We start from the raw sequence: 55,237 nt of genomic DNA, 5'->3' as shown, positions 1-55,237 counted from the left end.
ATTAGGAGGCCTGCGTCTTGTGACCGTAGCGTACGTGTAGGTACGTACGGCAGGACCAAATCAGAGAGATAGGTAGGAGCAAGCCCATGTAATGCTTTGTAGGTTAGCAGTAGAACCTTGAAATCAGCCCTTGCCTTGACAGGAAGCCAGTGTAGGGAGGCTAGCACTGGAGTAATATGATACATTTTTTTGGTTCTAGTCAGGATTCTAGCAGCCGTATTTAGCACTAATTGAAGTTTATTTAGTGCTTTATCCGGGTAGCCGGAAAGTAGAGCATTGCAGTAGTCTAAACTAGATGTAACAAAAGCATGGATTAATTTTTCTGCATCATTTTAGGACAGAAAGTTTCTGATTTTTGCCATGTTACGTAGATGGAAAAAAGCTGTCCTTGAAACAGTCTTGATATGTTCGGCAAAAGAGAGATCAGGGTCCAAAGTAACGCCGAGGTCCTTCACAGTTTTATTTGAGACGACTGTACAACCATTAAGATTAATTGTCAGATTCAACAGAAGATCTCTTTGTTTCTCGGGATCTAGAACAAGCATCTCTGTTTTGTCCGAGTTTAAAAGTAGAACGTTTGCAGCCATCCACTTCCTTATGTCTGAAACACAGGCTTCTAGCGAGGGCAATTTTGGAGCTTCACCATGTTTCATTGAAATGTACAGCTGTGTGTCATCCGCATAGCAGTGAAAGTTAACATTATGTTTTCGAATGACATCCCCAAGAGGTAAAATATATAGTGAAAACAATAGTGGTCCTAAAACGGAACCTTGAGGAACACCGAAATTTACAGTTGATTTGTCAGAGGACAAACCATTCACAGAGACAAACTGATATCTTTCCGACAGATAAGATCTAAACCAGGCCACAACTTGTCCGTATAGACCAATTTGGTTTTCCAATCTCTCCAAAAGAATGTGGTGATCGATGGTATCAAAAGCAGCACTCAGGTCTAGGAGCACGAGGACAGATGCAGAGCCTCGGTCTGATGCCATTAAAAGGTCATTTACCACCTTCACAAATGCAGTCTCAGTGCTATGATGGGGTCTAAAACCAGACTGAAGCATTTCGTATACATTATTTGTCTTCAGGAAGGCAGTGAGTTGCTGCGCAACAGCCTTTTCTAAAATTTTTGAGAGGAATGGAAGATTCGATATCGGCCGATAATTTTTTATATTTTCTGGGTCAAGGTTTGGCTTTTTCAAGAGAGGCTTTATTACTGCCACTTTTAGTGAGTTTGGTACACATCCGGTGGATAGAGAGTTGTTTATTATGTTCAACATAGGAGGGCCACGCACAGGAAGCAGCTCTTTCAGTAGTTTAGTTGGAATAGGGTCCAGTATGCAGCTTGAAGGTTTAGAGGCCATGATTATTTTCATAATTGTGTCAAGAGATATAGTACTTCAGTGTCTCTCTTGATCCTAGGTCCTGGCAGAGTTGTGCAGACTCAGGACAACTGAGCTTTGAAGGAATACCTAGATTTAAAGAGGAGTCCGTAATTTGCTTTCTAATAAGTTCATGAATTTATTACTGCTGAAGTGAAAGCAATCCTCACTTGGGGAATACTGCTTTTTAGTTAGCTTTGCGACAGTATCAAAAATACATTTCAGATTGTTCTTATTATAGGACGATCGAGCAGCAGTAAGGGCTCTTCGATACTGCACGGTACTGTCTTTCCAAGCTAGTCGGAAGACTTCCAGTTTGGTGTGGCGCCATTTCCGTTCCAATTTTCTGGAAGCTTGCTTCAGAGCTCGGGTATTTTCTGTATACCAGGGAGCTAGTTTCTTATGAGAAATGTTTTTCGTTTTTGGGGTAAAACTGCATCTAGGGTATTGCGCAAGGTTAAGTTGAGTTCCTCAGTTAGGTGGTTAACTGATTTTTGTCCTCTGACGTCCTTGGGTAGGCAGAGGGAGTCTGGAAGGGCATCAAGGAATCTTTGTGTTGTCTGTGAATTTATAGTACGACTTTTGATGCTCCTTGGTTGGGGTCTGAGCAGATTATTTGTTGCAATTCCAAATGTAATAAAATGGTGGTCCGATAGTCCAGGATTATGAGGAAAAACATTAAGATCCACAACATTTATTCCATGGGACAAAACTAGGTCCAGAGTATGACTGTGTTAGTGAGTAGATCGAGAGACATGTTGGACAAAACCCACTGAGTCGATGATGACTCCGAATGAGTCGATGATGACTCCGAAAGCCTTTTGGAGTGGTCTGTGGACTTTTCCATGTGAATATTAAAGTCACCAAAAATTTGAATATTATCTGCTATGACTACAAGGTCCGATAGGAATTCAGGAAACTGAATGAGGAACACTGTATATGGCCCAGGAGGCCTGTAAACAGTAGCTATAAAAAGTGATTGAGTAGGCTGCATAGATTTCATGACTAGAAGCTCAAAAGACAAAAACATCATTTATTTTTTGTAAATTGAAATTTGCTATCGTAAATGTTAGGAACACCTCCGCCTTTGCGGGATGCACGGGGGATATGGTCACTAGTGTAACCAGGAGGTGAGGCCTCATTTAACACAGTAAATTCATAAGGCTTAAGCCATGTTTCAGTCAGGCCAATCACATCAAGATTATGATTAGTTCATTGACTATAATTGCCTTTGAAGTAAGGGATCTAACATTAAGTAGCCCTATTTTGAGATGTGAGGTATCACGATCTCTTTCAATAATGACAGGAATGGAGGAGGTTAGGTACGGTTTCAGTAAGTTGAAGGTAAGGTTTAGGGAAAGGCATAAAAGTTAACATTGTTAACAGCACCGATGATCATTTTCTGCCTGTGTAAAAGTAGCCAGCAGAAAAAGTAGCCAGCTGCACTAGGGTCAGACAGCATTCCTATGTAGATTAAGACACTGCAGAGCCAATGTGAGATATGCCTCGGAAAATGTACCTCAATCCAGGGATGAGAAATGCTTTGTCAAAGATTTGATTAACTTACCTAAGATTGACCAGAGCCTATCGTTTCCAATGGGAGCACATTAATCAGTGGGCAGAACAAGCAAAGAGGTGGGCAGAGCCAAACTAGGTAGATCCTATTGGCGTGTTCTAGCATTTATTTGCATATTGCCATTAGGGAACTCCTATGCCGAAATGCACGTGTGCAATAACTCAATTCGCCCTTGCACTCCTAAACACCCAACTTTGGCAAACGTCTAAAAAATTAACAAGGCTTTGTTACATCTTTGTTTCATTGATAAGAACATTTGTAGAATGTTTGGCAAAAATCCATCTCACTCCATCTTCTCCCACCGGGCTTCCTCTTATCAGTGAGTTGAAATGCCAACCAGATGCTTCACATATATACATCCAGTGAAATATCTGCCTCTTTGTTTATCTGTGGCGTTGTCCCATTATCAAATTGAAAACGCATAGAAGATTATGACTGCTTGTTTATAGCAGTCTTTCACAATCTCTCTGTGTAACAGTTAGGCCAATAGGACAATTCGGAGTACAACACATTTTTACATTCCTAAACTACACAGTAATGCTGTCAGACCATAGTGCAGCTGTAAGCAAGCGAGTCAGATCTGCTGGTTAGTCTAAAAGTAATCCAGACATATGGACATCTTGTTTTGGCCTAAACCTGCTTCTCTGGATATGTTTTGATGTTTGGCTGTTGTGCTGAATCAAAAAAGAAACTCTGGTATCTTAATTAGATGGCTCTTCTTTCTCCTTTTATGACCAGACAGTCATACACAGCTCTACAGCCTGGAAGAAGCCAAGGTTCAGGGCTGTATGAATGAGTTGTTGCTCTGGACCTGAAGCCATGGGGCAGCTCTGGGATGCCAGAACAAATAGGCATTGACCAACCCCTAAAACAGCAGCACACAGGGAGCAAAATGTTACTCTATCAATATACAGCAGGAATGGGCAACGCCAGTCCTCGAGGGCCTGATCGGTGTCACTTTTCCCTCAGCCCTATAGCTAAAACACTTGATTCAACTAATAGCATTCCAAACTAAAGACCACGGCTAGTTGATTATTGGAGTCAGGTGTGTTAGTAGGGGCAAACGTCACCAATCAGGCCCTCCAGTGCTGGAGTTGCCTGTCCTTGATATACAGTCATGGCCAAAAGATGAGAATGAAAATGAATATTTGTGTCAAAGTCTGCTGCCTCAGTTTGTATGATGGCAATTTGCATATACTCCAGAATGTTATGAAGAGTGATTAGATGAATTACAATTAATTGCAAATTACCTCTTTGCCATGCGAATGAACTGAATCCCCCTCAAAACATTTCCACTGCATTTCAGCCCTGCCACAAAAGGACCAGCTGACATCATGTCAGTGATTCTCTCGTTAACACAGGTGTGAGTGTTGACGAGGACAAGGCTGGAGATCACTCTGTCATGCTGATTGAGTTTGAATAACAGACTGGAAGTTTCAAAAGGAGGGTGGTGCTTGGAATCATTGTTCCTCCTCTGTCAACCATGGTTACCTGCAAGGAAACACGTGCCGTCATCATTGCTTTGCACAAAAAGGGCTTCACAGGCAAGGATATGCTGCCAGTAAGATTGCACCTAAATCAACCATTTATCGGATTGTCAAGAACTTCAAGGAGAGAGGTTCAATTGTTGTGAAGAAGGCATCAGGGCGCCCAAGAAAGTCCAGCAAGCGCCAGGACCGTCTCCTAAAGTTGATTCAGCTGTGGGATCGGGGCACCAACAGTACAGAGCTTGCTCAGGAATGGCAGCAGGCAGGTGTGAGTGCATCTGTACGCACAGTGAGGCGAAGACCTTTGGAGCATGGCCTGGTGTCAAGAAGGGCAGCAAAGAAGCCACTTCTCTCCAGGAAAACATCAGGGACAGACTGATATTCTGTAAAAGGTACAGGGATTGGACTGCTGAGGACTGGGGTAAAGTAATTTTCTCTGATGAATCCCCTTTCCGATTGTTTGGGGCATCCGGAAAAAAGCTTGTCCGGAGAAGACAAGGTGAGCGCTACCATCAGTCCTGTGTCATGCTAACAGTAAAGCATCCTGAGACCATTCATGTGTGGAGTTGCTTCTCAGCCAAGGGAGTGGGCTCACTCAATTTTGCCTAAGAACACAGCCATGAATACAGAATGGTACCAACACATCCTCCGAAAGCAACTTCTCCCAACCATCCAGGAACAGTTTGGTGATAAACAATGCCTTTTCCAGCATGATGGAGCACCTTGCCATAATGCAAAAGTGGCTTAACTAAGTGGCTCAGGGAACAAAACATATTTTGGGTCCATGGCCAGGAAACTCCCCAGATCTTAATCCCATTTTAAATTTGTGGTCAATCCTCAAGAGGCGGGTGGACAAACAAAAACCCACAAACTCCAAGCATTGATTATGCAAGAATGGGCTGCCATCAGTCAGGATGTGGCCCAGAAGTTTGGCCCAGAAGTTAATTGACAGCATGCCAGGGCGGATTGCAGAGGCCGGCTCCTTAAATGGACCTTGAAATGCAGTCTTGACGCGTGTTGACATGATGAATTTGTCTGCAGCCACGCAGTAAATTTGTCATTGCTGAAACGACAGGTTTTAAATGAATGCCAAGCGCCATCAGGGCGGGGCTGCAGGGGTGTGCATCTTGGGTGCGTTCAGTTGGAATGTTTGCTAAAATCCCTATGGTTTGGACTGGATTACACGTTTCCCCAAAGCGCGTCGAAACAGCACACAATTCAAAATGCAATTATGGAGCCGAGCTCTGTATGTTTTTTGGTCATTCTATCATGTGTAGTTTAAAAAGACTGTATATTGACTGAGTAACATGCTTGTCCCTGTTCGGTGCTATTTTAAGGGTTGGTCAATGGCTCTTTGGTTCGGCATCTCAGTATGGTTAAAGTAATTTCTTTAATAATCTTACCTGATGTACAGCAGATAACAATGTGATTGTTTATCTTAATGAAATACAACCAGTTGTTCCATCAAATTAAATGACTCAAGGCAAAATTTCAAATTAAGCAGTCGAAAATGCATTATACACTGCTCAAAAAAATAACGGGAACACTTAAACAAAACAATGTAACTCCAAGTCAATCACACTTCTGTGAAATCAAACTGTCCACTTAGGAAGCAAAACTGAATGACAATCAATTTCACATGCTGTTGTGCAAATGGAATAGACTACAGGTGGAAATTATAGGCAATTAGCAAGACACCCCCAATAAAGGAGTGGTTCTGCAGGTGGTGACCACAGACCACTTCTCAGTTCCTATGCTTCCTGGCTGATGTTTTGGTCACTTTTGAATGCTGGCGGTGCTTTCACTCTAATGGTAGCATGTGTAGGACGTTTGGCATTTGCCAGAGAACACCAAGATTGGCAAATTCGCCACTGGCGCCCTGTGCTCTTCACAGATGAAAGCAGGTTCTCACTGAGCACATGTGACAGAGTCTGGAGATGCCGTGGAGAACGTTCTGCTGCATGCAACATCCTCCAGCATGACCGGTTTGGTGGTGGGTCAGTCATGGTGTGGGGTGGCATTTCTTTGGGTCCTCGGATGGGGCCACAGTGTCTCCTGACCCCTCCTGTCTCAGCCTCCAGTATTTATGCTGCAGTAGTTTATGTGTCGGGGGGCTGGGGTCAGTTTGTTATATCTGGAGTACTTCTCCTGTCTTATTCGGTGTCCTGTGTGAATCTAAGTGTGCGTTCTCTAATTCTCTCCTTCTCTCTTTCTTTCTCTCTCTCGGAGGACCTGAGCCCTAGGACCATGCTCCAGGACTACCTGACATGATGACTCCTTGCTGTCCCCAGTCCACCTGGCCATGCTGCTGTTCCAGTTTCAACTGACCTGAGCCCTAGGACCATGCCCCAGGACTACCTGACATGATGACTCCTTGCTGTCCCCAGTCTACCTGGCCATGCTGCTGCTCCAGTTTCAACTTCCACCTGACTGTGCTGCTGCTCTAGTTTCAACTGTTCTGCCTTATTATTATTCGACCATGCTGGTCATTTATGAACATTGAACATCTTGACCATGTTCTGTTATAATCTCCACCCGGCACAGCCAGAAGAGGACTGGCCACCCCACATAGCCTGGTTCCTCTCTAGGTTTCTTCCTAGGTATTGGCCTTTCTAGGGAGTTTTTCCTAGCCACCGTGCTTCTCCACCTGCATTGCTTGCTATTTGGGGTTTTAGGCTGGGTTTCTGTACAGCACTTTGAGATATCAGCTGATGTACGAAGGGCTATATAAATAAATTTGATTTGATTTGATTTTGATTTGATTTGACTGGCCCACCCGTTCCCCAGACCTGAATCCAATTGAGCACATCTGGGACATCATGTCTCGCTCCATCCACCAATGCCACGTTGCACCACAGACTGTCCAGGAGTTGGCGGATGCTATAGTCCAGGTCTGGGAGGAGATCCCTCAGGAGACCATCCGCCACCTCATCAGGAGCATGCCCAGGCGTTGTAGGGAAGTCATACAGGCACGTGGAGGCCACACACACTACTGAGCCTCATTTTGACTTGTTTTAAGGACATTACATCAAAGTTGGATCAGCCTGTAGTGTGGTTTTCCACTTTAATTTTGAGTGTGACTCCAAATCCAGACCTCCATGGGTTGATACATTTTATTTCCATTGATAATGTTTGTGTGATTTTGTTGTCAGCACATTCAACTATGTAAAGAAGAAAAATAAAGAATATTTAATTCATTCAGATATAGGATGTGTTATTTTAGTGTTCCCTTTATTTTTTGAGCAGTGTATATGGATGAGCAATGACAGAGCCACATAGGCAAGATGCAATAGATTGTATAAAATACAGTGTATACATATGAGATGAGTAATGCAAGATATGTAAACATTATTAAAGTGGCATTATTAAAGTGACTAGTGATCAATTTATTAAAGTGGCCAATGATTTCAAGTCTTTATGTAGGCAGCAGCCTCTCTGTGTTAGTGATGGCTGTTTAACAGTCTGATGGCCTTGAGATAGAAGCTGTTTTTCAGTCTCTCGGTCCCAGCTTTGATGCACCTGTACTGATCTCACCTTCTGGATGGTAGCAGGTTGAACAGGCAGTGGCTCGGGTGGTTGTTGTCCTTGATTATATTTTTGGCCTTCTTGTGACATCGGGTGTTGTAGGTGTCCTGGAATTCAGGTAGTTTTCCCCCAGTGATGTGCTATGCAGACCACACTACCCTCTGGAGAGCCTTGCGTTTGTAGGCGATGTAGTTGCCATACCAGGTGGTGAAACAGCCGGACAAGATGCTCTCAATTGTGCATTTGTAAATGTTTGTGAGGATTTTAGGTGACAAGCCAAATTTCTTCAGCCTCCTGAAGTTGAAGAGGCGCTGTTGCGCCTTCTTCATCACACTTTCTGTGTGGGTGGACCATTTCAGTTTGTTTGATGTGTACGCATAGGATCTTATCTTTCCACATTCTCCACTACTGTCCCATCGATGTGGATAGGGGGTGGTCCCTCAGCTGTTTCCTGAAGTCCACAATCATCTCCTTTGCTTTGTTGACGTTGAGTGAGAGGTTGTTTTGCTGACACCAAACTCCATGTCTCGTCGTTGTTGGTATTCAAGCCTACTACTGTTGTGTTGTCTGCAAACTTGATGATTGAGTTGGAGGCATGCATGGCCACGCAGTCATGGGTGAACAGGGAGTACAGGAGGGGACTGAGTATGCACCCTTGTGGGGCCCCAGTGTTGAGGATCAGTGGGGTGGAGATGTTGTTTCCTTCCTTCACCGCTTGGGGGTGGCCCCTCATGAAGTCCAGGATGCAATTGCACAGGGCGGGGTTGAGAGCCAGGGCCTCTAGCTTAATGATGAGCTTGGGGTACTATGGTGTTGAATGCTGAGCTATATTCAATGAACAGCATTCTTACATAAGTATTCCTCTTGTCCAGATGGGATAGGGTAGTGTGCAGTCTTATGACGATTGCATCATCTGTGGACCTATTGGGGTGGTAAGCAAATTGAAGTAGGTCTAGGATGACAGGTAAGGTGGAGGTGAAATTATCCTCGACGAGCCTCTCAAAGCATTTCATGATGACAGAAGTAAGTGCTACGGGGCGATAGTTGTTTAGTTCAGCTACCATTGCCTTCTTGGGTACAGAAACCATGGTGGCCATCTTGAAGCATGTGGGGACAGTAGACTGGAATTGGGAGAGTTTGAATATGTCCATAAACACCCCATCTAGCTGATCTGCGCATGCTCTGAGGACGGGGCTAGGGATGCCGTCTGGGCCGGCAACCTAACGAGGGTTAACATGTTTAAATGTTTTACTCACATCGGCCACAGAGAAGGAGAGCCTACAGTCCTTAGTAGCGGCCACATCGGTGGCACTGTATTATCCTCAAAGCGGGCGAAGAAGGTGTTTAGTTTGTCTGGAAGCAAGACGTCGGTGTCCATAAAATGGCTGGTTTTCTTTTTGTAGTCTGTGATTATCTGTAGACCCTGCCACATACATCTTGTGTCTGAGCCACCATCTATCCATGGTTTCTTGTTAGGGTAGGTTTCAATAGTCACAGTGGGTACAGCATCTCCTATCCACTTCCTTATAAACTCACTCACCGAATCAGCGAATACGTCAATATTATTCTCTGAGGCTACCCAGAACATGTCCCAGTCCGCGTGATCAAAACATTATTGAAGCATGGATTCCGATTGGTCAGACCAGCATTGAATAGTTGTTAACACGGGTACATCCTGTTTGAGTTTCTGCCTATAGGAATGGAGGAGCAAAATTGAGTCATGTTCAGATTTGCCAAAAGGAGGGTGGGGGAGGGCCTTGTATGCATTGCGGAAGTTAGAGTAGCAGTGATCCAGAATTTTGCCAGCACGAGTACTACAGTCAATATGCTGATAGAATTCAGGTAACTTTGTTCTCAAATTTGCTTTGCTAAAATACCCAGCTACAATAAATGCAGCCTCAGGATATATGGTTTCCAGTTTTCATAAAGTCCAGTGAAGTTCCTTGAGGGCCGTCGTGGTATCGGCTTGAGGGGGCATATACACGGCTGTGACAATAACTGAGGAGAATTATCTTAGGAGAATATACAGTCTGCATTTTATTGTGAGAAATTCTAGGTCAGGGGAACAAAGGACTTACAATTACACCATGAGTCATTAATCATGAAACATACAACCCCCCTTCTTCTTCCCAAAGAGATGTTTTTCCTTACAGGGCGACGTACAAAGAATCCAGGTGGCTGTATCGACTCCGACAGCATATCCCGAGAGAGCCATGTTTTCTGTGAAACAGAGTGTGTTACAATACCTTATATCTCTCTGGAAAGCAACACTTGCCCTAATTTTGTCTACCTTGTTATCTAGAGACTGGACATTAGCGCGTAATATACTCGGAGGCGGTGGGTGGTGTGCGCGCCTCAGAAGTCTGACCAGAAGACCGCTCCGTCTACCTCTTCTCTAGCAACGTTGTTTAGGCTCAGCCTCTGGAATCAGCTGAAATGCCCTGGGAAGTTAGGACAAAGGATCAGCTTCGGGAAAGTCGTATTGCTCGTAAGTTGATGTCTGTCACGAACCCTGCTTCCTGAGTCTGTGTTTGCCTGTGTTTCTGTCCTGGAGTGTGTTTCCGGTGTCCTGGAACGCACCCTGTCTGGTTGCCGGGCAGATTAGCTTGTTGGGAGATCGATGTTCACCCGCACCTGTATCCCATCAGTAATCTGCACACCTGTCCTGATCATCACCTCTCCCCTTCAAAAGCTCTGACCTGACATCCATTCCCTGCCGGATCGTTAGCCATGAACAGTATGTTGTGCCATAGTATCAGCCTCAAGTTGGATAGAATTTGTTTTGTTGTTTTGTACGTCTTGCTTGCCTTCAACTTACCTCCATTTGTTCTGTCTTCAGTTACTCACCCGGATCATTTACCCCATTCCCGCCTGGTCATCGGAGGATTCCGCTTCCCCATTGGATCCACCTATTTACTCCCATCAACTCACCACCGCTGCCCGCTACGCCACCTGGATGTATCTACCCACTCACATTCACTTGTAAATAAATACTCACCTTCTTCCTACTCTCCTTGTCCTGGTCTGCTTCTGGGTTCGATTTTGAAGAAACGTGACAATGTCGCTCTGATATCTAATAGTTATTCCAGGCTGTATGTAATAACACTTAAGATTTTCTGGGCTAACAATGTAAGAAATAATATATAATACATAATAATACATAATGCAAAGTTTCCTAAGGACTAGAAGCGTGTCAGCCCTCTCTGTCGATGCCATCCTGAGTATGGGAGACATTGGGGTTGTGGGGTTCTTCAAGTTCCTTGGGGTGTACATTGATACTAAGCTGGCCTCGGCAGAAAACATGGAGAGAGTGAGGGTAAAATGTTTAAAAGTTATAACTGTGATGCGCTATTTGACAGAGATGGAGTGCGGGGCTGGGCGTTCCTCACTGAGGACAATGTACAGTTGAAGTCGGAAGTTTACATATACCTTAGCCAAATACATTTAAACTCAGTTTTTCTAAATTCCTGACATTTAAAAATCCCTGTTTTAGGTCAGTTTGGATCACCACTTTATTTTAAGAATGTGAAATGTCAGAATAATAGTAGAGAGAATGATTTATTTCAGCTCTTATTTCTTTCATCACATTCCCAGTGGGTCAGAAGTTTACATACACTCAATTTGTATTTGGTAGCATTGCCTTTAAATTGTTTAAGTTTGGTCAAACGTTTCGGGTAGCCTTCCACAAGCTTCCCACAATAAATTTAGTGAATTTTGGCCCATTCCTCCTGACAGAGCTGTTGTAACTGAGTCAGGTTTGTAGGCCTCCTTGCTCGCACACACTTTTGCAGTTCTGCCCACAAATGTTCTATAGGATTGAGGTCAGGGGTTATTGATGGCCACTCCAATACCTTGACTATGTTGTCCTTAAGCGATTTTTCCACAACTTTGGAAATATGCTTGGGGTCATTGTTCATTTGGAAGACCCATTTGCGACCAAGCTTTAACTTCCTGATGTCTTGAGATGTTGCTTCAATATATCCGCATAATTGTCCTTCCTCGTGATGCCATCTATTTTGTGAAGTGCACCAGTCCCTCCTGCAGCAAAGCACCCCCACAACATGATGCTGCCACCCCTGTGATTCACGGTTGGGATGGTGTTCTTCGGCTTTCCTCCAAACATAACGATGGTCATTATGGCCAAACAGTTCCATTTTTGTTTCATTTGACCAGAGGACATTTCTCCAAATAGTACGATCTTTGTCCCCACGTGCAGTTGCAAACCGTAGTCTGTTTTTTATGGCGGTTTTGGAGCTGTGGCTTCTTCCTTGCTGAGCAGCCTTTCAGGTTATGTCGATATAGGATTAATTTTACTGTGGATATAGATACTTTTGTACCTGTTTCCTCCAGCATCTTCACAAGGTCCTTTGCTGTTGTTCTGGGATTGATTTGCACTTTTCTTACCAAAGTATGTTCATCTCTAGGAGACGGTTTGACGGCTGCATGGTCACATGGTGTTTATACTTGCGTACTATTGTTTGTACAGATGAACGTGGTACCTTCAGGTATTTGGAAATAGCTCCCAAGGAAGAACCAGACTTGTGGAGGTCTACAATTTATTTTCTGAGGTCTTGGCTGATTTCTTTTGATTTGCCAATGATGTCAAGCAAAGAGGCACTGACTTTGAAGGTAGGCCTTGAAATACATCCACAGGTACACCCCCAATTGACTCAAATTATGTTAATTAGCCTATCAGAAGCTTCTAAAGCTATGACACCATTCTCTGGAATTTTCCAAGCTGTTTGAAGGCACAGTAAACTTAGTGTATGTTAAACATCTGACCCACTGGAATTGTGATATAGTGAATTATAAGTGAAATAATCTGTCTGTAAACAATTGTTGGAAATATGACTTGTGTCATGCACAAAGTAGATGTCCTAACCGACTTGCCAAAACTATAGTTTGTTAACAAGACATTTGTGGAGTGGTTGAAAAAGCAGTTTTAATGACTCCAACCTAAGTGTATGTAAACTTCCGACTTCAACTGTATGTTGCTTTGATCCTATCTGTAATAGACTATGGAACTATAGTGTATGGTTTGGAAGCCAGGACATCACTGGAAAGGGTTGATGTCATGATGTCATACAGGTGACATGTTGTGTTAGCTCTACAGCTGGAGATGGGGGAAGATGCCATTACATATTAGAAGACAACAGCTGACAACAGCTGGCAATTAAATATTGGGTGAACTTACAGGGACATGGCATGTCTCACCCCATGAAAGGGGTGACTGTTACAGGCATGTTGGGAACATGAACGTGGTGTGAATACAAGCTTTGGATGGGTGCGTAATACCGAGGCGAGGCAGATGGGACTGTATGACAGGGAGTGTAACCCAACCTTACCTATCCCTGTGAGTCCACCATGGCTACTCCCTACTCCAGTAGTTGGTCTACAAATGTTGGAGAGGTTAAGGAAAGACAGGGTGAGGGTTGATTTATTCAAGTTATTTAAAGATGGCTGTATACTGTATATCAGGATTTTATGCCGATATATACAGATGAATCAAAAGACCCAAGGGCAGGTTGGACTGGTTTAGCCTTTGTTGTACAGGAAAGTGGGGTGGCAGTCAGAAAACGCATTACAGATCACTTCGCTGTTTACACAGCAGAGCCGATAGCTGTACTGTTGGCATTGCAGTGGGTGGAGGAAGTCAAGCCAAACAGTGTAGTTATAGGGGATGCAGGTAGCCTAGTGGTTTGAGCGTTGGGTCAGTAACTGAAAGGTTGCTGCATCGAATCCCCTAGCTGTCCCTGAACAAGGCAATTAACCCACTGTTCCCCGGTAGGCTGTCATTGTAAATAAGAATTTGTTCTTAACTGACTTGCCTAGCTAAATAAAGGCTAAATAAAAATAAAATAAACCAGTTATATATCAGACCTGTTATATGAGATACTCCTCACCCATGGCTGGGTATAACAGATGGGTATACAGGCTAGATTTACTTGAGTCCAAGCTCATGTGGGGGTGGAGGGACATGAGGCAGCTGTTCTGGCAATGCAATCCCTTAACAGTGGGGAGGTGGACATAGAGGTGACCATGAGTAAGGTAGAGGCTAAGAGCCTCATATGGACAGTGGTGATGCAGGCATAATAAGGGTAGGCATCTCTACCAAATACAAAGGAAAGTTGGAGAGGGGAGGATGGCAGGAAGGGACAGGAAAGAGGAGCCCATTTTCTCTAGGACACAGCCGGCTGAACACCTAAAAGTGTGGTTATTGCCAGGAATTGCAAACTTTTGTGTTAATACAGTATGGACAATATGAGAGGGAGGGAGAGAGAGGTTGAGAAGTGGTATGACAGAGAAGGGGATAGAAGAATTGAGTATAAAACAGTTTATTAGTAGAACATCATTAGTTATATAGTAGTTTCCAACCTTTTTATTTTATTTTTTAAGACAAATGGGGCTGGCAGATACGATTTAGGTGGCGGTAATGCACCTTAACATTGGATGCCAACCACTGATAAACCCCACAGAATAAGGTGGCTTATTTATAAAGTTTTAGGGTGAAATAAATGCAATGTATTCACATTTAAACACAAATTTGAGAGAAATAAGATTTTCGTGCATTTGGAACATTTCTGGGGTATTTTATTTCAGCTCATGAAACATGGGAACCAACACTTTACATGTTGGGTTTATATTTTTGTTTACTGCACATTAGAAGGGCTGAGTAGATGGCTAATTTGGTAATAATTTGTATTCTCTCCTCTCATCTTCTTTCTTCTCACAGACCAGAGGAATCTGGAAATGTCCATGCGAATAGAGCGCTCCTCATTCGTCCGGGTGAAGAATCGATTTGAAGCTAACAATAAGAAGATTAAGAAGATTGAGGAGAAGCAGAAGGAGTATGATTTTGAAGAGCGCATGAAAGAGCTTTGAGAAGAGGTCAGTGATGGGGCTAGAATAAGCTTACTCTGTGTTAGTCCAAATGGATGTAATGTCTATTAGTTCAGGTCATGAAATAAATGTCATTGCTGGTATGTCTAACATGCTGATTTAACCTGCTGGGTTGCGTGCGCCAGCATTGCAAATTAAATGTACATACATGTTATTCAATCATCCAAACTGCTCACGTGCGACAAAGGGCGTCTGCATTGCCTGGCCCTAAAATAGAACTTGTGTTATGATAAACTAGGAGTGGTGGGTGGAATCAGGCGCAGAGAGCAGGGTACAGTCCTTTGTCAAATTTATTCACCAGCGCAACAAAAACGGTCACGCCAACACACAGGGCGTATACAAGTTGCCAGTCCAAACAACAGGACAAAAATAGTCCGGAGAATAAAGACACGAACAAATAATACCATCCAACACAAAGTAACAAGAAACAAGCCTGCACAAATACCCAGCGGGCCTAGTGCCCTTAAATAACCTACAAACAAACCCTAATACAAAACAGGTGTACCCAATTACCCAATAACCAAAAACAAACGGAAAGGGAATCGATGGCAGCTAATAGGCCGGCGACGACAACCGAAGAACATCGGCCAAAATCCATCTCACTCCATCTTCTTCTACCTTCGGCCACTGGGCTTCCTCTCATCGACCATATTTGGATGTGTGTAGGAATGCCAACCGGATGCTTCCGGCTCATTGTTCTATTTGGGTCATCACTATTTACGACATCCACACAGTCATAAACACCACCTATTTCTGCAATTTCTCTTCTTGAAATGTGATTTTAAACCTGTGAGATTGTTGCGATAATGCACCTTAAAGTTGGTTGCCAACCGCCATATAAAATCCACAAAAGAAGAAGGATGCAGAACGAGGAGAGATGAATCAAAGAAAATGAAAAACGAACTAGGTTTCCTCTTTTATCTGTGGATTATTTGTCAGAGTGGAGAACACATAATTTTGTATGACTCAAAATGGGTTAAAAAAATGTACCATATGCATTTCAGGTGAAATAACAACCCAATGTTTATCCATCAGGACAAATTAGCTAGCAGCAACAAACTAGATACATTTCCATGAATGTTTCATGTGTGTTTCGACCTGTCCCAAAATTAATATTGTTGGTTCACAGTTGGTTTTGGTATTTTAACTTGCGTGTCATGAATGCATCGGGTGGGGATAGACAAAATCAACATGTGCACGATGACACATGCAGACGCATGCACGGAGACGGGTTAGTCAACATGTAAAACACTTGAGTTTAAAGCTATGCTACAACAAATGGTGAAAGCATGTATTTGAAAGGCTGGTCAGGGCTCACATCAACACCATCATCCCAGAAACCCTAGACCCACTCCAATTTGCATACCCCCCCAACACATCCACCGATTACGCAATCTCTATTGCACATCACACTGCCCCTTCCCACCTGGTCAAAAGGAACACTTACTTGAGAATGCTGTTCATTGACTACAGCTCAGCTTTCAACACCATAGTACCCTCAAAGCTCATCACTAAGCTAAGGACCCTGGGACTGAACACCTCCCTCCGCAACTGGATCCTGGACTTCCTGACAGGTCGCCCCCATGTGGTAAGGGTAGGTAAGAACACATCTGACATGCTGATCTTCAACAAGGAGGGCCCTCAGGGGTGTGTGCACAGTCCCCTCCTGTACTCCCTGTTCACCCATGAATGCATGGCCTGGCACAACTCCAACCACATCATTAAGTTTGCCAACGACACAACAGTGTTACCACAAGGCCTGATCACTGACAACGATGAGACAGCCTATAGGGAGGAGGTCAGAGACCTGGCAGTGTGGTGCCAGGACAACAACCTCTCCTTCAACGTGATCAAGACAAAGGAGATGATCATGGACCACAGGAAAAGGAGCTCGCCCCCATTCTCATCAACGGGGCTGTAGTGGAGCAGGTTCAGAGCTTCAAGTTCATGGTCCAAACACGCCAAGACAGTTGTGAAGAGGGATGTCTATTCCCCCTCAGGAGACTAAAAAGATTTGGCATGGGTCCTCAGATCCTCAAAAAGTTATACAGCTGCACCATCGAGACCATCATTGCCTGGTATGGCAACTGCTCGGCCTCCGACCGCAAGGCACTACAGAGGGTAGTGCGTACAGCCCATTACATCACTGGGGCCAAGCTTCCTGCCATCCAGTACCTTTATACCAGGCGGTGTCAGAGGATGGCCCTAAGAATTGCCAAAGACACCACCTGCCTTGTCATAGACTGTTCTCTCTGCTACCGCGCGGTACCGGAGCGCCAAGTCTAGGTCCAAAAGGCTTCTTAACAGCTTCTACCTTCCAAGCCATAGGACTCTTGAACAGCTAATCAAATGTCTACCCAGACTATTTCCATTGACCCCCCCCCCCCCTCCCTCCCATTTTTACGCTGCTGCTACTCTCTGTTCATTATCACTTTACCTCTACCTACATGTACATATTACCTCAATTACCTCGACTAACCTGTGCCCCCACACAGTGACTCTGTACCGGTACCCCCTGTATATAGCCTCATTACTGTTATTTTATTGCCGCTCTTTAATGATTTGTTATTAAAAATAAAAATACAAATAAATCCATTAAAAAAAAAAATGTTTACTTCAGTTTATTTTACTAAATACTTTAACACTTATTTTTCTTAAATCTGCATTGTTTGTTAAGGGCTTGTATAAGTAAACATTTTGCTAAAATCTACTACACCTGTTGTATTCGGCGCATGTGACAAATACAATTTGATATGATGTATCCCAGCTACTTCTTTTCCCAGGAGAAAGCAAAAGCTTACAAGAAGGAGAAGCAGAACGAAAAGATTCTTCAAGCAGAGGAGGATCTCTTCGAGGAGAATGATGACATCGCTGACCTGATAGGATTCTCAGGGTTTGGTTCCTCAAACAAAGACACAATTCCATAAAGAAATGTGTTCGATCACAAAGAAAATTTTGCTGTCTGTAGTATTCTATTAGTGTCACTGTACTCCCTCTTCGGCCTCTAGGTCATCAGGCTGCTGATTATCCTGCACACCTGTCACCATTGTCTCGTGCACCTGCGCCTCATGACACTCACCTGGACACAATCACCTTGTTTAACTTCCCTATATGTGTCACTCCCCTTGGTTCTTTCCTCGGGTGTTATTGACTCTGCTTGCTTCCCAAAGTTAATCGGGGAGAGTCGGCGAGGAAAGTGACCGTGGATGGAAATGCGCTTGCTTGAAATGAGACGGTCCTTGTCCAAATAAATGTGTAAAGTGCCCACATGAAAAAAATAATATAGTATACCATTGTCACGTTCTGACCCTAGTTATTGTGTTAATTGTTTGTTTTAGTGGGTCAGGACATGAGTTGGGTGGGCATTCTATGTTTTGTGTGTCTAGGTTGTTTTTCTGTGTTCGGCCTAGTATGGTTCTCAATCAGAGGCAGGTGTCGTTAGTTGTCTCTGATTGAGAATCATACTTAGGTAGCCTGGGTTTCACTGTTGTTTTGTGGGTGATTGTTTCCGTGTCTGTGTTTTACACCACACGGTACTGTTTTCGGTTTTCGTTATTCACGGTACGTTTATTGTTTTGTATAGAGTGTTCAGTTTGTGTATTTAATAAACAACCATGGACACTTACCACGCCGCATATTGGTCCTCCGATCCTTCTCACCTTTCCTCTTCAGACGAAGAGGAGGAAAACCATTACAGAATCACCCACCAACCAAGGACCAAGCAGCGTGGTAACAGGCAGCAGCAGCAGCAGCAGCAGCAGCAGCAGCTGTAGCAGCAGCAGCAAAAGCAGCAGCAGGAGAGGCAACAGAAGCAGCAGAGGAAGCGGCAGCAGCAGTAAAAGTAGCAGCAGGAGAGGCAACAGCAGCAGAGGAAGCAGCAGCAGCAGGAGAGGCAGCATTAGCAGTGTGAGGAGGGTTACAGGAGAATGAGGTTGGCGAAACGAGCACGGCGGCACGGTAGGAAGCCCGAGAGACAGCCCCAAAAAAATCTTGGGGGGGAGGCACAGGGAGAGTGTGGCAGAGTAAGGAGTCAGACCTGAGCCAATTCCCCCTGTTTACCGTAAGGAGCCATGGATGGAATCCGAGCTGTCGGCGAAGCTGAGGGCTGAGTCTGAGAGGGTTGAGGAGTACCCACCGTACCTTCTCCGCTGTGCAATCTGGTTTCCGAGCCATTCACGGGTGCACCTCAGCCACGCTCAAGGTACTAAACGATATCATAACCGCCATCGATAAAAGACAGTACTGTGCAGCCGTCTTCATCGACCTTGCCATGGCTTTCGACTCTGTCAATCACCATATTCTTATCGGCAGACTCAGTAGCCTCGGTTTTTCGGATGACTGCCTTGCCTGGTTCACCAATTACTTTGCAGACAGAGTTCAGTGTGTCAAATCGGAGGGCATGCTGTCCGGTCCTCTGGCAGTCTCTATGGGGGTGCCACAGGGTTCAATCCTCGGGCCGACTCTTTTCTCTGTATATATCAATGATGTTGCTCTTGCTGCGGGCGATTCCCTGATCCACCTCTACGCAGACGACACCATTCTATATACTTCCAGCCCGTCCTTGGACACTGTGCTATCTAACCTCCAAACGAGCTTCAATGCCATACAACACTCCTTCCGTGGCCTCCAACTGCTCTTAAACGCTAGTAAAACCAAATGCATGCTTTTCAACCGTTCGCTGCCTGCACCCGCACGCCTGACCAGCATCACCACCCTGGATGGTTCCGACCTTGAATATGTGGACATCTATAAGTACCTAGGTGTCTGGCTAGACTGTAAACTCTCCTTCCAGACTCATATCAAACATCTCCAATCGAAAATCAAATCAAGAGTCGGCTTTCTATTCCGCAACAAAGCCTCCTTCACTCACGCCGCCAAACTTACCCTAGTAAAACTGACTATCCTACCGATCCTCGACTTCGGCGATGTCATCTAAAAAATAGCTTCCAACACTCTACTCAGCAAACTGGATGCAGTTTATCACAGTGCCATCCGTTTTGTCACTAAAGCACCTTATACCACCCACCACCCACCACTGCGACTTGTATGCTCTAGTCGGCTGGCCCTCGCTACATATTCGTCGCCAGACCCACTGGCTCCAGGTCATCTACAAGTCCATGCTAGGTAAAGCTCCGCCTTATCTCAGTTCACTGGTCACGATGGCAACACCCATCTGTAGCACGCGCATCTCACTGATCATCCCTAAAGCCAACACCTCATTTGGCCGCCTTTCGTTCCAGTTCTCTGCTGCATGTGACTGGAACGAATTGCAAAAATCGCTGAACTCACCAACTTCAAACATCTGCTATCTGAGCAGCTAACCGATCGCTGCAGCTGTACTTAGTCTATCTGTAAATAGCCCACCCATTTTTACTTACCTCATCCCCATACTGTTTTTATTTATTTACTTTTCTGCTCTTTTGCACACCAATATCTCTACCTGTACATGACCATCTGATCATTTATCACTCCAGTGTTAATCTGCAAAATTGTAATTATTCGCCTACCTCCTCATGCCTTTTGCACACAATGTATATAGACCCTTTTTTCCCTACTGTGTTATTGACTTGTTAATTGTTTACTCCATGTGTAACTCTGTGTTGTCTGTTCACACTGCTATGCTTTATCTTGGCCAGGTCGCAGTTGCAAATGAGAACTTGTTCTCAACTAGCCTACCTGGTTAAATAAAGGTGAAATAAAAATTGGAGGAGAGTGAACGGATGGGAGATGAGGAGACACTCGAGGAGGTGTTAATAGAATTGGAGGAGAGTGAAGAGAGAGAGCTGTTGATTTGGCGTAGTATGCAAGGCATTCGCCCTGAGGTGCGTGATCCCAGCCCGGTACCACCAGTGCCGGCACCCCGCACCAGGCTGTCTCTCCGTCCCATCAATACAGGTGCTCCCGCCTGTCCGGCGCTACCAGAGTTTCCACCCCTCAGTACAGAGGCGCCAGAGCCCCTCAGTCCAGAGGCGCCAAAGCTCCTCTGTCCAGCGCTGCCAGAGCCTTCCTCCTCTCCAGCACTGCCGGAGTCTCCCGCCTGTCCGGCGCTGCCAGAGCTTCCGCCCCTCAGTCCAGAGGCGCCAGAGCCCCTCAGTCCAGAGGCGCCAGAACCCCTCAGTACAGAGGCGCCAGAACCCCTCAGTACAGAGGCGCCAGAACCCCTCAGTCCAGAGGTGCCAGAACCCCTCAGTCCAGAGGCGCCAGAGCCCCTCAGTCCAGCGCTGCCAGAGCCTTCCTCCTCTCCAGCACTGCCGGAGTCTCCAGTCTGCCCAGCGCCATCAGAGTCTCCCATCTGTCCAGAGCTGCTAGAGTCTCCCGTCTGTCCAGAGCTGCTAGAGTCTCCCGTCTGTCCAGAGCTGCTAGAGTCTCCCGTCTGTCCAGAACTTCTAGAGTCTCCCGTCTGTCCAGAACTTCTAGAGTCTCCCGTCTGTCCAGAGCTGCTGGAGTCTCCCATCTGTCCAGATCTGCCGGAGTCTCCCGTCTGTCCAGAGCTGCCGGAGTCTCCCGTCTGTCCAGAGCTGCCGGAGTCTCCCGTCTGTCCAGAGCTGCCGAAGTCTCCCGTCTGTCCAGAGCTGCCGGAGTCTCCCGTCTGTCATGAGCCGCCGGAGCCACCAGTCTGCGTGGAGCCGCCAGAGCCGCCAGTCAGCCTGGATCCGCAGGAGCCGCCAGTCAGCCTGGATCCGCCGGAGCCGCCAGTCAGCCTGGATCCGCCGGAGCCGCCAGTCAGCCAGGAGCCGCCAGTCAGCCAGGATCCGCCAGAGCCACCATTCAGCCAGGATCCGCCAGAGCCGTCAGTCAGCCAGGATCCGCCAGAGCCGTCAGTCAGCCAGGATCCGCCAGAGCCGCCAGTCAGCCAGGATCCGCCAGAGCCGCCAGTCAGCCAGGATCCGCCAGAGCCGCCAGTCAGCCAGGAGCTGCCAGAGCCATCAACCAGCCTGAGCTATCTCTCAGTCCTGAGTTACCCCTCAGTCCCGAGTTACCCCTCAGTCCCGAGCTACCCCTCAGTCCCGAGCGACCACTCAGTCCCGAGCGACCCCTCAGTCCCGAGCTACCCCTCAGTCCCGAGCTACCCCTCAGTCCCGAGCTACCCCTCAGTCCTGCATTACCCCTCAGTCCTGAACTACCCCTCAGTCCTGAGCTACCCCTCAGTCGTGAGCTACCCCTCAGTCCTGAGCTACCCCTCAGTCCTGAGTTACCCCTTAATTCCAGAGGTGTCCCTCAGTCCGGTGGGCCAGTTGTTTAGGGTTCCCAGGTCAGGTTCGATGGCAAGGATCCTGTCCTGAATACAAAAAAGCTATGGAATGGATCTAAGCACAGGCAAAATCTGAGAGGAAAACCTGGTTCAGTCTGCTTTCCACCAGACATTGGGAGGTGAATTCACTTTTCAGCACGACAATAACCTAAAACACAATGCCAAATCTAAACTGGAGTTTCTTACCAATAAGTAGCTTAATGTTCCTGAGTGGCAGTTACCGTCTTGACTTAAATCTACTTGAAAATCTATGGCAAGACCTGAAAATGGTTGTCTAGCCAGTTGCGATGAGCAAACCCGTATCCGGGAGCGTAATCATAGCCTCAAATTCATTAGCATAACGCAACGGACATAAATACCCCTAGAAACTTTTCCTATTCATGAAAATCGCAAATGAAATGAAATAAATGTGTTAACAACACTGTCATCTCAGATTTTCAAAATATGCGTTACAGCCAACGCTAGACAAGCATTTGTGTAAGTTTATCATGGCATAATGCTATGCTAGGCTCTGCTGGCAGCAGGCAACATTTTCACGAAAATAAGAAAAGCAACCAAATTAAATAGCCTGGGTAGCCTAGTGGTTAGAGCGTTGGACTAGTAACCGAAAGGTTGCAAGTTCGAATCCCCGAGCTGACAAGGTACAAATCTGTTGTTCTGCCCCTGAACAGGCAGTTAACCCACTGTTCCTAGGCCGTCATTGAAAATAAGAATTTTTCTTAACTGACTTGCCTAGTAAAATAAAGGTCAAATAAAAAAAATAAAAAAATAATAATAATTTACCTTTGAAGAACTTCAGATGCTTTCACTCAGGAGACTCCCAGTTAGATAGCAATTTTTTTCCAAAAATATAATTTTTGTAGGCGAAATAGCTCCCGTTTGTTCATCATGCTTGGCTGAGAAATCGACCCTAAAATGCTACAACTTTTTAAAAAATTAGCTCCATAATATCAACAGAAACACGGCAAACGTTGTTTAGGATCCATCCTCAAGGTGTTTTTAACAAATATATTCGATAATATATCCGTCGAGGCAGTTTGTTTCTCATAAGAAGCGATTGGAAAAATGGCTACCTCAGTATTTTACGCAAGGTTTTCTGCGGGAGACACCATGTGACCACATGCCATATATGGTCCCTTACAGCCATTATTCAAGGGAAATGCCTAAAAAGACGTCACAATGCTGTAGACACCTTGGGAAAAACGTGGAAAACATAAGCTCATTCGTAGCTCATTCACAGCCATATAAGGAGTCATTGGCATGAGGCGGTTTTAAAAAATGAGGCACTTCCTGGTTGGATTTTTATCTGGTTTTCGCCTGTAACATCAGTTCTGTGGCACTCACAGACAATATCTTTGCAGTTTTGGAAACGTCAGAGTGTCTTCTTTCCAAAGCTGTCAATTATATGCATAGTCGAGCATCTTTTCGTGACAAAATATCTTGTTTAAAACGGGAACGTTTTTCATCCAAAAATTTAAATAGCGCCCCCCTAAATCCAACTGGCTAGCAAGGATCAACAAACAATTTGATAGAGCTTGAATAATTTTGAAAAGAATAATGGGCAAATGTTGCACAATCCAGGTGTGGAAAGCTCAGAGATTTACCCAGAAAGACGCACAGTTGTAATCGCTGCCAAAGGTGCTTCTACAAAGTATTGACTCAGGGGAGTGAATACTTATATAAAACAGATATCTATGTATTTCATTTTCAAAAAAATTGCTAAAAATTCTAAAAACTTGTTTTCATTTTGTCATTATGGGATATTGTGTGTAGATGGATGAGAATCAAATTAATCAAATTAATTTAATCAATTTTGAATTCAGGCTGTTACACAGCAAAATGTGTTATAAGTCAAGGGGTATGAATACTTTCTGAAGGCAATGAACAGGAGCATTGTTGCAGGCTGTAGTATACTGTAGTATTAACTGTAGGGTTTTTGCAGACTGTAATATACTGGAATATTTACTGCAGGGTTTTTGCTGACATTTCTGTGCAATGCAAATAGTCTGGGTAGCCATTTGATTAGCTGTTCAGGGGTCTTATGGCTTGGGGGTAGAAGCTGTTAAGAAGCCTTTTGGACCTAGACTTGGCGCTCCGGTACTGCTTGCTGTGCAATAGCAGAGGGAACAGTCTATGACTAGTGCAGGTGGAGTCTTTGACCATTTTTAGGGCCTTTAGGGCCTTCCTCTGACAACGCATGATACAGTCGTGAAGAAGCCTATTTCTCAGATCCTCAAAAGATTATACAGCTGCACCATCGAGAGCATCCTGCCTGGTTGCATCACTGCCTGTTATGGCAACTGCTCGGCCTCTGACCGCAAGGCACTACAGAGTGTAGTGCGTATGGCCTCAGTGATGTACTGGCCATACGCACTACATTCTGGACCATGATAAATTGTTGGTGATGTGGACACTAAGGAATTTGAAGCTCTCAACCTGCTCCACTACAGCCCTGTCGATGAGAGTAAAGGGGGCTTGCTCAGTCCTCCTTTTCCTGTAGCCCACTATCATCTCTTTTGTCTTGATCATATTGAGGGAGAGGTTGTTGTCCTGGCACCACATGACCAGGTCTCTGACCTCCTCCCTATAGGCTGCCTCATCGTTGTCGGTGATCACTGTTGTGTCATTGGCAAACTTAATGATGGTGTTGAAGTCGTGCCTGGCCATGCAGTCATGGGTGAACAGGGAGTACAGGATGGGACTAAGCATCACACCCCTGAGGGGCCCCCGTATTGAGGATCAGCGTGTCGAATGTGATATTACCTACCCTTACCACCTGGGGGCAGCCAAATAGTTTAGAGCTTTAAGCTTTTTTCTTTAACCTGCATGGAACACAATATATGGTCTATACTTAGCATGTAGGTTTCTCACTTATGGGCTGCACAAATTGGAATTTGGGGGAGGGGAATGGGCACAGTTTATGCAAACTAAAAACTGTCGTATTTACTATGGTTAAAGTGTAGAGTTTTTGGGGACATTACTGTTACATTACTATAGTATTTACAAAAAAAAATGTAGGATAACACTAGTATTTACTATAGTATTCTACAGTATACTACAACATTCTATAGTAAGTACTACACATGATCGAGGGAGACTGCAGTGTGTTGTATGCTATTCTAAAGTATACAGTGCAGACCACTTCACAGTTATTTTGAAATGTTTAAAAAACAAATAACTGAAATACCTTATTTACATAAGTATTCAAACCCTTTGTTATGAGGCAAACATTTTAGCTCAGGTGCGTCCTGCTTCCATTGATCATCGTAGAGATATTTCTACAACTTGATTGGAGACCACCTGTGGTAAATTAGATTGATTGGACCTGAGTTTGAAAGGCACACACTTGTCTATAAGGTCCCACAGTTGACAGTGCATTTCAAAGCAAAAACCAAGCCATGAGGTTGCAGGAATTGTCCATAGAGTTCGAGACAGGATTGTGTCGAGGCACAGATCAGGGGAAGGGTACCAACACATTTCCGCAGCATTGAAGGTCCCCAAGAACACAGTGGCCTCCATCATTCTTAAATGGAAGAGGTTTGGAACCATCAAGACTCTTCTAAGAGCTGGCCAAACTGGGCAATCAGGGGAGAAGGGCCTTGGTCACTTAGGTGACTAAGAACCCGATGGTCACTCTGACAGAGCTTCAGAGTTCCTCTGTGGAGATGGGAGAACTTACCAGAAGGACAACCCTCTCTGCAGCACTCCACCAATCAGGTTTTTATGGTAGAGTGGCCAGACGTAAGCCACTCCTCAGTAAAAGGCACATTACCCGCTTGGAGTTTGCCAAAAGGCACCTAAAGGACTCTCAACCCATGAGAAACAAGATTCTCTGGTCTGATGAAACCAAGATTGAATCTTTGACCTGAATGCCAAGCATCACGTCTGGAGGAAACCCAGCACCATCCCTACGGTGAAGCATGGTGGTGGCAGCATCATACTGTGGGGAAGTTTTTCAGCGGAAGGGACTGGGAGACTAGTCAGGTTTAAGGGAAAGATGAACAAAGCAAAGTACAGAGAGATCCTTGATGAAAACCTTCTCCAGAGCGCTCAGGACCTCAGACTGAGGTGAAGGTTCTTCTTCCAACAGGACAATGACCCTGAGCACAAAGCCAAGACAACACAGGAGTGGCTTCAGGACAAGTCTCAATGTCCTTGAGTGGCCCAACCAGAGCCCGGACTTGAACCTGATCGAACATCTCTGGAGAGATCAGAAAATAGTTGTGCAGCGATGCTCCCCATCCAACTTGACAGAGCTTGTAAGTATCTGCAGAGCAGAATGGGAGAAACTCCCCAAATACAGGTGTGTGAAACCTGTAGCGTCATACCCAAAAATACTTGAGGCTGTAATTGCTGCCAAAGGTGCTTCAACAAAGTACTGCATAAAGGGTCTGAATACTTATGTAAATGACATTTTCAGTATTTTATTTTTAATAAATGTGAGAAAAAAAATCTAAACCTGTTTTTGCTTTGTCATTATGGGGTATTGTGTGTAGATTGATGAGAGGAAAACTATTTAAAACACTTTAGGATAAGGCTGTCAAGGGGGTCTGAATACCTTCCGATGGCCTTTGAAATTGGGACTCCAACATCAAGTCCGTGATCCTATAGCCCACAGTGAGATGGCTGCAGCTGCATAACCCAGCAAGATCACACTGATATAGTCTGCATAGTCCTGGACAGAAGTCTGGGTTAATACGAGATACTCTCTCTGCTTATAATACATACCTAAATCTTGAATTTGAGTATGGTATGTGACTGGTTCACACCTGTGATGGGTAGGAGGCAGAGGTTTGACTGACGATACCTTGCTGGTCCCAGACCCAGTGACAAGCCAGAGGGTAGATTAGTTCTGAGAAAACAAGAACACTCTCAACACAGGCCATATTACAAACCTCGCCTCAAAAGTATTGAGTGGAGAGAAAGTGGCCCAAGAACCATGGTTTTAGAATCTGTGAGTGAGAATACCTGAGAAAACATATGCAGGTTTGAGTATTATAGTTTCTAAATGTAATTGGTTTCAGTTACTAGTTACCTTGTAATCAGTAATGTAATTTCGGGATTACTTTCATTTATTTTTTGATTACTTTCCCCTTATGCATTAGGAGAAGACAAAAACGATCCATCAAACACATTTAGGGTGTCATCATAGTGGTCTCTCACTTGTGGTCAGATTTGCTCAGGTGGAACAAACTTAAACTTGTGCCTTTTTTCAGTGCTGAATTGTGAAAACACTAAGGTACCATAATTTTTTTTTTTTGCAAACATCTGAATTTAAAAGCATTCAACAAGTAATCATATATATTTTTTTTAAGTATCTGTAGTCTGATTACAATATTTTTGCCTTTAGCGTAACACCCCAACCCTGCTCCCCCAACCCTATCAGTTACACCCCAACCCTGCAGATATGAGGTGGGTTCTGTTCTCTCGTTGGCAGCCCCTAGTGCCAGAGTAGTGGCCACAGCACAGCGAACATAGTTGAAGAAGTACACCATGTTTGTGTTGTCCAGTGTGGGGAAGAATTGGGTTCTGATAAAAGTGTTGTGCAAAGGCAAATGCAGGGCCAGCAAGGTGACAACTGTGAACACAAAAAAAAATTGATGGAAAAAGAAATGGTGAACTTTGCTTTACCCGTTAGGCCTATTGTTTTGTCAGTTGTAATTGCATAAAAGCATGACTACTTTTTTCCAGCAGATTTAAAGATCTTCATGTTCTAAACAGTCACCTACTCATTTTCTTCTTTGACCTGTAAACAGAGTTCACAAACTCCTACTTTGCCACATCAGTCAGCAGGAAGTGGAAACTGTGCTATTGAAACAACTGCTGTCAAGACAGCAAGCAGCATGCATTCTATTGCTACTGCACTAACATGCAAGCATATTGCTTACAACCTGTTTATGGGTTGGTGTCAGTGGAGGCATGTGAGAATTTGACAGCTACAGTAGCCTGAAATATCAGTCAAATTTTTGGGATGTGATTCTTGATTCTTCATAGATTAAACACTCACACAATGACCTTCTTCAAAGGTAACATTTACAGATTGTGAAAGGTGTTATTGAAGATGCCCCCCCAAAAATTCAAAGGTGGGTGCAGCTCAAGATAAGTGCCCCCCCACCACCCACCATTGGAAACAAGTTGTGAAAATGTTCAATTTGTTTTCAACTGTCTGCTACATTTTTTTATATGACATTGGAGACTTTGGATCTGTCTTGCCGGCCTCCACAAACGCAAGCCCAAACTTGAGTCATGTGCAATCCTAGTTGTAGCTATAGTTATAAGATTTTTCAAATACACAAATAAGAGCTTTTACTGTTTATGGCAAGGTAAACGATCCAGGATCAAATGATCAAATTTACAAAGAGGGAAAGACGTAGGAAGACTATCCGTACCAAACTTTAAGTCGTATCTCCAGGCACGAGTATTTCACCCCATCCTAAATTGGTTTTGACATGATTATTCTGCCCCTGGCTGAGTACAGAGAGAAATATGGTGTTTCCTATTGCCCTGGAGGAGGTGGTCTTCACTGATATATCCCTTAAACAATGTAAACTATGCCTTGGTCCTATTATTGCTCACACAATCTCTATTTGGAGAAACATTGAAAAACAATGTAACTGGGAATCAAAATTGCATGCCCATACTCCAATATTTCACAATAATGCCTGGCGATCTGGAGGCCGGCCTTTTGCGTCACCCCATCGTCCAAATGTGGACTCCATACCCTTACCGATATCATGGACAGTAACGATTTTATAACATTCCAAGATTTGAAAGATACGTACACATTACCAGGCAAATCTTTTTTTCCATATTTACAATTTTGGACAGCTATGCTGGCTATGGAGTCCCTTGAGAAACCCAACTACCCAATCATCCAATGATGGGATTTCAAAAATAAATTATCCGGACTCCCGAAAGGACTGATCTCTATAATATGTATAAACACATTTTGGAAAGTTTATATTCAAAATGTATTGTCCATAGTCCTAATTGAATCCAAACAACCCTTTAATTGGAACAGAATATGGAAAATTATGAACTTGACATCCCATAATCCAAACCATCAACATTTCAAGTTTGTTCCCAGACTTATTTAACACCAAGGAAAAGTTATACGGTGTCCCCTAAATCAGGTAGGCACATTCCTTCATAGGAAGGAATGTGGGATTGCCCTGCAGTTAAATGCTTCTGCTGCAAAGTTACAAAATTACTTTTGATTTGCATGAATGTAAATATTCAATGCTTTGCATTTATTATGTTACTTAACGTTGATAGCCCCTTCAATCTCTCAATCAATCAGAGAAGATTACGGCTGGTAGGCAGAACTTCTGGGGGAAATGTTTTTGTCTCTTAAGATGGCAACCAACCCACTCTCTCCCATTTAACCAGTGGACACAGTTACAATTAGAAGTTATAACATTAGAATTATCGACAGCGAGAATTAATGGTGCTAGTCGAATGGTGGAAGACGGGTTGGGAAACGTGGTTTCCAGGTGGGGAGGGAGGATGTGGTCGAGTGGATGGTGACTGAGGTGGGGAATGGGTTGGGGTTATCTTTGTATGCATTTCTTTGATTGTTTTTGTACCTGTAAACCCCCCCACCCCACCTCTCTGAAAAAAAAGAATGATAGCACAAATATCTACTAGTTTGCTAGCAGGTTCGATAGCGCAACCATTAGCTAACTATGCAATGACAAACAAGCAAGTAGCTAACAAATAGCTACAAGTATAGCACATGTGTTGTTCACGTTATTAAGCTCGTGAGTGACTGCTTGTGATGGCGGCAGATACGATAGATAGATTCTGGTGCTTCTATTACATCAAAGAACCTTACCTGTGTGATTAGCTAGCTAAGTAATAATAGACCTCCACCGAGGAGCGTGCGAAAGGCCTCTGTGACTGGCCTTGGTCTTGGACCTTGTTTACGCCTTTTTTCCTTTTTTTAGGAGGTAGATCAGCTTTAATATTGTGGATAGATTGTAGCCTCCATCAATGTCATTTTTTTTCATAATTTCCAATCTCCCATATATTATTGGGTAAATATATACAAGTGGCTTGCAAAAGTATTCATCCCCCTTGACATTTTTCCTATTTTGTTGCCTTGCAACCTGGAATTAAAATATATTTTGGGGGGGATTGTATCATTTGATTTACACAATATGCCTACCACTTTGAAGATGCACATTTTTTATTTATTGTGAAACAAACAAGAAATAAGACCAAAAAAAACGGAAAACTTGAGCGTGCATAACTATTCATGATATTGTTTATAACTTTGAGCGTAGCTGAGGTGCACCCATGACCAACTCAGAAACCAGATTGCATAGCGGAGAAGGTACGATTGGATTCGAAATGGTCGGTGATCTATTTGTTAACTTGGCTTTCGAAGACTTTAGACAGGCAGGACAGGATGGATATATGTACCAGTTTGGGTCTAGAGTGTCTCCGCCTTTGAAGAGGGGGATGACCGCAGCAGCTTTCCAATCTTTAGGAATTTCAGACGATACGAAAGAGAGGTTGAACAGGCTAGTAATAGGGGTTGCAACAATTGCGGTGGATCATTTTAGAAAGAGAGGGTCCAGATTGTCTAGCCCAGCTGATTTGTAGGGGTCCAGATTTTACAGCTCTTCGTGAGTGTCATTAGGCCTTTTGTGTATGTTATGCTCCTAGCTATGTTAACTGGTATTTTTCTTACAAGGGGCTGTACTTCCCCTTGCTGTTGCCACCACTACTGTCATCATCAACAGGAAACTCAAGAGGAAGTTTGCTTTCTTTCTTTTCTCAGAGCTCTCAGGGAATGGACTAGCTTTTAAGATATTGACATTTAAATGTATATGTTGCTGTTGTCTGGACTTCAGATCATACAAAACTCTTGGTGGATGGATTTCATCACCTACCAGCCACTTGACATCACACCTGACACGATTTCACAGAATAGTTTTTTTTCTACTTTTGCCCTCAGATAGCACTTGTGGTGGGTGTTGTTCTGCCTCTTTTCTGTGTTGTGAAAGAGTGATATCTTCCCATTTTATTTCTCTGAACACTCTTCAGGCTGCACACTTCCTCTGCACAGCGCCAGACAGAGCATTGCCAAGGGTGTCGCAGCAAGATACAAGGAGCCATTTTCTGACAGGCCTCAAAGTCAAACATGCCTATGGATATGACTGCCCCGTAACATAGGAGGTTTCCCAGCCAGCTGTCTTTCCAAGGAGTCTGTAAATATTTCATTTATATTCAGAAGACAGAGGGGAAACAATGAGTTTTGACAGAGTGCCATCCAAGTCAGAGGTCATGGGCTGGAATCCACACCAATTGTCAGACTACATGAGGAGGGTAAGTCATTTTCAGGTAAATTTTGCACCTTTTGTTGACAGCTCACAACCTGTAAAAGCTTTCCTTAATTCTCTGTCATACAGCATCATATTCAAAGCTGTTTCACAGTGTCCATATTATTATTTTATTTATTTTTTTACAGTTGGAGTTAAGTGGATGTGACAAAGTCATCGTGAAATGTAATATTAATGGGCAAAGGTTCTTGGTAAGAGATATGAAGCAAATGTGTGTCCCTTTTCCCACGTGTTCCTAGTTGGACTGGAAGACAAAATAATTAATATTTGTACTGTCATGTGATATATCACTTAATGGAAATACTTCATCTATCATTTTGTAGAACATGAGTGAAAATGACATTCAGAAATTCCCCAAAGTCCATTCACCGTGAGTATTTCATTAATTTCTCTTGAATTTTGTTAAACTGAACATTTCAACAATTACATCAAACCATTTTTACATGCTCACACGGAAAATAAGCATAGGCACCCAGGTAGACTAAGCACCCTGAAAAAGTACTCCACTTTTGGGTGGACCATTGTAAGGCAAAATTAAGACCACTCAGTCTCTTATGCCCCTGAACAATGAAAATGTTGGGAAGTATGATAATTATACAGGGAGAGGAAACTATTCAACAGAGATAAACTTCTTTTTTTTAACATTAGTGTTTTAGGGCAGGAAACAGTAAAGCGGGGGACCAAGAAGGACCAGAGGGATAGACAGATAGGGAGGAGAGTGGTAGGGTGCCTTATTTTAGAAGAACATTCGGAGAGCCAAAGAGTGACAATGAAATTTCAACCTACTTTTTAGATCCCACATCCTGTCACAGACGGACTCAAATAGCACTCACCAATCACTGCTCACAATATTAAACATGTGACACATGCTCAGAATAGAATTATAAGGGAATTGTTGACTGTGTCGATACGCGACTGTGTGACAAAAGATGGTGACACGGTTTGCCCCAATAGATGGTGGCAGTATTGACTGCCACAATGTTGTCTGCTCTTTTTACAGACTTATCTCCAAAATATGCTGTGAAATCAACAGGAAAGAAGAAAAAAGGCCATTCTTCGCTAAAAGGTGTGCACTTCTTGCAATTCTTAGCTATTACTCTTTAGTAGTTTAATTCAAAGCAATATCCAAGCACAATCTTTATCTCCTCTGTACTTTCTCCAGATCTACAGCACCAAAATATCATGAACCAGGTATGTATTATTTAGAATTTGAAAGCATAGACTTTACCCTAGATCAAGTTATTATGATTGACATAGAAGCAATTGGACCATGATAAATGGGACATTTTACCATTCTACTGCTTCCTACTGCAGATACATCACAAGAGGTTCAGCCCTGGGGACCTGATGAATTTGTAAGTCTGTATTTGGCCATGTTCGTTTACTGCATTCCATTCCTCCCTCTTAATTTCAAGTCTTGTTCCTCTCGGGAATATTTCACTTTTCATCAGTATTTAACTTGGTTGTCTGTCACTCCCAGGATGATGACGATGACTATGTAAGCCCAGATGCTGATGATGATGACGGCAGTGTGGGCGATTATGAGTACCCAACAGAGGGGCCGGAGGTTGGAGGTGAGGACAGTGACAACGACTATGAGCCACCTCCGTCTGAGCCGCCTGATGAGATTCCTTATAAACTCTGTGTTGCCAAGCGCATGGCTGACGGTGACTACATTGGTACGGAGACATCTGTACAACACTGCCATGCAAAACTACTCTCACAAAGGACATATGTTGTCACTTTGTATTGTCCCACATTGATTACAATTTGTCTGTCTGTCTGTCTGTCTGTCTGTCTGTCTGTCTGTCTGTCTGTCTGTCTGTCTGTCTGTCTGTCTGTCTGTCTGTCTGTCTGTCTGTCTGTCTGTCTGTCTGTCTGTCTGTCTGTCTGTCTGTCTGTCTGTCTGTCTGTCTGTCTGTCTGTCTGTCTGTCTGTCTGTCTGTCTGTCTGTCTGTCTGTCTGTCTGTCTGTCTGTCTGTCTGTCTGTCTGTCTGTCTGTCTGTCTGTCTGTCTGTCTGTTCTGTCTGTCTGTCTGTCTGTCTGTCTGTCTGTCTGTCTGTCTGTCTGTCTGTCTGTCTGTCTGTCTGTCTGTCTGTCTGTCTGTCTGTCCTGTCTGTCTGTCTGTCTGTCTGTCTGTCTGTCTGTCTGTCTGTCTGTCTGTCTGTCTGTCTGTCTGTCTGTCTGTCTGTCTGTCTGTCTGTCTGTCTGTCTGTCTGTCTGTCTGTCTGTCTGTCTGTCTGTCTGTCTGTCTGTCTGTCTGTCTGTCTGTCTGTCTGTCTGTCTGTCTGTCTGTCTGTCTGTCTGTCTGTCTGTCTGTCTGTCTGTCTGTCTGTCTGTCTGTCTGTCTGTCTGGTCTGTCTGTCTGTCTGTCTGTCTGTCTGTCTGTCTGTCTGTCTGTCTGTCTGTCTGTCTGTCTGTCTGTCTGTCTGTCTGTCTGTCTGTCTGTCTGTCTGTCTGTCTGTCTGTCTGTCTGTCTGTCTGTCTGTCTGTCTGTCTGTCTGGTCTGTCTGTCTGTCTGTCTGTCTGTCTGTCTGTCTGTCTGTCTGTCTGTCTGTCTGTCTGTCTGTCTGTCTGTCTGTCTGTCTGTCTGTCTGTCTGTCTGTCTGTCTGTCTGTCTGTCTGTCTGTCTGTCTGTCTGTCTGTCTGTCTGTCTGTCTGTCTGTCTGTCTGTCTGTCTGTCTGTCTGTCTGTCTGTCTGTCTGTCTGTCTGTCTGTCTGTCTGTCTGTCTGTCTGTCTGTCTGTCTGTCTGTCTGTCTGTCTGTCTGTCTGTCTGTCTGTCTGTCTGTCTGTCTGTCTGTCTGTCTGTCTGTCTGTCTGTCTGTCTGTCTGTCTGTCTGTCTGTCTGTCTGTCTGTCTGTCTGTCTGTCTGTCTGTCTGTCTGTCTGTCTGTCTGTCTGTCTGTCTGTCTGTCTGTCTGTCTGTCTGTCTGTCTGTCTGTCTGTCTGTCTGTCTGTCTGTCTGTCTGTCTGTCTGTCTGTCTGTCTGTCTGTCTGTCTGTCTGTCTGTCTGTCTGTCTGTCTGTCTGTCTGTCTGTCTGTCTGTCTGTCTGTCTGTCTGTCTGTCTGTCTGTCTGTCTGTCTGTCTGTCTGTCTGTCTGTCTGTCTGTCTGTCTGTCTGTCTGTCTGTCTGTCTGTCTGTCTGTCTGTCTGTCTGTCTGTCTGTCTGTCTGTCTGTCTGTCTGTCTGTCTGTCTGTCTGTCTGTCTGTCTGTCTGTCTGTCTGTCTGTCTGTCTGTCTGTCTGTCTGTCTGTCTGTCTGTCTGTGTGTTTAGATAGTACCCCGCACCGCGGTACAGCTTTAAGGCAACCACCTCCACCACCTCAACGCCCTGGGCCTGGTCCTCCCCTCCCCTCCGCCAGTCGCCCTAGTGTGAGTATGTCCCCTCTGACTGCACTCCTATTTCACTCCCCCACTCTCTCCTTTCACTCAGTCCTTCATCATTACGTTAAACTCTTTGTTTCTGCAGCTAGTGGAGCCTCCCCCACCCAGAAGGGAGCAATCTCCCCAGCGCCCTGGCAGACTCCCTGGTAAGAGTAAATGTACACTCTGGAATGTTAGTATCTCACTATAAATATAGCATTTTAACACTTTTCAGTCACTTGTATTGATTTTTACCTTGTCTTTTCATATTGTCTTTTAAAGTGCCCGCTCCTTTCTCAAGTGCTCCCCCTGCTCCACTAGTTGACCGCAGAATAAAGCCCACCAAACTGGATCGAACAAATCTTACTGAATCTCCAGTACCAGGTACTCTCACACCAATCTTAAACTAGCAAGCAAAAGTTTACTACAGCAGTTGTCTATTCTTACACCTGCTCTGTTTGTCCACACAGCAAGGAAGTTGAACACAACAGATAGGGTGAGAATTACATTTGATTATGTTCTAATTAGTCCTATATTGTGTCCAAACAACTTTCTTCTCATCCCTATATCATCGCTCAATGTCAAGTGAAGACAATGCTGCACATACATCTTTTATGTGCTTGCTGAAGTTATACTTAGCTTTTTATAACTGTATACATTTTGGCTGGAAGCATGTCCACATGTGAGTATTTAAAGGCCTTTACAAATAGTTCGAGTCTTTACTAATAGTTCGAAATAGGTAGAATTCACAATGAAGTATATGACATGTTTGTTTTTCCTCACACACACAGCCTGCTCCACATTTATGGAGGTAAAGAAGTCTTCTTTTTTTGTGTGTATTGCTTTCCTTCGTACGACTTCTCCCAATTCTATTTCATGTCATTGACAATGCACCGCCTTCCATGTTTGAATCGTGACTGCACATGTGCATATGTGCCACATTTGTTATACATACACTCAGTTATATAACTGTTCCTTTTTCTCAAGAAATGAAACAAGCCGTAACTGAAATGCTCACTACTCTGACCAGTATGGGAACCTCTGACTTCACATACCTTCTATTTCCAGGCCTCAGGCAGAAGAGAGGAGTCCAGACCCTCCCAGGATGCCCAAACCGCCCCTCCCTCTGTCAGCTAGAGTCATCAGGAGCAGCTCGTCGGTGGGCAACAACAGGTCTGCAGTGCATCCAGCTTCCCTTCATGCTCCATACAGCACAGCTCCAGGCACATTATGTCATATACACTACATATCAGCTGATCCTTAAATAAACACACTGTGGTTCAATGGTTAGGGAAGTACAGTACACTCCATCAGGAATACATGGGGTGGAGGAGTGGAATGGTGGTTGTTTAGTTAGCAGGAGCTATTTGAGCTGGGGTGAATCACTGCCACAGATCACTCCTTTGTAGGACCTTTGCTTGTGGTACAAAGGAGAAGCTCTCTGCATGACAATATGTGTATCATTTTAGTATTACCCTTCCAGTTTTCCGTCTGTGTTTCGTTTGATTTGTTGGCTGTTGCACATATTTGGCTAAATCTTTGTGCTCGCTTACTCAGTTTAACGCTAATTAGAAATATGCAAGTGAATATAACAACTCAATCATCTGTAATGTTCATTTCTGTTGCAGATATGTGCCTGGTGCAAGAAATGAGGTAAGGCTATTTCACTGGATCACCACAACGGTGGAAGTTTTTTCCTTTTATTTTACCTTTATTTTACCAGGTAAGTTGACTGAGAACACATTCTCATTTACAGCAATGACCTGGGGAATAGTTACAGGGGAAAGGAGAGGGGATGAATGAGCCAATTGTAAGCTGGGGATGATTTGGTGACCGTGATGGTATGAGGGCCAGATTGGGAATTTGTCCAGGACACCAGGGTTAACACCCCTACTCTTACTATTTATTTTTTATTTTTTATTTAACCTTTATTTAACCAGGTAGGCTAGTTGAGAACAAGTTCTCATTTGCAACTGCGACCTGGCCAAGATAAAGCATAGCAGTGTGAACAGACAACAACACAGAGTTACACAATAAGTGCCATGGGATCTTTAGGGACCACAGAGAGTCAGGACACGCGTTAAAAGTCCCATCTGAAAGACGGCACCCTACACAGGGCAATGTCCCCAAACACTTCCCTGGGGCATTTTTTTTTTAGACCAGAGGAAAGGGTGCAGCATCTGGTTCATCCAGGGACCAACCAGGACCAATCCTGCTTAGCTTCAGAAGCAAGCCAGCAGTGGGCTGCAGGATGCTAATAAGGATTTTGAAACTGTGTATTTAGCTTCACTAAACCCCTATTTAATCCTGGTTCTAACATGCGTCCTTTGTCCTGATCTTGTCCACATTATGATTGTGCCCACATTTTTTAAGTGTAGTAAGAAAATAAAAGGCGCATTGTGATCTGATTGTGATCAGATCTTCCTGACCAATCATTGTGTCTGGATATCTTGCAAGTGTAGATCTAATCTGAAAACATTTAAATCATCATTATCCCGCCCTCTAAAATCATTGACAGGTGTCATGTTTCTTAAAATAAATAAATATTTTTTTGAAAAGATATCCCTTCAAATAATAACCAGGAAATCTGGTCACAATGTGGACATAGTGGACGCATAAAATACATATTTATTACCATGTGCAGACACGTATCTGCAAAATTGGGCACAATCAGAACGTGGACAGGGTCAAAACAAAGGACTCATGTTAGCACCAGGTATAAACGGGGCTTGAGAAAAGGCTGTAGTTCCACCTCATACCATGTTCCTCTCTTATGTCACCAACAGGTACGAAATGAAGGTAAGCCATTTTCTAAAAAGCTTTTTCTTCTTGTACAAGGGAACTTTACATTACACTTCATCTTCCTCCTGTTTTTAACCTGAGAGACTATGCAGTACGTCTTTCATTCTCATAATGATTATATGTATCTCTTCTTAGTGTCCATGGCCAAGTCCTTCAACTCCAACACCTTTCCTAGACCAGGGCTCCTTAGACCACCCTTACCTTCAGACTGGTAAGATCAGTTGTTTTGTAACGTCAAAGTTAGGGAAGGAAAATGGCTTATACGGAGGATATAACTTTGCAGCGGTGATGGAATATAAAGGTTACCATTTGAATGGTAACCTGTAAACTCTTGTTCCACTTCTCTCCAGCTTGCCACCTAATTTCGATACAACTGCTTCAAGACTGCAGGCATGTGAGTGCTGTGTTTTGACTTCGGTCCCCATTATCAAACACTCTACTCTGGTAAATGATACTGTGTGACTCACAACTTCTCGATTGATCACTGATTGGATTCTCCTTTTTCCTTTCTAAGCTTTCTCCCACAGGAGCAAGATTATACCCGTGCCGTCACCTGTGCAAGCTTCCATGCCCCCACCGGCAGACCTAGAGGATGAACAGGTGACCGCCTACCATACAGACCAACAGACAGATTTGCGAATATGAACGTACTTACGTTGGACCGGCTCTAGTGATGCAATGACTTGCATAGCTCAGTAGGTGGCGACATTGTATTGTTCTTCTTTATTTATTTTTTAAAATTTCACCTTTATTTAACCAGGTAAGCTAGTTGAGAACAAGTTCTCATTTACAACTGCGTCCTGGCCAAGATAAAGCAAAGCAGTGTGACACAGACAAAAAAACAGAGTTACACATGGAATAACTTCCAAGGGAGTATTGTAGATTCTGGCTGCAGCCCCTAGTCTCAATTGCTGTAGTGTCTACGAGCAGAGCCCTTTGACTATGTGAGACAGCTCCTATTGAATCAATCAAATATTTCAGTAGGCCCTCATGCAGTACTGTATGTGCAAATAATGGTAATTTTGAGCATTTAATCAATCATTCAATCAAATGTATTTATAAAGCCCTTCTTACATCAGCAGATGTCACAAAGTGCTATACAGAAACCCAGCCTAAAACCCCAAACAGCAAGCAATGTAGAAGCACGGTGGCTAGGAAAAACTCCCTAGAAAGGCAAGAATCTAGGAAGAAACCTAGAGAGGAACCAGGCTCTGAAGGGTGGCCAGTCCTCTTCTGGCTGTGCCGGGTAGAGATTATAAGAGTACATGGCCATTAAAGGCCAGATTGTTCTTCAAAATGTTCAAATGTTCATAGATGACCAGCAGGGTTGTAGAGGGTGCAACAGGACTAAATGTCAGTTAGCTTTTCATAGCTGAGCATTCAGAAGTCGAGACAGCAGGTGCGGTAGAGAGAGAGAGATTTTGAAAACAGCAGGTCTGGGACAAGGTAGTACGTCCGGTGAACATAGCCATAGGCAGAACTGTTGAAACTGGAGCAGCAGCACGACCAGGTGGACTGGGGACAGCCAGGAGTCATCAGGCCAAGTAGTGCAGGGTAGCCTAGTGGTTAGAGCATTGGGCTAGTAACCGGAAGGTTGCATGTTCAAATCCCTGAGCTGACAAGGTACACATCTGTCATTTTGCCCCTGAACAGGCAGTTAACCCATTGTTCCAAGGCCGTCATTGAAAATAAGAATTTGTTCTTAACTGACTTGCCTAGTTAAATAAAGATAAAACAAACAAAAAATGTCAGTCCTGAGGCACGGTCCTAGAGCGCAGCTCCTCTGGGAGGAGAGGGACAGAGAGAGAATTAGAGGAAGCATACTTCCCTCATCAATCTACACAGAATACCCCATAATGACAAAGCAAAAATATATTTTTAGAAATGTTTGCAAATTTAGAAGAAATTAAAAGAAAGAAATATATTTAGACCCTTTACTCAGTACTTTGTGGAAGCACCTTTGGCAGTGATTACAGCCTTGTGTCTTCTTGGGTATGATTCTAAAAGCTTGGCACACCTGTATTTGGGGAGTTTCTCCCATTCTTCACTGCAGATCTTCTCAAGCTCTGTCAAGTTGGTTGGGGAGCATCGCTGCAAAGCTATTTTCAGGTCTCTCCAGAGATGTTAAGTTAGGTTCAAGTCCGGACTCTGGCTGGGACACTCAAGGACATTCAGAGACTTGTCCCAAAGCCACTCCTGCGTTCTCTTGGCTGTGTGCTTATGGTCGTTGTCCTGTTGGAAGGTGAACCTTCGGCCCAGTCTGAGGTCCCGAGCGCTCTGGAGCAGGAGGATCTCTCTGTACTCTGCTCCCTTCATCTTTCCCTCGATCCTGACTAGTCTCCCATTCCCTGCCACTGAAAAACATCCCCACAGTATGATGCTGCCACCATTATGCTTCACCGTAGGGATGGTGCCAGGTTTCATCCAGACGTGACGTTTGGCATTCAGTCCAAAGAGTTAAATCCTGTTTTCATTAGACCAGAGAATCTTGTTTCTCATGGTCTGAGAGTCATTTAGATGCCTTTTGGCACACTCAAAGTGGGCTGTCTTGTGCCTTTTACTGAGGAGTGGCTTCCGTCTGGCCACTCTACCATAAAGGCCTGATTTGGTGGAGTGCTGCAGAGATGGTTGTCCTTCTACTCTGGAGCTCTGTCAGATGGACCATTGGATTATTGGTCACTTCCTTGACCAAAGGCCTTCTCCCCTGATTGCTCAGTTTGTCCTGGCAGCCAGCACTAGGAAGAGTCTTGGTGGTTCTTCTTGATTTAAGAATGATGGAGGCCACTGTGTTCTTTGGGACCTTCAATGCTGTAGAAATGTTTTGGTACCCTTCCCCAGATCTGTGCCTCGACACAATCCTATCTCGGAGCTCTACGGACAATTCCTTCTACCTCATGGCTTTGTTTTTGCTCTGACATGCACTGTCAACTGTGGGACCTTATATAGACAGGTTGTGTGCCTTACCAAATCATGTCCAATCAATTTAATTTACCACAGGTGGACTCCAGTCAAGTTGTAGAATCATCTGAAGGATGATCAATGGAAACAGGATGCACCTGAGCTCAATTTCTAGTGTCATAGTAAAGGGTCTGAATACTAATGTTTTTTTTGTCATTATGAGATTTGTGTGTAGATTGATGAGGATTGTTATTTATTTAATCCATTTTAGAATAAGGCTGTAACATAACATGTGGGAAATGTCAAGTGGAACACTGTGGCCCCACCCGACGATTCCCCCGGACAGGGCCAACCAGGCAGGATATAACCCCACCCACTTTACAACAGCACAACCCCTACACCACTAGAGGGATATCAACAGACTACCAACTTACTACCCTGAGACAAGGCCCCGACGGGGCGCAAAACCAGACAGAAAGATAATGTCTGACACAACACACTCAAGTAACGCACCCCTCCTAGGGACAGCATGGAAGAGCACTAGTAAGCCAGTGACTCAGCCCCCGTAATAGGGTCAGAGATAAAGAAACCCAGTGGAGAGAGGTGGACCCGGGCAGTTTGTTTCTCCAGTACCTTGCCGTTCAACTTCGCCAGACTACACTCAATCATAGGACCAACTGACCTATTGAAGAAATGAGTCTTCAGTAAAGACTTTAAGGTCGAGACCGAGTCTGTGTCTCTCACATCGATATGCTGACCGTTCAATAAAAAGTGAGGTCTATAGGAGAAGGCCCTGCCTCCAGCTGTTTGCTTAGCAAATTATAGGGACAATAAGGAGGCATGGATCTTGTGACTGTAGCATACGTGTAGGTATGTACGGCAAGACCAAATCGGAGAGATAGGTAATGCTTTGTAGGTTAGCAGTAAAACCTTGAAATCAGCCCTAGTCTTAACAGGAAGCCGGTGTAGAGACGCTACCACTGGAGTAATATGTGATCAAATTTTTTGGGTTCTAGTCAGGATTCTAGCTGCCGAGTCTAGATAGCCGGAGAGTGGAGAATTGCAGTAGTCTAATCTAGAAGTGACAAAAGCATGGATTAGCTTTTCTGCACATTTTTGGACAAAAGTTTTCTGATTTAGGCAATGTTACGAAGAAGGAAAAAATATTCTTGATAGGTTTGTAAAAGACGACAACTCACTTCTATTGAAACATTCGGAAACATTACAAACGTAGCAATTGTTGTTGTGACATGGTTTTTGTCTGAATCCTATTACAGAAATTAGTAACAGGTCACAAATCCCATATTATTGATGTGTGATTGTGTTCCTATATGAATGTGTAGGACATGAACCTTCAGTGGTACGTTGGTCAGGTGTCACGGGGCCAAGCGGAGGGCTGTCTCAGGCGGGTCAATAAGGTGAGGCGTCTTCTGCTACCAATATCACTCACACACCTGGTTGACGGGAATAACTCTCATTCATGCACTGTACTTACAGATTCATTGTGACAAAGGTTTTTGAAGGGGACCATGAAATATCATATATAGTCCAATGTCCAAAATGGCAATATTATTTAAATAAACATGTATAGTTCACTAGTGCTCTGTGGTGATAGAATACAAACACCACTATGACGAGCAGTGTTTTTCTGTTTCACTTGCTGATTAGGATGGTGCATTTCTGGTACGAGACAGTTCTAAGCGCTCGTCCATCCAGCCCTATACGCTCATGGTGCTTTACCAGGACAAAGTCTACAATATCCAGATTCGCTGCGAACAGAACAAGTTTCTGCTGGGAACTGGTCTGAAGGGCTCAGAGGTACACAATATCTACCTCATTCATCCTGACTAAGGCTTGGAGTTGATCCTGTTCAGGTCAAATGGTCCAAAATAAATTCATAGCCCTAATTATGACCAGTCAGAGTAAAATGTGTAATTCTATATCATATTAGCAAGCATTCTGAGGATGACGTAGTGAGCTTTGTGAACTGTATCTGGAATCTGAAAGTTTGTTATATAGTACTTTTGGCCCCAAAATCAACGAGAAGATTTGATTAGATGTACCATCTGACATGTATGTTTCAGCTTCTGTTACGACTCAATGAACCCCTGCTAATGGATGGGTTCCTGTTTTCTGTTTCAGACCTTTCCGATGGTGGCACACATCATCAACCATTACAGACAGCAACCACTTCTGCTGATTGATGCTAAGAACCGTGAAGCAGGTCAGCAGAACCAGTGTCCCCTGATCTACCCAGCAGGTCTCTGTCTATCCTTTTAATAGAGACCTGGGGGGAGGGAGAACAATAACATGGACCAATAGTCAAGATTGACATTGGTTTTAATAAAAGAATACCACTAACATTATGGGGGAATTAATTATGCAACCTTTGAATTCCAGTACATTGTCTTTACATGTACAGTCATTTAATGTAAAGCCAAGTGACTCTTGGATGAAGAGTACGCCACTGTCAACTGTTTACTCGATGGACTTGAAAAAGAAAAGTCAATACTGGTTCAACAATATTTGTCGTTTTTTTCTCTCTCTACTTATATTATATTTATTTGAATACGGAAACCACAGAGGCTGAAAATGTCCGTGTGCGTAGTTCTGTAAATGTTTGTTGCTCTGTGTTATTTTCCTGTTAAGAGCCTAGATAGCAGCGAGATCTGCTGTGAATCAGAACCAGCATACATTGTCCAAGTAAGGACATAGTGGGGTAAACAGTCAATCACTACTGCTGAGCTTTCATAATACGGAATTGATTGGCTTCCAAATAAAACAGTATTTCTGTTCTGCACGGTTAAATGAAAGCAATGTCATTTCATTTCTGACACTGTATGTTCCTTTATGTAGCTGTATTTACTGTTTAAACCATCTTTGCATTTTTTGGGATTGGAAACGTGGCAGAAATTCTACAAATCATTGGTCATTGATGGCGGCACACTAGAGAGAACTTCACTGACCTCTGTGCCAAATTCTGCCCGTCTTTTCCATTGACGTTTTTGTCAACGACTTCCGTTGTTTCTCTAACTTGCCTGAAACATAGACGATGACAAAAAGTGTTGTCTCACTGCTGATCTGGTAGTGTAGTATTAAAACCAGTTCCAAAAAAGTGTAAGTGTGTTGCATCTGCACCACGAACCTGTTGTAAACCATAATCATAATCTGTGTATAAAAGATTTATGTCCCTAATCTCAAATGTGTTTGTTATAATTTACACAAGCCTTACATTAGTGTAATACATGTTAAACCTGACTCCTCTGCCTAGAGAGAAAATATAAATCGTACAGTATGTAAAATACAATAGCAGACAATATAACCCTCCTGGAGAGACAGGCATGCTGTTATGTCTGTGTCAGCACAGCAGGAGAGGATTACATCAATCACACTAACTGCCATCCTTGGCAGCCTCCAATATTTTTTTTCCTGGAAATGAATCATGGAACACTTAACCTGTCCTTGCAGGCAACTTGAGAGAGACAACTCTGTGCTGATAAGGTGGGATATATCTTTGGGAGGAACAAATGATGAGGAGCAAAAACTACCCAACTGCCATATGCCTCTGTCTGCCCAAATTCAGGCTTGAATCATCTATGACTGTGCAGAAATGTTTGCAGTAAAGCCTGCATGGATCACTGAAATCAAAGCCCTCGCTCACCCCGAAAAAGGCCATGGCGGTACATAAATCCCTGTCTAAGTAAAAATGAATTATTCTGCATGAAGAAGCCATAGACATCAAGCTCTCTGGGGCCACGCAGCCTGGCCTCATAGAATAGACGTAACATAGTAAATGAAAACGCAGGATACAAATGAGTATGATATGTTACGTTTGGTATGGTTACATAAGACACTACCTGCAAATGCTACATTGATGCTGCCTGCAAACCGTGGCTAACTGGGCTAGCACATGAAAATCATTTTGCTATGGTATTTCTGATCAAATGTTACCATATAGCTAGACCCTTCCTGCTAAATGTACTGTGAACAAAAGGTTTGATGTCCCAAGTGTGGCTTATCGATAGCTAGCTAGCCAAGGCAAGAAGATCCATGTGATCTCTCCTGTTGAAGTTCCTTTAAAAATCATTTTCACAATCACAAATACACTCACCATGTTAGCACTGTCCCTAAATAACGATACCTGTAAACATTAGTGTTGTTTAAGTTATTTATTATAGTTAGCTAGATGGAGAACAGCATCTGTCTTCACATTCTGCTGCAGAAATCTAACTGACCAACTAACTGGCACCCAGTTGACAAAAACACTTCAGTGAGAATTGCCGGTGGTATTTATTGGGTTGACTCATGTAGCCAACTGGACGCAGCTCTGCAGAGTGGTAGCTGGCACAGCCACAAAGTCATAAAATCTGATTTTTAACCTAACCTTAACCACACTGCTAACCTTAAATGAAGACCAAAAAGCGAATTTTGGTTTTCTTACAGCTGGCCCATTTAACGGAAATCGCTCGGTTCTGCCATTTAAAAAAATCTGTTAACATTTATTTCAATTGTTTCTTATTATTATTTATTTATATTATTGCACAAAACACCAGTATCCATACAGGAAGCATACAAACAAACAAACGAGAACAGCATATACGCTATCCTAGAGAGTTTGCCATAGTCTTTGATACTATTCCATCTGGAACTCTCATGCCTTTTAGAGGTGTAACCAGACCTCACCTTTTTTTAAATACCCTCCTGTTGACTATCCAGGAAAAATGTGTTTCTCCTTGCTCTCTCAGTTCAATGATAGAAATGTATGTGCTTTATTTCAAAGGGATGTTGTATTTATTTCCTTATGTTACAACGTACGGGAAATAATTTGTTAATATAACCTGGGTGGTTTCAGTTCTGAATGCTGATTGGCTGAAAGCTGTGGTATATCAGACCATATACAATGGGTATTCCAAAAAATTCCTTTACTGTTCTAATTACTTTGGTAACCAGTTTGTAATAGCAATAAGGCACCTTGGGGGTTTGTGGTAAATGGCCAATATACCATAAGAACATACATTAGCATTAACTGTACTTTTTGTGATGAGCATCCAGAAACATTTTTTATGTATTTTGGCATTGTCTACACGTAAAAGGATTATGACAAGATATTTGCAGATTTATAATTGATAACATTCTTGATGACTTTTGTTTATTATGGGAAAATATGCTGCTCGGTTTCCTTAACTATAATAAGGATAAATAAAAACTATTTCACATTTAATTGTGCTAATGGGGAAATGTCATATTCGTTCATATAAATTCACAAATCAAAAACATTCTTCCTTGTTTTCTAAAAGGAGTTTGAGCAGTACATTAAAATCATTCTACATTATTTAAATAAGAAAGCTGTAAAAACAGTCAATACGTGTCTGTAATTTGTTGTACACCCCTAGGACCTGCCTCCAGGTCAAGATTCATGACAACAGAGCTCGCCAGCTTGTATCATATAACCCGGAAAGGAGTTACCTCTGGTTCGATCAGCCGTCCCTATGGGGAAAATTAATGGGGAAAGAATAGGGTTTTGGGATAAACACCGAAAATAAGGTCTGAGGTTAACACAGGTTTAGGAGATTTTGTTCTAGGAGATCATTTCAGTCATGACCTTTCTGAATTATGAAGCCTTTATGCACTTTTAAAAAATACATAAATAAAATACATAAAATACATAAATTAGCTGATGAAGATTATCTCGCAGAACAAAACGTATAAGATCTCATAAGCCTGTGTTTACCAATGACCACATTTTTTATGTTTATTTAGAAACCCTACAAAAACACCAGTTATTTCACCATAGACGGGTAGGTTGTTTAGCAACAAAACCAGATGCATGTGCAACTATGTGGTAAAACAGACAGGGTTGGCTTAGATAGTTGACAACATGTAAACTATATTTCGTCTCCAATGTTTCTTGAAAACATGAATACATTTCCACAATGATCACTTTTTTGTCTCTCAAATACATTGTTACATTTTTTGGTTAACTAGCCAGTGAATTTTAGCCATATTAGCAATGACATGAAATTAGTCAAAACAGCTCAAAACAAGACATGGTATCACAGCCTGGTCTCATATACTAGACATAACATAGTAACTTAAATCCAGGCCACCTAAATTAGTAAGATATGTTACAGTTTGGTATGGTTACATAAGACAGAAGGTTACTTTAAGCAAAAATGAAATGTGGGTGGTTGGTCGGGGTGAATGGGTGGGCATATAACCCAAAGGTTGTGTGTTTGAATCTCATCACAGACAACTTTATAATTTTAACTAAGTAGCAACTTTTCGACTACTTACTACTTTATAGCTACTTTGCAACTACTGAGCATGTTAGCTAACCCTTCCCCTAACCCTAACCTTAACCTTTTAGTCACAACAAATTGGAATTTGTAACATATTATACATTTTGCAAATTCGTAACATATTGTACATTTTGGACATTCGTAACCAGGGCCTAAAATGAACACCGGCCACCTGCCAAATGCGGGTAGATTTTGGCATTGGTGGGTAAGAATGTCTAATTCACCAGCCACGTTGGAGGATGGTCACACACAGGGCTCTACCATGCAATAATTTAATAACATTTTCTATCATATCTGGTAATACACAAATAAATAGGAATCCATGCTGGGGGGCTGTGTGCGCTGTGAAGTGAAGTGCTGAAAGATTTGTTTTTATAACCAATGCACACAGGCATAACAGTTGGTCTAACTACTAAAGTGAGACTTTATCCTCGTGTTAAAAAAAAACATTTGACTGGTAAAAAATCTTATTGGCTGGTAGATTTTTAAATCTACTTGCCACAGTGGCTGGTAGAAGGAAAACATAGTTTTAGGCCCTATTTGTAACATATTGTACATTTGCAAATTCGTAACATATTGTACAAATTGCAATTTGTAAAACATTTTATATGAATTGTAATTGAAATGGATGATGGACATCCACAAATTAATACACACCATACGAAACATAACATATCATACAAAAACTAGTGTCTTAGATTTACGTAGAGAATAATACGAAATGCTCTGAGACCTTGTTGGGTATCAAGAACAAGACAAAACTAGCTGAAACGAGTCACTTACTATTCCCCACATGGCAGTTTCTTTTCATTGTTGGTAGATATCTGGCCACCCAGACTCACAACAACTCCCGGACTTCTGCCCCATTGATGTGTGCGCATCGTTTTTGTGACGTTGTTAGCTAACCCATTTACAGGATTTCCCCAAAGAATAAGTGACCTATTATATTAGAGTCTAAATTGTTATGCTTTTAAATTACTGTAATATTTGTAAATGTAGCACCAATTTCCCATTACTCAGTAAAACAATAATTTCCCCCATGTTCTTAACCACATTGACTGGGTGGGTGTCAAATTAAAATTGCAAAACATTTCACAGAGCTTAGAGCTTAACTGCTGTTGGAGTACTGGTGGAATTCCACCTCCAATTCAAAGGGAATCCTCCACGCCTAAACCGGCCTAAACTCACTCAAATGCAAAGTGTGACACGGTCACAGAAACAACCAATCAGAGCAGACGTGGGTGTTGCTGTAGTACTATAAATTGACCAGGTGAGACAGGTGGCAGGTTGTGATGCACCTGTACTGGACACAAAATAGAACAGAGTGAAAGGCAAATTCACCTCTCATCTCGAAGCAGAGGAACAGATAATATTGAAGAAAAGCGAGATCCAGATTTTTTCTTTTTTACTAGAGCCATTTATCAGACTGAAGAGACCAGCTGCCAATCCAAGGACCAATCTGTGGGTGAGCATGACGATGTTTGTGCCACAGAGCTTCTCTCCACCTTCATGTGGGACCCAGTACCCCAGTCTGGGACAGGAGTCTCCAGAGTTCAGCCTGTACAGCGACAGCTTCTACAGCCCTCCAGCCGTGCCTAGCCTGCAGCAGGCCACCCCTCCTGCCTATGACCTGGGAGACTACACCAGCCCTTCTACCAACCCTTACCTGTGGTTCAATGGCCCAGAGCTCAACAGTGTTCCCTACATAGAGGGACCCACGGGGCCAGCTTGTGGGCCCTATGTGCCCCAACACTGCAACATGCAAAGGCCCTATCTGGGTGCTGATGGGCCGGGGGTTGTGGTAGGGGACCTGAGCTGGTTTTCCATGCCCTCTCAAGAAGAGCTGATGAAGCTAGTCAGGCCACCCTACTCCTACTCTGCCCTTATTGCCATGGCGATCCATGGGGCCCAAGAGAGACGGCTCACCCTGAGCCAGATCTACCAATATGTAGCAGACAACTTCCCCTTCTACAACAAAAGCAAGGCCGGGTGGCAGAACTCTATTCGCCACAACCTCTCCCTCAATGACTGCTTCAAGAAGGTACCCCGAGATGAGGATGATCCAGGTAAGAACATTTCCTTGGTTCTAAAAAATTGGTCTTTTAATTTCAAGATGTTCCAAGAGAAATGTAAACAATTGTAACCTTTAAAAACATGGTGTAATGTGTCTCAGACAGATATTAACTCTTGCCCAACTATGTGAAAGCAAATCCTTAACAAACATGTCTTATGTGTCTCCTTATAGGCAAGGGTAACTATTGGACCTTGGACCCCAACTGTGAGAAGAGGTTCGACAATGGCAACTTCCGTCGCAAGAGGAAGAGGAAGTCGGAATCCCTGCCTGGCGACGGGGGCTCCTCAGGTTCTGAGTCATTAGAGTCCAGCCCCAAACACCCCAACAACATGAGTGACGTGTCCAGCTCCTCTGACCGCGGCCCCTCCCCCATCTCCTCAGCTCCCTCCCTCTGCCTGAACAGCTTCCTGTCTCAGATGGCTGAAGTGGGGACGGTATCAAACACAGTAGAGGCAGATACCCTCCACAGACCCAGGCTGCCTATAGAGGTACCCCAACGGGCCTCTCCGTCCCAGGGATACGGCTCATACTCTCCCAACGCTACAGTGCCTCACTGGGAAGTCCATATGTCTCATCCGCAGCACCCTACCATCCCTTCCTCCCCTCCCCTCTACCCTGTGGGCTACAGGGACTCTGTCCGCACCCTGCTCAGCAACCAGCTAGACCCAGCCTTGGACTCAATACATTACCAACAGGAAGGCACAGAGGTGTAAAGCACAACTGATAGAGCCACTCTACTCCATAGGGCAGCCTGCCTTTGGGAAAACTCTCACCACAACGTCTTCCTCAGCAGAGAATGAAACTTCACTGAACTCATACTAAAGAAGATGATTTACAATGTTTTTTTCCCCTCTCTTAATTGATTATACGTATGTATATTGTTTGCTGTTCCATATACTGTCTTTATAATATGAACTCAACTATCTGTAAAACATTTGAGGGATTCTTGGATTCAAACATTTTTAAAGTGGGTTTTGTATGTGATGTACGTAAATGTCCTGTCATCAAGCTTTTTACTATTTTTTAAATAAAGAACGACAACAATAAGAAATTATCCCTGCTATTTTTCTGGGAGTATTTATTGCATGAAAACAGATTTAAAGAGGCAAATACAGATTATGGTCACACTTCAAAACATGATTAATTCTGAAATAACTATTTAGGATGGTACATTATATCATGCAGTTTGATCAAGATCTGATTGCCAGTGCTTTTGATTGAGATAAGACAAGTCAAGCTCCCATTACAGTCAATGATCTGAGAGACAGGGTGTGAAATGAGGGAGGCAAAGACACCGTTAAACACTGAACAGGAGGGGGACAGGTGAGAGCCAGGGAGAAAAAAAAATATATGCAACAGAACTCGTTCCTCAAGGTTGCCCTCTGCTCCCACTTACAGCTACAGCCCCCTCTCCTCACCTCTATCTCCCTTTATTTGCCCCTCTTGGGTTCAGGGTATAAGCTAATGCCTCTCACCATTAGTCAGCCATGCTTTTGGACACATAATAACCTATTTAACAGATCAATTTCATTTTAAACTATATGAACAGCACACCTGAAAGTGTTAAAAAAAAGAAACAGCAAGCAAATGTGTAGAAGCACGGTGGCTAGGGAAAACTCCCCAGAAAGGCCCAAACCTAGGAAGAAACCTAGAGCGGAACCAGGCTATGAGGGGTGGCCAGTCCTCTTCAGGCTGTGCCGGGTGGAGATTATAACAGAACATGGCCAAGATGTTCAAATGTTCATAAATGACCAGCAGGGTCAAATAATAATATTCACAGTAGACTCATTACATACAGTATACGGCATGTAGTTATTTGCTTGAACTATTTGCTTTCACCCCGTCACATTGTAGAAACTGCTGACTGCAACATTAAAATGTCACACCTCTAATATTCACAAGAGCTAAAAAAAAGCACACAAAAACACGTCACCTCAACAGATTCCACTGAGGAGGTCAGTAAGATGCTGAGGTCAACATCTGTAGCCCAACGCTTAGAGCCGTGGGAACTCAGCACCCCATTTCTCCCTCTGAGTAGCAGGCAGCAAAGGGGGACTAGAGAACATGCTTGAGGAACCATTCCCATGTGTATCTCTGGCATGGAAGAATCTGTGGAGAGGCACGAGAGAAACATTGAGTGAGAAATTGAAGGGAGGACTGGGGAGAGTGAGGAGAAGGGGGAACTGGATAATGATCCTCTCTACAGGCCTCAGCGCCCTCCAATCCATCGCTCCTCTCCTCACCCCACACCTCCCCTGTTACTACTCAGTCTGGAAGGTGAGTGAAGGGGAAAGAGGTTTCCCTTAACATGGAAGCATGATCACTTGTCTTAGTCTTGGCTGTGTGATAGTCACAGTTATAATCATTCGCCTCTGTTCTCTACTTTGATGCTTCCTTTCCTCCTGGGCCCCTGAGTGGCGCAGCAGTCTAAGGCACTGCATCCCAGTGTAGGAGGTGTCACTATAGTCCCTGGTTCAAATCCAGGCTGTATCATATCTAGTTGTGATTGGGAGTCCCATAGGGCGGTACACAAGTGTTGTCTGGGTTTGGCTAGGGTAGGCTGTCATTGTAAATAAAAAATTGTTCTTAACTGACTTGCATAGTTAAATAAAACAATTTTTTAAAATCCTTTCCTCTGTTAGAGAAGTGTGAATGTTTTTTTTATTTTTTTACAAATATCAGTACAGTATGTGTCTTTGTCTTATTATCCAATAACTCTGTCAGCGCATGACAACAGCAGCCTCATCATTACCCAGTCAAAGCTGATACGAGTGGCATGTGCCACACATCTCTAACTATAGCACCATCGCCGCCACCACCCCACCCACATTCTCCAGTGACCCCATCCTCATGTGTTTTTATTGACACAATACTATCTTGACTGGATGAAACAGCCCTCCCCTTTCAGACGTGTCATAAAGAGGGGATTAATACGTGACCAGCGATCACAGTAAGGGTGCCCTGTGTTTACAGTCTTGTGCCTCTTCAACTGTTTCTGTCAGTGTTGCTTATGGGGAAAGATAGATTTCTTTTGTCTTTAGCTTCCTGCATGACAGTAGTGGAAAAACCAGCTCAGGCTCCCTGTAACCAGCTCAGGCTCCTTAAGTATTTAAAAAAATATATATATATCTTAGCCAGGTCGATTTAATTAAGGTAAATACAGTTTCTCTACATAAACGACTAGAAATAATATAATAATCAGATAAAAACCCAATATGTAAATTAATGTCTCTTAACAAGTCAAATAGATCAACAGCTGCCAGGCTTAATGCGTCCTGTGTTTGACATGTGCCGGTGGTCTGTCTCTAGCTCACAGCAGGGGCACGTCTGAGGCCAAAGGGGGCAGACGGCATCCTGAAACCCCCTCTACCTGTTCACTGTACACGTCTCTCTGCTCATCCACACGCTCAGTCTAAAACCAAATGGTATTGTTAAAAGAAGGGGGCGAATGGCACAGTGGATCACTTCTACCTGTTCAAATGCTTCTCTCCTGATTCACTGTCTTACATCAACATTTCTAGTGGAGTGATCCAAAAAGCATTTTCACACTACCTCGTCAACTCAGGCAGGTTCTTCATTTTCATTTGAAAAGACCTGCATTCATTGACATGAAAAGGCTTTATCAGACATTATATTTACTTTTTTTTCTCTCTCCAGTTGCTTAAAATAACTTTGGAGCAGTATTGTATCCCAAAAGACAGGGTTGAACGGTATGACCGTGATTTATCCATGTTGTGTCCGACGCCAATTTTTTTGTTTTTTTTTCAACTATCATCTCCCACTGCATCGACATCCACCTGCACATGTATTGCGTTGTTTTAGGAAGTTACATATGATCTTCATGTAGGTAGGTAATTCCTGAGTAATCATTTAAGTACATTACTGTAATACGCCACATACACAGTTCATTGTACCAACCCTAACGTGAGTACATTCAATCCAAACCAGTAAAACCCATTTGACACAGAGAAAGGTGTGCTACCATCCCAACTGGGTGAATCACTCAATGACTCTAATTACGTAGAGGTGGGGGAGAGTAATGTGGACCTTAATACAAAGACCCCAGCCTGGCAACACTGGGGCAATAATAACCCAGTCAACGCTAATACACTGATAAGTCCGGCATGTGCCACACACACACACACATGCAGACACACACAAACACACACACACACATGCAGACACACACAAACACACACTTCTCTTCACCTTATTGACCTTGTCAAATGACACAAGCTTTACGTCTTTAGTGATACAACAGGGCAGGCATAATGCTATCGCTATCTGCCCTTGGTAAGATGGGGCACCCATTCAGATGAGTAAATCTGACGAGGTGCCTCACGTCCAACGACACAGTAAGTGTGCCTTGTGTTTACTGACACATTCCACATCAATAGGACAGTATTGTTGGTAAACACTGATGCTGATGGGGGTAGAGATGAACTCCTCACTATGCCCTCGAGCTCAATCCTACAGGTCTGGAACAAACTGTTGGATCCACCCAAAGAAAGAAGGAGAGGGATACAGAGTATGTAGAAGACATTGTGTATTTATTTGTTTGGTACAGTTCAAAAATATGATCAGAGTTGAGTAAGAGCATCAAAGATATTAATGACATTTTAAGACATTTGAGAAAGTTGATTGTTATGACTTTGCCCAAGATAGTGTTATCTTATTGCAGGTATTTTACAAGAACAAAGGCCTCATTGGGGGATTGTTCAGTAGACTGACATTAAACCCATATTTACATGGTCTTCAGTTGGAATTTATGTCTCAAAAATATTGCTAAATGAATTAAACGTTTGTTTATATAGAGTACCAGTACCTGTCAAAAGTTGTACCATTTTCTACATTGGTTGAGAGAATGCCAAGAGTGTGCAAAGCTGTCATCAAGGCAAAGGATGGCTACTTTGAAGAATCTCACACATAAAATATATTTAGATTTTTTAAACACTTTTTTTGGTTACTACATGATTCCATATCTGTTATTTCATAGTGTTGATAAAAATCCTGGAATGAGTAGGTGTGTCCAAACTTTTGACTGGTACTGTATGTCAGAACATAATCCAGTTTTGGCCTGCAGTGCTTTACCCTGGGAAACATGATCTTAAATGGTGGGATTGTTGGTAAAATATTCCTCTTACCACAGATATAATCCTTGATAAATTTGTCCCAGTGCCCATTCTTGCTATTCCCACAATTATAGCTCCAGACAATTTGCATAGGAATATGCACATTGCCAAAGTGGCACATTGCCAAAGCGGTACATGGATTGAGAAAACATGACCTCAGTTGCCTGTCTAGGCATTGCAGATGTTATATTAACTACTATGTTGTGTCTTACCAATTTCACTGAACTTAATGAACTTTTCCACTTGACTTTTGTTGTATTTTCAGTGTGTTTATGTAGGGTTTACAAACGGTTACTCTCCACCAATTTTTTTAGACTCACTCTACTGTGTGTCCTCTGATGAAACCAGAGGGCTGAGGGGGTTTCTATGGCCCACTTCAAATGTCCAGATCACATAACAAAGGGCTCATTCATGTACACTCTCTTGTACACTTTGGGATTGTTTACAACTATTTCATTTCCAATATTCTATTATGTGCAGTATATCCATTATTTCCCCATTCATATTGAAGGTTAAGGGTCAATTTATAAAACTGAAAAGTGGCATTAGTTCAAATACTGTCTGATAAGATTAGAGGAAGGAAATGGATCACAACCAATGATTTATATATATACACTAGATTACCATCTTGGCACTCCCTCACCATTGTAAAAACTATTTTGCAAGCTGTAGAAATACATTTATTAATGGCAACAACAACAAAATACACATATGTTCTATTACAGACACCTTAATGCATACTTTTTAAATATATTATGATATTGTATATAAAACATTTTTCTTAAAGAATCATTTTTGAGATAACTAATGTTACTGTGCCTACTACAACAACAAAAATACTTATATACATTTAATTGAAATACTGTAGAATTCCATTCATTCTTATGGAGGACTGCTCATTCTGGTCGACAGTTGGCTTAAAAGTCTCTCAGCGGCCAATAAAAAGCATCCGCTATCCAGGGTTTATTAATGTCACAGTACTCATCTTGCGTTGTGTGCAATCATCGACACGAACTTTAACATGTAGCACCTGTCACACCCTGATCTGTTTCACCTGTCCCTGTGATTGTCTCCACCCCTTCCAGGTGTCGCTTATTTTCCCCAGTGTATTTATCCCTGTGTTTCCTGTCTCTCTGTGCCAGTTCGTCTTATATGTTTCCAAGTCAACCAGCGGTTTTCCCGTTCTCCTGCTTTTTT

The 55,237-nt window shown here is 43.3% G+C and overlaps 2 protein-coding genes across 4 annotated transcripts; both read left to right on the top strand.

Annotated features, from left to right (window-relative positions):
• Positions 1-30,896: 30,896 nt before the first annotated feature.
• On the top strand, positions 30,897-43,730 carry LOC109893005 (lymphocyte cytosolic protein 2). Of its 3 annotated transcripts, none has more exons than XM_020485972.2 (21): positions 30,897-31,473; positions 31,601-31,663; positions 31,796-31,842; positions 32,473-32,538; positions 32,635-32,663; positions 32,787-32,827; positions 32,953-33,046; positions 34,747-34,844; positions 34,942-35,002; positions 35,118-35,219; positions 35,306-35,331; positions 35,627-35,646; positions 35,904-36,008; positions 36,464-36,488; positions 37,622-37,634; positions 37,773-37,848; positions 37,988-38,031; positions 38,152-38,237; positions 41,879-41,953; positions 42,204-42,353; positions 42,678-43,730. In XM_020485972.2, exons 1-21 carry the CDS (start codon positions 31,381-31,383, stop codon positions 42,813-42,815), a joined length of 1,452 nt encoding a protein of 483 aa, XP_020341561.1. In that variant the 5' UTR covers positions 30,897-31,380; the 3' UTR covers positions 42,816-43,730. The 3 variants fall into 3 exon arrangements, with proteins under 3 accessions (XP_020341561.1, XP_020341559.1, XP_020341560.1); XM_020485970.2 differs by having other exon boundaries at positions 30,898-31,473; positions 32,953-33,151; XM_020485971.2 differs by having other exon boundaries at positions 30,899-31,458; positions 32,953-33,151.
• A 4,190-nt stretch (positions 43,731-47,920) lies between these two features.
• Positions 47,921-49,962, top strand: LOC109892180 (forkhead box protein I1-ema-like). The gene is made up of 2 exons (XM_020484622.2): positions 47,921-48,900; positions 49,080-49,962. Exons 1-2 carry the CDS (start codon positions 48,306-48,308, stop codon positions 49,619-49,621), a joined length of 1,137 nt encoding a protein of 378 aa, XP_020340211.1. The 5' UTR covers positions 47,921-48,305; the 3' UTR covers positions 49,622-49,962.
• The last annotated feature ends 5,275 nt before the right edge of the window (positions 49,963-55,237 follow it).

Source organism: Oncorhynchus kisutch, linkage group LG6, assembly GCF_002021735.2.
Source record: "Oncorhynchus kisutch isolate 150728-3 linkage group LG6, Okis_V2, whole genome shotgun sequence".
NCBI classification, from domain to species: Eukaryota; Metazoa; Chordata; class Actinopteri; order Salmoniformes; family Salmonidae; genus Oncorhynchus; species Oncorhynchus kisutch.
This window is presented reverse-complemented; position numbering and strand designations above follow the sequence as displayed.

Coding starts and splice junctions, on each gene's coding strand:
- LOC109893005 (XM_020485970.2), top strand. CDS start 31,381: ATGAGTTTTGACAGAGTGCCATCCAAGTCAGAGGTCATGGGCTGGAAT. Junction 35,332..35,626: donor AGTTGAACACAACAGATAGG/GTGAGAATTACA, acceptor TCACACACACAG/CCTGCTCCACATTTATGGAG. Junction 35,647..35,903: donor CCTGCTCCACATTTATGGAG/GTAAAGAAGTCT, acceptor TTCTATTTCCAG/GCCTCAGGCAGAAGAGAGGA.
- LOC109892180 (XM_020484622.2), top strand. CDS start 48,306: ATGACGATGTTTGTGCCACAGAGCTTCTCTCCACCTTCATGTGGGACC. Junction 48,901..49,079: donor CCGAGATGAGGATGATCCAG/GTAAGAACATTT, acceptor GTCTCCTTATAG/GCAAGGGTAACTATTGGACC.